At 41.9% G+C, this 70,921-nt stretch overlaps 7 protein-coding genes across 10 annotated transcripts; 2 read left to right on the top strand and 5 right to left on the bottom strand.

Moving 5' to 3' along the window:
• The first annotated feature begins 2,018 nt into the window (after positions 1–2,018).
• On the top strand, positions 2,019–5,171 carry LOC4350546 (uncharacterized). Of its 4 annotated transcripts, none has more exons than XR_010737613.1 (5): positions 2,019–2,335; positions 2,854–3,040; positions 3,416–3,790; positions 3,901–4,791; positions 4,874–5,171. XR_010737613.1 is itself a non-coding variant. In XM_066305446.1 (4 exons), exons 2-4 carry the CDS (start codon positions 2,857–2,859, stop codon positions 4,623–4,625), a joined length of 1,284 nt encoding a protein of 427 aa, XP_066161543.1. In that variant the 5' UTR covers positions 2,019–2,335; positions 2,854–2,856; the 3' UTR covers positions 4,626–5,171. The 4 variants fall into 4 exon arrangements, 2 of the variants coding, with proteins under 2 accessions (XP_066161543.1, XP_015615074.1); XR_001540873.3 differs by having other exon boundaries at positions 3,416–3,785; positions 3,896–4,791; XM_066305446.1 differs by having other exon boundaries at positions 3,901–5,171.
• A 1,000-nt stretch (positions 5,172–6,171) lies between these two features.
• Positions 6,172–6,945, top strand: LOC107276338 (early nodulin-like protein 18). Its single transcript, XM_015760224.3, has 2 exons — positions 6,172–6,418; positions 6,495–6,945. The coding sequence occupies exons 1-2, from the start codon at positions 6,172–6,174 to the stop codon at positions 6,863–6,865; spliced, it is 618 nt and encodes a 205-aa protein (XP_015615710.2). The 3' UTR covers positions 6,866–6,945.
• Positions 6,946–6,964: 19 nt separating this feature from the next.
• On the bottom strand, positions 6,965–9,608 carry LOC136353984 (uncharacterized). The gene has a single exon (XM_066305447.1). It carries the CDS (start codon positions 9,357–9,359, stop codon positions 8,277–8,279), a length of 1,083 nt encoding a protein of 360 aa, XP_066161544.1. The 5' UTR covers positions 9,360–9,608; the 3' UTR covers positions 6,965–8,276.
• A 173-nt stretch (positions 9,609–9,781) lies between these two features.
• LOC9270249 (putative disease resistance protein RGA3) lies at positions 9,782–16,048 on the bottom strand. Its single transcript, XM_015760221.3, is given in 5 exon segments — positions 9,782–10,119; positions 10,207–10,281; positions 10,573–12,790; positions 12,792–13,154; positions 15,584–16,048. Coding segments are annotated over 4 exon segments (2,985 nt in total). The 5' UTR covers positions 15,959–16,048; the 3' UTR covers positions 9,782–10,119; positions 10,207–10,252.
• A 17,878-nt stretch (positions 16,049–33,926) lies between these two features.
• Positions 33,927–40,233, bottom strand: LOC9267529 (putative disease resistance RPP13-like protein 1). The gene is made up of 3 exons (XM_015759606.3): positions 39,666–40,233; positions 34,690–37,777; positions 33,927–34,585 (listed from the first exon to the last, which is right to left on the bottom strand). Exons 1-3 carry the CDS (start codon positions 40,023–40,025, stop codon positions 34,539–34,541), a joined length of 3,495 nt encoding a protein of 1,164 aa, XP_015615092.1. The 5' UTR covers positions 40,026–40,233; the 3' UTR covers positions 33,927–34,538.
• A 7,853-nt stretch (positions 40,234–48,086) lies between these two features.
• On the bottom strand, positions 48,087–51,549 carry LOC107277722 (putative disease resistance RPP13-like protein 1). The gene is made up of 3 exons (XM_066305868.1): positions 51,178–51,549; positions 48,971–50,821; positions 48,087–48,875 (listed from the first exon to the last, which is right to left on the bottom strand). The coding sequence occupies exons 1-3, from the start codon at positions 51,547–51,549 to the stop codon at positions 48,087–48,089; spliced, it is 3,012 nt and encodes a 1,003-aa protein (XP_066161965.1).
• A 5,102-nt stretch (positions 51,550–56,651) lies between these two features.
• Positions 56,652–60,907, bottom strand: LOC107276983 (putative disease resistance RPP13-like protein 1). The gene is made up of 2 exons (XM_015760558.2): positions 60,494–60,907; positions 56,652–59,497 (listed from the first exon to the last, which is right to left on the bottom strand). Exons 1-2 carry the CDS (start codon positions 60,848–60,850, stop codon positions 56,801–56,803), a joined length of 3,054 nt encoding a protein of 1,017 aa, XP_015616044.1. The 5' UTR covers positions 60,851–60,907; the 3' UTR covers positions 56,652–56,800.
• Between the last annotated feature and the right edge of the window lie 10,014 nt (positions 60,908–70,921).

Here is a 70,921-nt window from a genome sequence, read left to right on the forward strand (position 1 = left end):
ACTTAGATGTTTTTTGGTGGCATGATTTTTGTAGGCGGACTACGTAAGGTTCCGCCAACGAAAATAAAGGTATTTTTGCAGGCGGACCTCTTACGTGGTCCACCTGGAAAAATTGATTTTCGCAAGCAGATGGCGAGCTCCACCCCGGTTTACATTTTCGTAGGCGGCCATTTGGCTCAGAGGGTCATGTCCGCTTAGGAAAAAAACCCATGTATGCGAAAATGTTTTTTTCTAGTAGTTACGTGGTAAAAAACATATGAAAGGTACAATCAACAATATAGCTAGTCAACAATATTTAATAAAATAATGGTGGTCCCGTACGTCACCCTCTTCTCTTTTCCTCACTATCCTCCCCTAACTCCGAGTCTCCATCTGGCATCCCCAATATGACCATGGAGCGAGGAGGCAATGAGTTGGTGAGCACCCTACATAGCCGGTGGCTGCGACAACAGTGGTGGCAACTAGCGTCGGAACCACTCCTACCCAGTCTCTCCACACCAATAGCAAGAAGATCGATAGAAGATGACGGAGAGGTGAGCTCATGGGATGCGTGCGGATCCCGTCTTCCCTTCTCTTCCTTGGAGGTGAGCACGAGGACTCTGACGGTGCATAGGTGGTAGCAGACGAGCAGCCATGAGCAGAGGAGGCATGGGTGCCGAGGAGCTTGAAGGGACCCAACGGCACGACTCTTGAGAAGGTGTTGTTGAGTAATACTCCCTCCATCTACTTTTGATAGTTACTCCTTCTATACTCATAAAGGAAGTCGTTTAGGATAATATTTAAGTCAAACATTAGAAATATAAATCATGAATAACTCTCAAGTTGCTGAGTTTGAAAATATAAAAATTATATGAATAGATTTGTCTTGAAAAATACTTTCATAAAAGTATACATATATCACTTTAACAAGAGATCAAAGTTGTGTTTTGGAGACCGTGTCGCTGGCCAAAACGACTTCCTTCACGAGTATGGAGAGAGTATATTTCAAATCTGGAAAATTTATTTTTGATAGGCATATTTCAATCCAACAACCTATCATCTTAATGAATTTCTTGGATTTAATGCGTGACTCTCTATTCTTCCACACAGCATCGAGAAATGTAAATATTAATGAAGCGCTTGTTTACGAGGAATGACTAGTAGCATGTTTAAATAGATGATAAGTAGAATAACTTATTCTTGTCTGTGTGCCAAGATGAAATATGACTATCAAAAGTAGATAGAGAGAGTATGAACGAATGACACTGACATAATATCATGATTATTAGATTTCATAAACTTACTTTAATACAAAACAAATAAATAGAACTTTAAAATTTTAATTGAATTTTCTCCTATATGTTCAATATTTGTGACTGAGCTAGTCATACGAAACAAATATTTGCATGGATTATTGAGGCGGATTATTTACTTGAATAACATGATAAACAAATATTTTGAGAAATAAACTTCATTAGTAGAAAAGATTGTTGAGAAATCATACATTTTTATAAGTGTGGAACAAATATCCGTGATAACAATCTGGAAGGCAAAAAAAAGGCAAAAAAGAACACTGAAATACTCCATGCTACACCCGAATTTTTATTATTTTCTGAACTTTTAAAATTTTTAATTTTAAAAACAGACCATCTCCATACTCGTTTCTGAATCCCAACATTTTTGCGACGTCAGTCTGGTGTGGTAGTATTGTTTCATGGCATGGTCAAAAGGTTATTTAGAAAAGAGTTTTGAAATAATTTATTTTTAAAATTAGAAATTTAGAAGGTAATTTCTCCGTCACATTTTAAGTATAGCCATGTTTTTCCACGTCTAACTTTTCGTTTATCTTATTTAAAATTTTTTTAAAAAAATTAAAAATATAAGTCACAAGTAAAGTACTATTCATATTTTAAAAATAATAATTATAAAAGAAATTTAAATAAAACGGCCAATTAAAGTTAAAGTTAGACACGGAATCGGATGATTGCCCTGTAATGAGACCGAGGGAGTATATATACTAGAAAAGAAGAAAAATAAATGGCACACGTCTCTTCACGCCACCACGGGGCACCTCGCCGCCGCCGCCGACGTCGCCATCGCCGAGTTCCTCCACGCAACAATCCGCTTCCCCCGCAAGGAAGCAGCGCCGCGCGGCCGTCTCCGACCTGCGAATCCGCCATTAAATCCGCGCGGCAGGGGGGGTGCTCTGCGTCGCCGGTGGGCGCGCGTAACCTTTTCTCTCCCCTCCCCCCCTCCCCGTCTCCCGATCTGCAGGGCTGCCGGCCGGCCGGCGACCTGAGTTTGGGAGGGTTTGACGCGCGGCTCGCCTCCATCTCCGTCGGAAACGAGCTCAAAGGTATTCGTGTTCCTCTTCCTCACACATCTCTAGATTATCTCAACAAATTTCTCCGTGTACAGTACAGGGGCATCAAAGAATGCTCTTTCCTTTTCCACCTTGAAAGTACTTCGTGAATCATTGATGGGATAATCCCACATTTCTCAAGTACAGTTACTTTTTGGAACAAACTGTAGGAGAGAGAAAATGATTCTTTTCTTTTTATGATTTTCTTTACATGTGGATCCTCCTCTTCATTTTTCCTTTTTATATTCTTGTAGATTTGTAGTATTAGAAAATTTGACTGCCTGTTTGTATCATTTATTTTCTAATAGTTCATCCAATTGCCATCTCATATATTCTGTACTCAAATTCAGTACCGTAGAGAAGATTTTCAGTATGGTTGCAACATTGTACCGTGCTCTGTTATTTGCTTCTTCGAATGAACTCCTTTTCAATGTTTCAATTTTTGTGCCCAAATTCAAGAATTTTTTTATGGTATGTTTAACACTTGTTGTCCATTGCCATCCGTATTACAGAAAATGGTAATCCTCTGTGCTAGCCACATTGGCATCAGTACTACCCGTTCCCGATTCTGGTCAGGATGGTTGTCGCAGAATGGCTGTCCCAGAATGTGTTATCATATCCCTGTAAATATAAGGAAACTCAGAAAGCAAAACAGACGTCAGCGGGTGATCACGTTGTCTAAAAGTTCTGCATTACAAGGTAGGCATGTGGACATTAGTAAATTTCTTTATATATTTACAAAATAAAAAATCTGAAATTGGAATTTACATTTTATTTGTTCATGCACTTATTTGACATTGTGGTCCGTCCTTCTTGTTTTACTATGCCCTCAATGAGAATTTGCAGACTCCATTAACCTCCCCAGCAAAATTTGTTCCTACTAAATTCATTAGGCCCTATTATTTAAATATGCCCCCTGTGTCCTATTGGGATGGGTTGTGCAAGCAACGTTCCCTTTTTCTCATGAGTTCACAATATGGAATCTTCAGTAGCCATTATTATGGCAGCTGTGATACAATCTGAATTTACTTTTTCAGACCATGTGACGTGACTACTATTAATTCAATTGTGCAGATCCTGTTTCCTCTGTGAAGCCTTCACGCCTTCTGCAAACAGATGAACTACGTATATTTCACAACAGTGTACCTGAAGAGATAATTTCAACAGTCAGATTGGAAGAATCTGATGCATTCTATATGCTAGAACTTAGCACGAGCAGAGAATTTAGCTCGTCTTTGCTAGATAAGAACGCTGCCATCTTAATCTGTATAATTGATGCCAATGGTGATTCCCTGTTACAAAGAGTACCAGCAGCCTATTGTAATCATTCTGCACAAGGCAGAGAGGCCGAGAAATTGCTTCCCTTCCAAAGCGGTTCAGTTGATGTTGTCACCTTTAGAGGCTCTAAGCTGCAAAGAATTAAAGAAATCTGGGTTGGTCTTGAGTCAGGTAAACTTTGCACCCAGTTCTTGTATTGATGTTTCATGTGTATAAATTAACTGAAATACGCTCACCTGACGGGAACTTTTCACCATTATTATTTTATTCTTGAAGGTCAGGCTCATGGAGAATAGATAATTTAAGCTTGAAAGTTATCCATGGACAGTTGAATACACCTCCAGATCTGGAGGAAACACCTGAACTCAAGTTCAATGGTCTGCAGTACACATTTGACAAACTCAGCATGCTGCTTGGAGAGGATGGAGCTTCAGTTGTGGAAGCAAGACCTGTGGCTGTCACTGATCTCACGGGAATAAGCCTTTCTGATCTCCAAGAGGGGCAATTATCCTCAGCAAGCACAGCTTCAAGCATCCTTGAAATGAAAGAGGATGGCTTGAAAGAGTATGCTGACCTCAAGCAGTCGCTGCTGCTCTACGATCTTGCTATTGTGATAACAGGTTTCTCTGCCTTCACCTTGGCTTCAAATGACAGTGCTGCCCTCTCGTTCCTTGTTGGAGGCATTGGAGGATTTCTCTATCTGTTGCTGCTCCAAAAATCTGTAGACGGGTTGCCGGCGCTTAATTCACCATCAGAAGCTGGCAGTGCCCAGCCCTCTGTGAAAGGTTTCAGTGGCATAAGGAGGCCATGGTTAATATTGTCACTGTTAATGGTCGCTGGAGCTGTTGCATTGAAATATGGAGCGGGTGGTGACAAACTTGAAATGACGCCAGTCGAGCTCTTTGTTGGCACTGCAGGGTTCCTGGCGAACAAGGTTGCCATTGTTCTCGCGGCATTCAAACCCTTGCAGAGTAATTTGAAGGCTGAAGACCGATCTGGAGACTGAACATAGTCAGGCTGCCTTGAATATACTAACATTTATATAGCGGCTATACAGTATCATGATCTGAATGTTAATTATCGAAGTGCCTAGTTCAAGTTTCCAGAGGGAACTTGAGCCTTATCTCTAGCTCACAAGCACAGCTGCCGATCACAAATGCTCTTCTTGAATCGTAAGCATTTCTTTAAGGGTTCAACTCGGATATGAATTTTTCATCTGAAGTATACCGAAACTTCACTGATTTCACATCACAGGCATGGAGATTGGCAGTGTGGCCTATATCAACATTCCAGACATTTGAACAGATCCAAATGATAATCTAGGTGACATAGTATAGATGTATAGTCACATGATAGTGCCATAGGCTTATAGCAGAACAATATATTCTTCAGTGTATGTAAATCTGGTATACTAATGGTTACAATTTTAATGATTATGTAGCAGTAATACTGCTGCTTCTAGCAGAATATATTATATTATTGGTGTATATAAATCCGGTACTAATGATTCAAATGTAATAATTACAATGTATGAATAGAAATCGCTTTGGTATGCTTCAGTGTCAGCAGCAGATAAGAATTTCCTCCAATTCACAATCTACTGAGACACATGTTTCTATCATTTTATCTGAATTCTGCACAAGTTAATCTGAAGGTGATCTGAATTTTCTCTGAAGTCTGCACCACAAGTTAATCTGAAAGCCTGAACATGATTATCAAAGCTTTGTACCTGCTACCTAGGCAGTTTAGTTTAGTCAAGCAATATGGTCTGTAGTTAACTATACGTCATAGATCTAGTGTGTATAGAATATATTCTTAGGTGTTTAGATCTGGTACTAATGCTTACAATATAATTGTATAACATTATGTGGACAAAATTCGCTTTGATATTGCTCCAATATAGGAAACATTTTTCCTCCATTTCACATCCCACCAGGAGATGTTTCTGTCATGTTCTCTGAAATCTGCAGTCTGCAGCAGAAATATTCAGTGTCCAAGTTTTATGAATGATCAATCTCATTACTCACGCAGGAGTTTTTTTTTTTTTTTGACACGGTAACAAGCTGATTTATTAACCAGCTTCTCCAGGCAAATCGCCGGAGACCAGAGCAGATACAAAATGTAATAAATGATTATCACCCAGATTACTCACACAGGAGTTAATCTGAAGGTGATCTGAAAAACCTGAACATGATTATCAATGATTTGTACCAGCAACCTAGGCAGTTCAGTTTAGTCAAACAGTATATGGTCTGTACTAAACTATTCTCCATAGATAGATCCGGTCACCGTCTCACCGACCATACTTGGTTACACATTCCCAGTGCTCAGGTGGCTGCATTGCATGTCTGTATCCACCCAAGAGCCAGCACCGACTCTCACCTGGATGCTGTATACACCGTTGACACTGCCAATATACAAATGCACATTACTACATGATTAATTAGCACAGAATGCTCAGTTTCTATCAACATAAGTATCATCAAATGTATCAAGATCAAGCAGCTTATCATCCAGAATGCTAGTTAACCATGACCTACATTGTGATCACAATGTCCATAGTAGTAGCAGTACAACTTGCTGCCGTTTTCAGCATGGCTTCGGCGACTCCGGCTCCGAGCAATGCGACGGCGACGACCAGCCATGGCCGGAACACGACGGCGCCGCCGCCGCCGTTCGGTGCCAACCACACCGTCGGCGAGGGCGCCGGCTGGTTCTTTGACGGCAATGCGAATGCTTCGGTCGCCAACTACTCCGCTTGGGCTGCCAACCGCACCTTCTACCTCGGCGACTACCTCAGTAAGTTCAAAAATTTTCAGAAAGTTTTGGCTGATTCGCTTGAAATTCACGCGAAATCCGTGTGTTCTCGTTGCAGGTTTCAGCACCAACACGGATAACACGGTGGTGCACACCACCAACGCCACCGTCTACAAGCTCTGCGGCGATGGCGGCGCGGCGGCGGCGGCCGGATGCAGCGGCGGCGGGTGGAAGACGGAGGAGGCGTTCTTGACGGTGATGCTGACGGCGGAGGGCGCCAACTACTTCTTCTCCGACGCCGGGGGAGGCGAGCATTGCCGGAAGGGGATGCGGTTCGAGCTCGCCGTCGCGCGCGGCCGCGGCCTCCCGCCGGTGCCGGCGTCGTACTACGAGCCGCTCTCCGCCGCGCCGCCGGCAGCCGGCTGTTCGTCGTCCATGGTGGTGGCGCTTGCTGCCGGTGTTGCCATTGCTGCAATACTTGTACTCTGAAGTCTGAATTTACAGGTACAGATTTTCGTGCATAAGTAGATTGTAGCCAAAGTTTACAAGAATAAAAAATGTGAAATGCATTCACAGAATTCGTCAAGATTGTTACCGCTAAGATAATGATAGTTCTGTAAAATTATGTTCCTTGAATCGTACAGAACAATTTCCTGACTAGTGAAGGGAAGGAGCATCAGAGGTAAACTTGGAAACGCGAGCTTAACTTCTGATGGCTTCATTTCTGAATTTGGGGAAACGTGCTAGCAGCCAAATCAACAAACAACAAGAATTTCACCACGAACAACTATCCAGTCAACAGTGCTGTTTTTGGAGGTGGAAGATGATGAAATACAGGGGTTCTAGAAGGTTCTAGAAGCTAGGGAAATGGGAGGTGGAGGAGGGAATAGATACTCGACGAGGATCTAGCCCGGATCCAAGCCGCCGCCGCCGCCGATCGCCAAGCCGCTTAGGTTGGTCGCCGTCCTGCCCCTTTCTGTGTTTTTCCTCCCCTGAAAGAACCGATGCTGTTGCTTTTGTTCTTTACCTTGGGTTTGCTTGGGCCAGCTTGAATGAATGGTTGTACAGGCCCATTGGCAGCCCACTCGATTCCTAACAATCCCCTCTTCTTAAAATTCGACTTGTCCGCAAGTCGATGGCAATTAAAATTCTGAAAATGCAAACCACCCGGATCCCATGGCACTTATAGCTCTTGGATAATCAAAATGATCAGGTCATTCCCATCACTATTGCCCTTCCTTGTAATGAGTAATGACAATATTCCACTCCAGCTTAGTATGCCTTCTTCACAGTGCTCATATTTTACCACAAGCTTAACAATTGTGCCTCTTGTTTTCAGCCTTCCAAGAATAGTTGGCATAGCAACATGACATAGCAAATAAGTGCTAATATTTGGCTTGTAAATGCAGAATTGCTTGTCACCTTCCAAGACTGATCTGATGGTTGGAATAAAAACATTCTTCCATGCTGAAATTATATTCTTGCTTGCACTTGGCTTGATCCCTTGCATTCTCCATTTGCTGGTACCATCTTCTAGTATAACTAGAATTCCCTTGCAGTCCCAAGTATCCTGAACATTGTTGCCATCCAAGTGGCTTATATCACTAATAAGCCTGCTTTCAATAACCTCAAAATATTGTGCCATCATATAGGAGGTGAATGGATTTTTGGATGCCGGTAGCAAGTCATCTCTTTTATCATCACTTGGGTCTTGAGTTAATAGCACCAACAAGGCAAGCTCATGCATTCTAGAAATTTCAACAACGGTGCAGCTCCTGTAACTAACAAAATCCCACTGTGCCTTCCAAGCAAACAGACTAATTGCCACTCCAATTTTCCAGGACCTGCATTGCTTAAGTCTAATTGGCGGTGGCCATGGTGGTATTAGACATACACTTGTCTAAACGGAATCAAATGCAGACCATGGAACATGCCACACATTCCCTCCTCTAACCACACCACCTGACCAAGGAAGTGGCCAAGGTTTTCTCTTGGGAAGCCCCGCCAGCAGCCTCTTGTCACTTTTGAGGCATTTCATCAAACACCCGTTGGGCATCACCAATTTTATGCAGAAAATGGAATCCAGCTTTTCTGCCATGACTAGCATGGGCTCCTTTGGTGCTGCAATCATGTTCAGTGTGTGAAACGGAAAGGGGAATGCAACCTCGGCCTGAATAGTACCGATGTTGTCTTTGAGGCTGATTGTCGTACACCTTGAATGCATAACCTTGGTGAGGTCAGTAGTATTGATGAAAATAGAGCAGGCCTTGTCCTCGCTAACCACTGTCTCCATGGTGGCTGCAGCAGTGGTACTAGCAAACGACTCCTCAAGAATGGCATGATTCACACCGGTGTCATTGTCGAAGCAATTTACCAAGCACTTGGTGGGCGTCACTGTTGTAGTACCAATGCCATGGTTCAAACTCACCTGCAAGCCCATGGCGACTGTCGGAGTAGGAACATCGATGTTGTGGCTTGCACTTGTTGTCGTGTACGCACTGGCACTGTTGGAACACGCCCACGAACACTTGGCGAGCACTGGAGTAGGCGAGGTCGGGGGTGTTGAAGATGATGCAGAATTGAAGATGGAGGTTGTCGCCTTGATGATGTTAGTTGTCTCCTCGAATGATTTGCGCCTATTAGCTTCTATCTCGTCAAACTTCTCCAAAATCTGATCAATCTTCTCATTGCACCTACGCTTGGTCTTCATTTGTTCAAGCTTCTCCAATATCTGATCCAGAGCTTCATCCATCATTTTCTCCTCTTTGTTCATGGGGGAATTGATGGGGACGGCCTTAGATATCTTGAGATCTTCTTGGGACACCTCTCCTTGGCTTGACATTTCACCGAACAGGTTGTGGGCGTTGGTGCCATGAGCAGTAGCCTTGCCCAAATCCAATGACCAACTGCACGGGACGCCGCAGCGGTACTTCCCCATTGCCTCCATGCTTGAAATCCCATGGATCAGCGGCTCTGATACCATATTTTTAGCAACCAAATCACCAAACAACAAGAATTTCACCACGAACAACTATCCAGTCAACAGTGCTGTTTTTGGAGGTGGAAGACGAGGAAATACAGGGGTTCTGGAAGGTTCTAGAAGCTAGGGAAATGGGAGGTGGAGGAGGGAATAGATACTCGACGAGGATCTAGCCCGGATCCAAGCCGCCGCCGATCGCCAAGCCGCTCAGGCTGGTCGCCGTCCTGCCCCTTTCTGTGTTTTTCCTCCCCTGAAAGAACCGATGCTGTTGCTTTTGTTCTTTACCTTGGGTTTGCTTGGGCCAGCTTGAATGAATGGTTGTACAGGCCCATTGGCAGCCCACTCGATTCCTAACAAAACACTTCTCCCACAATGAAAATTACATTACAATCTCGAATCTTCTGAATATTTAAGGTACGGAGTCGGTGACAACTCGCTGCTGAAAATTTTACGAAAATGCAACTCATGCTGTACGATCTGTATCAGACATACGGCTGAATACATGATAAAATGAGATCGACCCAACTACTAATGCATTGCACCATTTGGAATTAATACAAGGAAAATAAAACAACCTCAAAACATGGCGTGTTGGTCGGAAACTCTGAAACCAAGCCTGAATTGCAGTGTTAGGCTTCAAGCACACCGATCAGAGATCAGGATAGGGAAGAGCCCAAAACCCAATGCCTTCCCTGAGGTCAGAAAATGAACACCGCAAAGTTGAGGTTTCACTGAAGTCTCGTAGTGCTTCCATTCCTGTGACCTTGAGATTATGAGTAATTCAATCAGAGTGCAGAGATAATCAGGAGACAATTACATTGATATGTAACAAATCCTGTGAAATGCTCACCGTATAAGCTAGCAGTCCGATAACATATCCTGGCCATCAAATATTCTTAACAATCAAAGTGCCTGAAATTGTAAGCTGTGGAGACATGCAAATGCAGACAAACGTGAGAACAAATGTGGGGTCAGCTAGCCATTGAGGGAGAAACAGAAAGAGCATATGGCATTTGCACACATACTAGTAAAATACCCAAGCTTTGCTATGGGTAAAATTCCATACATATTTAAATATATGTCATTAACTTGATTAAAAAATATTGAACTATTACATAATATCAGAAAATATTAGGCACTTATTTGTAAAATATGCAAATGTATGCTGCCAACTCACCACCACTATTGTCTTTTGTAGTAGTACAGATATATATACCTGGTGAGCAACGAACATCCAGAGTCTGTAGCTGCAGCTGTGGGATCAAACTATGAATTGGGAGCTTTGGGCATCCCCAAGGCTTGAGCACCGAGAGGGAAGTGAGGCCTGAAAGTCCATCGCAGTACTGCAGTTTTTCGCAGCTCAAGTTGAGCTTCTTGAGTGAAGGCAGGTGCTGTGGCTGAAGAAGGATGCTTGTGGTGTCATGGCAGATGACTGTTAAACACTCCAAGGACGGGAGGCGATTCAGCCGCGGACCATCAGTTGAGCTTCTGCGCAAGTCAAAGCTCCGCCGATCAATGCGCAGCGTGCGTAGTGAAGTCGATGCAGGAATGGTTGTGATGCAGCAGCATTTGTCCAGTTCGAGAGTTATCAAGGATCTGAACGGAAATGATTCAATGTTATCAAGCCTTAGACTGTGGGCATGGCAGATCGAAAGAGTGCGCAGGCGTGGAAATCCACCGTCAACAATTCCAGACCATTCTGACCACTTATGCATCCAATTGAATCTCAACTGTGTCAATGATGGGAATCCCTTAACACCATGAAAATGGCTGCAAAACTCCCAGCCAATTCGCTCGACAATCATCATGTCATGGATATGGAGGGACACGAGGGACGGAAGATCACCGAGCGTTGGAAGGTACTGAATGTGAGAATAACCGAGTTCTATTTGAGACAAGTTGGAAAAGGAAGCATCGCCCAACCAATAGGGATACTTCAGACCCTCGTAGTTCATTATTATCAATTCTCCGAGGTTGCGATGTGGTCGCAGGCTCTCAAGTAGCTGCACTTGTTGGTTGTGATCTGGACAGCAATCTCCAAAATCCAAGCTTAGTAATTGTAGGTGCCTTTTGCTCTGTAGCCTAGCATCCTTTGCTCCATCGATAGTCAAGTGCAGTCCCAACCCACCTATTCTCAACTCCCTTAGCTTGTTCAAGCTCCTTAGCTCTATTATTCGATCATTTCTCAGATGAATTGGAGGCAAAGTAAGCATGTTATTTAGGTGCCCAATTCCACGTAGTCCATCAACGTGGTCCCAGCATGGATCAGAGTGACTAAAGAAGCTTGTGACAAGTTTCAAATGGCGTAGTAATTTCAACCTTCCCATTAAGGCAGGTAAGTTTTGATCCAGACAGCCTTCACCTAACACGAGGGCTCGTAACTTTTCACACTTAGAAAATAATGCTTCTGAATTATTAATGTTCACTTCTGCTCTAGGCAACACTATGATGGCCCTCAAAGCAAGTGGTGTGATTGAAATCTCACTGGATGCCAAATTTTGGATAGATATGTACCGAGCATTTTGTGGAATTTCAATGGATGTACTGCTATCATCAAGTCTAAAGAACTCATCTGCAGAAAGAAAGCATGCAAGATCGTGAATAAGATCATGCATTAAGTATTTCTTGTAGTAATGTCCATCAACCTTTGTTAGAAGAAATAGAAGAAATGACCGCTCAACCAATTCATCGAGATATCTATTTCCAATTTCAGTCTCATTATTATGTCTGTCACTTTGAAGGAGGTCTAGTACTTTCCACAATTGAAGCACCTGGTTTCTATCGAATATATAGTCTTTTGGATATAGAGAGATGGCAACAAAACATCGTTTTAGGTATATAGGCATGTTCTTGTAGCTCAACTCCAAGGATGGCAAAACCTCATTCCTTGGTTGCTCCAAGTCCCACAACTCGCTTTCTATGACATCTTTCCATCTCTGTTCACATGTTTCATAGCACAACATGCTGGCTAGTGTCTTAATTGCTAAAGGTAAGCCCTTACACTTTTTAACAATAGACATTCCGATCTCTTGAAGGTTTGGAGTGTTTCCATTGTCAACAGTAAAAGCAACTTGCTTAAACAATGACCAGCTCTCTTCAGAACTTAGGCAGTTTAGGCTGTAGAAATTAGGCATTGTCTGCACAAGCTTTGCCACTCTCTCACTACGGGTTGTTACTATAATCATACATAACTTTGCTGTGTTCATCGGTTCGCACAACAGATCCCAGCAATCTCTTCGTTCATTCCATACATCATCCAGCACAAGTAAAACCATCTTGTGCTTTATTCGTTTTGCCAATGTCTCATGAGGACTACAAACTTCCGATAGACCACAATTATCCTTCTCTAATGAACTTATGATGCTCTTTGTTATGTAAGTAGGATCAAATTGCTCTGACACACAAACCCATGCATGCATGTCAAAAAAACCCTTGTATCCTTGAGTCGTTATATACAAGCTGTGCCAATGTTGTCTTGCCTAATCCACCCATACCGACAATAGCCAAGATAGAAACTGGAGTAGCTACACTGTCACTCGTCATGGACAACAACTTTTCTACAATGTTGTCCTTGTCTTGCTCTCTTCCAATAATTTTCGGTGCATATATAACAGAGCTAGTCTTGGGTAGAGTACCAATATTAGGAGCAAACCGTCTCTCTCCATCATTCTCCGATAAAGTAAAATTATCAGAATAATATTGGATTTCATGGAATCTCTTAATAAGTTTCCTTGCTTTAAGAGCCAGCTCTTCTGGAACATGTACCATACCAGTATTATGGTACAAGACCTCATTTTCCTTTTTTCAAGATATAAAATGAAAAGGATTGCGTCACTATACTTGCATATAGTATATAGGAGTGTTTTTAAGGTGCACCAAATTACTATGACTTGTTTATTGTACATAGATCCAAGGGCTAATAATACTCCAACTTCATGTGTTAAGGGTAATTTATTGCCATTTAAATTCAGTTACTACCATAAATTGCAATTGTAACAAGATACAATATCCTTTGCTTCAATACTACCGAATTAAAATTAGACTGAAAAATGTTTTTTTTGACCCATAAACAAGGGACAACTCTTTTGATATTATTGTACTAGTAAAACTCAAACCATACAATTTTTAGACTGAAAATGTAGACTTTTTGGACCCACAAACTACCACTCAAAAGACTGTTAAAATGGAAAAAAAATCCATAAGGATTAGAACACACACAAATCGTAAATTTCACATTATCCATTGAAACTTCAATCTAAAAAATTCCTCTGGAGAAAAAAGAACTTTCTATATGTTCAAACCTTCTGTATTCAAGCTTTCTATATTGAATAAAATGCATGGACACTGGTCTAACTGAAACAGCTGTGTGTGTTTGTTCTCAAAACACATGCATAATGAGGAGGAAGTTTCTTTGGGCGGGGGGCGAAAACATCTCTGGCGGAAAATGCAAAGTTAATTGGAAAAGAGTCTGCAGGCCCAAAGACCTGGGTGGTCTTGGAGTCATGGATCTACAACGATTCACATCAGCACTACGACTCAGATGGCTTTGGAATGAATGGGTGGCACCAGAAAAACCCTGGGTGGGGACGGCACTACCGTGCAACAAGTTAGATAGAGATCTCTTCACGGCCGCAACACCAATAACGGTGGGCAATGGCAAAACTGCACGATTTTGGAGCTCGAAATGGCTGGATGATCAAACTCCGAAACAGATCGCCCCGGATATTTTTTGAGATAATCCATTATATGCCACTGACTTTGTCGCACGCCTACGATTTGCCACTGACTTTGTCACGTTCTACAATATGCCATCGACTTTTGCTTAACTTCTACGATTTACCATCGCCGTCCGGTTAGCCACCGTTAGTACTGTACAAATTTGTTGAAATGACCAAAATACCCCTATGACAAACTTCCAAAATTTGGATAAAATTATCAAAATATTATATTATAAACATAAGATTGTAAACATCCAAAATTTGACCAAAAACTTGAAATATGATATTTCATAATTTTTATCCAAATTTTGAAACCTTTTCTCCCAGGGGTATTTTGGTCATTTCGACAAATTTGTACAGTACTAACGGAGACTAACCGGACGGCAATGGTAAATTGTAGAAGTTAAGCAAAAGTCGATGGCATATTGTAGAACATGATAAAGTCAGTGGCAAATCGTAGACGTGTGACAAAGTCAGTGGTATATAATGGATTCTCTCATATTTTTTTGGCTTCTAGAAGAAAGAACAGAACAGTGAACGATGCCATATCAGAAAACAACTAGATCCGAGACATCGAAATATCTCGTATCACGGAGGCGAGCCACCTCCAACACTATGTCCGCCTCTGGACAATGATTAGAAACATGAGGCCGCTAAACGAAAATCAAGACAACATTCGATGGAACCTCACAGCAAACGGGCAGTACTCTACAAAATCAGCCTATAGACTCCAATTCCTCGGGGCTGCGCGATCCGTCTTCAACCAATCAATCTGGAAGGCCTAGGCGCCGCCAAAGTGCAAATTCTTCTCCTGGTTGGTCACTCAAAACAGGGTTTGGACGGCAGACAGACTGGAGAAAAGAGGATGGCAAAACCAAAAGATATGCCCACTCTGCTGCACGGTGGATGAATCGGCCCTACACCTCCTAGCCAAATGTAGGCTAACAAAGAGAATATGGACAGAAATCCAGAGATGGACAGGCACCGACCTTTAGATGGGTAGTTAGGAAACTTGTCACTCTGTTGGGCAGTGGTGGACTCTCGTAGCGGAGTCCCCAAACACCCCCCGCAAGCCTCTAAAGACTATGATTATTCAATCTCGTGGGAAATCTAGTGCGAACGCAATGCAAGAATTTTCCGAAACTCTGCGTCATCGCCGTCCTCAATCCTAGCAAAGATCAAGGAGGAAGGAAGAGCATGGGTCAAAGAATGGGCAACAACCCTATAGGAGTTCGGAATTCTGGGAGATATCACTTAGCTCTTTTCCTTTTTTGCGGGCTAGTCCTTTTCCTCGGCTAACCCTGTATATATCTTGTTTATTTTTCCCCTGCTCTATTAATATACACGAGGCAAAGCTTTTGACTTTCTTAAAAAAAAAAACGCATGCATACTAAGATTTCCAGTGTGTGTGTATATATTCATCAGTTTTCGGTTTCGCTGTTTTTTCCTCACCGAGGAAGTATAGTAAAGGCAGAAACAGATCGAAGTTGTTGGAAAAGACAGTGTTACCTCCTGTTGCCACTTACGCTTGTGGCTGGCCACGCTTGCAGATAGCTGGAGAGCCTCAGCCTTGCAACGGTTCACCTCGTACTCGTACTCGTCCACCACGTCCTCCGCGTCATACGCTAGCTCCTTGAGCTCCTTGAGCCGCAGCTTGGCGCTTTCATCACGGATGTCCCAGTGCTGCTCCGCGTCCTTCAGAGTCGCGTGAATCCTGTGCATCGTCCGCTCCAGCATCCGGAGGTCCTCCAGATCTTGCTCCTGCCCTTGCCTCACCATAGCAGCTGCCGACGAGGAGGATGCCAATAGGCTTCTTGCTGGCAGGATGGAGGAGAGCTTGTCCAGTGCCTTCCTGATGGCAAGAGTGGCAAACAGTCCGGCCATTGATCGTGATCTCTAGTGAATAGTCGATAGTAGAGAGGAGGGGAAAGGTGAAGAAAGATGGAAGGAACTGAGGCACTGAAAAAGATAAGGCTGAATAAAAGGTGTGGGTATGTATCTAGCTAGCTCGTCAACTCTCTCTCTCTCTCGTGATGTGGATCTGAAATTGTTAATGCGTGCCGTGCACATGTGTCATCAAGATCGGACTATCGGTGCACCAACTAAACCATTGAGTGACTGTTTAGTTCGCGAAAAGAAAATTGTTAGTTGTCACATCGAATGTTTGACCGGATGTTAGAAGGGGTTTCGTATGCGAATGAAAAAACTAATTTCATAACTCGCCTGAAAACCACGAGACGAATCTTCTAAGCCTAATTAATCTGTCATTAGTACATGTGGGTTACTGTAGCACTATGACTAATCATGGACTAATTAGGCTCAAAATATTCATCTCGTGATTTCCTCCTGACTGTGCAATTAGTTTTTTAATTTATATTTAATGCTTCAAGTATGTATTCAAAGTTTCGATGCAATGTTTTTGGAAAAAAATTTTGGGCGACTAAACCAGGCCTGAATATACGTCCAGACCTGGAGCTGAAGGCAACAACTCAACTAAAGTTTAATGGTTTGTACTTTGCAGTACACATTTGTCAAAATCACATGTTGCTTGGAGTTTTTTTTTTTAAAAAAAAGTTGTGTCAACACATACTAATTACATATGTTTAGGAACTTACAATATAAATACACGCCGACTATTTTTTGCTGAAAAATATGGCACCATAAATATAGCTACTCCCCTCCTTTTTATTCTCTTTTAATAATATATAACATACTAGCTATTCTACACAATGCGCAGAATTAGCAAAATAAATATTTTAAAGTATTTGCTTTAGGAAAAAGTACACCGAAGATCCCTCAACTTGTCATCGAGTTACAAAATCGTCCCCAACCACAAAACCAGATACCGGGCATCCCTCGACTAACAAAACCGTCCACTTTTGGTTCTTCGGTGGTTTTGATCCCGATTTTGTTCGATGTGGTGGCCGAATTAGCGTGGGATCCACATATCAGCGTGGCCACGTCAGCCTCCTCTCTCTCCCCCCCTCTTCTCTCCCTTCCTCATCTCTATCACTCTTCTTCTCCTCTCTGCGACTTGGGCAGGCCGGCCGATGGGTCACGCCACGCACAACGGCGATGCTGGCGTCGCGCGAGACGGACGGGTGCGCTACGAGGAGGGAGGGGACGAGGCCCACGAGGCGCCGAGGGGGAGAGGAGCTGCGGGCGGCAGGGGAGGCGAAGCGCGTGGGCGGCGGAGGAGCGACTACCAACGGCGAAGGAGCAGCGTGCGGGCGGCTGCGGACGATGCCGAGTCAGGGTTCGTCGACCCCGCCGCCGCCACCGTGGCCGCGGACTACGTTGACGTCGACCTCGGCATTCTCGGCGGCGGGATGAACTACATTAGCTAGCTCACCGACTAGCGTCCGGAGTCCACGGCCGCGACGGCACCGCCGCCCACGCGTGCTGAGGGCGACGTCGTCCGTGGTCACGGCGACGGCAGCGCGGGTCGATGAACCTCGACACGGCGTCGTCTGCATTGTTATACCAACGCTGGACTACGAGTGGAGAGCCGCGCTGCGTTGGTGGAGCAGCCTGTATCGGCGCATCGCGGTGGGGCACGGTGGCCGGCCGGTGAGGCACACACTGATGACCTGGGATGAGGGTGAGCGTTGCCTCGGCAAGTAGGAGCTCGCTCGCCGCCGCTCAATCTGGCAATGGATAATGAGAGAAGAGAGTTGCTCCCATCCAGCAACTTGTACCGGCAGGTACTAGTACCGAAAGGTACAGAAATAAATCCATCCGCCCATCTTAGAAGGGTACGATTAGGAAACAGAAAAAGAGAGTTGGGCCGCCGCTTTCTCATCTAATCTCCTTTTTTTTCCTCCCTCTGAGTGCAGCCCCGCCGTGCGCCGGGAGTTAATCTCCCGAGCGCAGTCAAGAATTTATTTCTTCTATCCTCTTACCATTTTGCAGTCACTCAATGTAACTATCCATGATTTATTTTGAAGTCACTCGAATTGCTGTAATCAGTAAATGATAGGAGAGGGTTTTGAACATTTGAACATTCTTAGAGAACAAGCAATGATTGAGCTCATCAAAACACCAAATAAATCGTACAATACAAATCCAGGAAGCAATGAAGAAGAAGAGCATATGCAACCCAAAAAATGAAATTATCTGCTGCTGCAACCAACAAACCCGCTGGCACCACAACGCCGGCTCCACCACCTCGTCATCGCGGTGGCACCAGCCACCGCCACCACCTCGTGACCACAACCGCCACCAGGCCACCACCGCGCCCGCCACCAACCACCCACTGCCGCCGCGACCTCCACCTCAAACGGATCCGTCGTCGCCGCCACCGCCTCGACTCCTATGGACCAGTTCGCCGCCGCCTACTACAGATCAACTGCCGCCGCCGCCGCCGACTCGCCTCCCCCGGAAGCACCTCGCCGCCGCTGCCCACGGATCGGATCATAGGGGAATCGGTGGTAGAAAACCCTATTTTCTTCCCCTATACACTCCCTACGCGAAAAGACTAAAATACCCTTTCACCACTCTAAATACTCCGGTACCACCTCATGGGCAAATTTGTACCTGGAGGTACCGCAAAATTTCCACCGGCCGATTGAGCTGATTGAATGGCCGAGATTTGGTACCGGCCAGGTACCGAGGTGCCTGCTGGATGGGAGCAACTCTCATTAGAGAAACAATCAACAATTAGGACTGATATGTAGACGAGAATTGAAATTGCCAACTTTGATTCCTGGTACGTCACAAGCAAACCATGTGCAGGATGGCCGGAGTGGCAGGAGACGCTGCAGCTGGCGCCGGGGATGCTGTCGCTGGACACGTCGCTTTTGTCGTGGAACAACTCTGGCGTGGCAGAACGGTAGCACATCATCTTTGATCTCGCGCTGGTTCGAGTCAATTCGACACTAGAGAGAGGAGCACGAGCCTCTAGCCCCGCCGCCGATGGTGCTCGCGGAGGCGGCGCTGTAGCCGTGGCTGGCGGTGTAACCACGGGAGCTGAGGGTGGAGCTGGGCCGGCAATGCTCCCGCGTCGTCACGCGCAGAGTGGAGCTCGACGCCGCGTCGCGGGTGATGCCGGGGTCCTTCCTGGCCAGGGTCGACCGCGTGGCCGTTGCTGAGGTCGAGCTTGTCGCCTCACCATGGTCTGCCCCTGGGCTCGACGCCGTTGTGCGTGGCGTGACCCGTTGGCTGGCCTGCCCAAGTCGCAGAGAGGAGAAGAAGAGTGATAGAGATGAGGAAGGGAGAGAAGAGGGGGAGAGAGAGAGGAGGTGTGGCCATGCTGACATGTGGGGCCCACGTGGGTCCCACGCTGACTCAGCCGCCACGTCGGACAAAAGCAGGATCAAAACCACCGAAGTACCTAAAGCGAACGGTTTTGTTAGTTGAGGGACGCTTGGTATCTGGTTTTGCGGTTGGGGTATGATTTTGTAACTCGATGACAAGTTGAGAGACCTTTGGTGTACTTTTTTCCGTTGCTTTATGTGACACTCTAGTCAAAACCAAGGCCGGTTTGGTTAATGGGCTGGTGGTGATTTGGCCCACTTGGTGCTGTGGCTAGAATCATCCTGCAGTGCTAGATTTAGGAGAGGGTTAATTGGATCCATATCACTCTAATTTTGTCAAATTAAAAAAATATCACTACAATTCGTTATATCAATTACATTACATGTCACTAAAAAATTTTAAAATTGGAACCATACCACTCCCGTCACTTTTTCCATCCTCCTCTCACGCCGTTCTCATCCACTCATCCCCCTCCCAGTGAAGCAAGCGAGGGCGGCGGCGTCAGCACCGACAGTGCGGTAGTGTGCAGGGGTCGCGTTGGGGCTCGTCGGCAACAACCAGATGAGGAGTGATTGCCGCCACCGAGGCTGCTGCCTCCTACTGCTCCTCGGCTCCTCGCTGCCCCGATTTCGCCGCCACTCCATAGGGAAGCTGCGGCGACAGTATTGCGCGAGGAACACCACCCGATTCCCTCGAGCTCCGCGACAATGAGGTGGTGAAGGGATCGACGCTGAGGCTCGACGCCGCTGCCGAAACGAGCGACCACGCCAGGGGTCGACGACGACGCAGCTGCTCGCCGCCCCGATCTGGTTGATGCTGCTCATCCAATCTGGATGCTGCTGCTTGCCGTTGGGGTTGTTGGAGTGTATAAATTGAACTGGCTGGGTGGCCCGCGCAATTGCACGACTAGCACCCAAACCAAATCATATTTTTTTTTATGATTTTACTTAAAATTTATTAAATAGCTATCTAGTTATATTACTGTCTTAGGACTTTGAAAGACCATACTTTATCATCCTCGTGTTTCTAATTATATAGTTTTTAAAAGTCACACCAGTTGCTACCCCTTATGTCATCTCATTCTTTATTTGCTTGCTCGATCTATCAATATTTCCATCATTCTTCTTAGAACCTTTAAAAATTGGATTTTATAGTTTTTAGAGTTTATTGTCACGTTGGGTTTCATTTTTATAATTTCTAGATGTCCTGTCAAACGTTGCTATTATACTCCTCTACAGCCCGTCCACTGTCTCTTCTCTTTGTTGTCATTGAGATTTCAAAAATCAAACATAATTATCATTTGGGTTCATTTTTTGCTTTCTAGAAGTCCCGCCAAACCGTCAGCGGCTTTGCCATTGTACTCCTCTACGGCTCGCCCGCTGCCTCTCTTCTTTATTAGCATTGAGATTTTAAAATCGAACATGATTATCATTGTTTTTTTTACTTTCTAGAAGTTCCAAACCTTTAAAAATTGGAATTGTAGTTTCATTTTTTATAATTTTTAGAAGTCCCATCAAACGATGCCACTGTGCCCCTCTGCAGCCCGTTCGCCGCCAACTCTTTATTGTCATTGTGATTCTAAAAATCGAACATAACTATCGTTGGAATTCATTTTTTATTTTCTAGAAGTCCCGTCAACCGTCGGCGGCTCTGCAAGTATACTCTTATACACCCTCTCTGCCCGCTGCTTCTCTTTTTTATTGTCATTGAGAATTTAAAAATTGAATATGATTACAATGGATTTTATTTTTTTACTTTCTAGAAGTCCTGGCAAGCGCCTTACTCGTTTGCTTCACGGCCTGCCTGATGTCCCTCCTTTTAATCGTCATTAGGATTGTATTTGGTGTTTTATTAATAATTTTTATATCCCGTATCAACCGCCACCACTCTACTTCTCTTTATAGGCATGTTACTTAAATTTATCTCGTCATGTGTTTTAGATGGTCTTTTCTTTTAATAATATTTATTTTTATCACAAATTTTGTTATTTATAAATTGTATTCCTAATTGAAATCTTATTTTTCTTTTTCTAATTTCAGAATTTTTTAAAAAATATTAGTTGATATCGTATTTTGTTATTTTAATGTTTTTATTTTTTTATTTTCAATTTCAGTTATTTCAAAATTGTATTCCTACTTGAACTCTCTTTTAATTTTTCTAATTTTAGATATTATTTTATTTTTATTCTAAATTTTAATTAATCTCGTATTGGTTTCTTATATGGATTCTTCTTTCAATATTGCTTATTTGTAATTCCGATTTTCAGCTAATTTTAAATTGTATTCTTACTTGAACTCTTCTTTTATTTTCTTTTGCTAATTTCAGATTTATTTATTTTTATTCCGAATTTTAATTAATCTCGTATTGGGTTCTTATATGGACTCTTCTTTTAATATTCCTTATTTTTAATTCCGAATTTCAGCTATTTTTAAATTGTATTTCTACTTGGACTCTCGTTTCCTTTTCTAATTTTGGATTTTATTTTATTTTTGTGAAATCATTGTCATGATTAATATTTGTGATAAACAATTGGCTATGCAAATGATTTAATCAAACAATTGGTTTGAGAGTTTGTGTGAATGTTGGTGTGAGTGCATATGACTAATGTGGGTCAGGTTGTGATACCTGTGCCCAGAAACGGTTGTTTTGTCTGATTGTGTGCAGGTGACTTGAGGTCAGCCTTGGTCAATGGTGAGGACCGGGACTATGCTCAAGGAGGAGCAGAGATCTAGTGCGGTCAGGATACCATGTGAGAAGGTGACTATAGAGTCAGGATTCTTGGAGGTCAACTTCGATCAACGGTGGGGATCGGGACTAGACTCAGGGAGGAGTTGAGGTCCAGACGGCCGTGGATACCGGGTGACGAAGTTAGATACGAGATGGCATACGGTGGATGGACACCGTGTGGGAGAGATCTTCGCAACGGGCTTCACGAGGTGTGCGTGCAAGTGCTGGTGTTCGCGAAGGAGATTGAAAGAAATTAGAGAGAAGTATATGGTGATACAGTGCTTCGAGTTACTGTAGCAGGTCGTGTATGCATAAATGTGTGTATGCTGGTCGTAGCATATGCATGTATGTATGGTGATTGATGCATGCATGTTGTGCCATGCATGTGTGATGGCTCGGTGGGCTTCGGTGGCAGCTGGCTGGAGGCCGAGCCGGTCCAGGAGCAGCAGCACGTCGGCCCACGTGCGATAGGCCCAAGCAGGAGCAAGCGCAGGAGATCGAGTCCGATGCGTTCGGCTGCGGCTGTGGGAGTTTCGGAAATTGTACAGGTATAGAATTTGTGGATTAAGTCCTATTGTAAATAGGAGTTCTACACCTACTTTGAGTAGGTGGTTTTTTATGTATAAATAAAGAGGGAGCATGAGGCTTCCGGTATCGCTTGGAGAGCAATTGAGTTGATAGTTTAGTTAGGGTTTCGAGTTTAGTCGAGATTTTTGTAAGGAGTGCTGTTGTTGCACTTTGTAAACACAGAGAGAAGTAATAAAGTTGTCATCTACTTTGAGAGTTCTTCGATTTGTGTTTCTTCGGGTTCAGGCGGCAGGGAGGCGATCTAACTGGCAGCGTGCGAGCAGTTCGACCGGCGGCGTACGAGCAATCCGACTGGCGGCGACAGGACTACGTCGAGATTCCCATCGATTTGAGGGTAACTTTTATTTCCGCTAAAAGTTTTTGGGTTTTTGGTTTTCCCTACCATTCACCCCCCCTCTGGTAGGCTTGGTTACTTGTGTTCGATCCTACAATTTTTATTTCGACTTTTTTTATTAATCTCGTATTTGGTTTTTATATGGAAACTTATTTCAATATTCCTTATTTTTAATTCCGAATTTCAACTATTTTTAAATTGTATTTCTACTTGGACTCTCCTTTCCTTTTCTAATTTTAGATTTTATTTTATTTTTATTTTGAATTTTGATTAATCTCGTATTGGGTTCTTATACGGAAACTTCTTTTAGTATTGCTTATTTTAAACTCCGAATTTAAGCTATTTTTAAATTGTACTTATACTTGGACTCTCCTTTTTTATTTTTTCTTTTTCTCCAATTTATGTGAGAATTATTTTTATTCCGAATTTTAATTAATCTCGTATTGGGTTCTTCTATGAACTCTTATTTTAATATTCCTTATTTTTAATTCCGAATTTCAGCTATTTTTAAATTGTATTCCTACTTGGACTCTCATTTCCTTTTTCTAATTTTGGATTTTATTTTATTTTTATTTCGATTTTTGATTAATCTCGTATTGGGTTCTTATATGGAAACTTATTTCAATATTCCTTATTTTTAATTCCGAATTTCAGCTATTTTTAAATTGTATCTCTACTTGGACTCTCCTTTCCTTTTCTAATTTTGGATTTTATTTTATTTTTATTTTTAATTTTGATTAATCTCGTATTGGATTCTTATATGGAAACTTCTTTCAATATTGCTTATTTTAAATTCCGAATTTTAGCTATTTTTAAATTGTACTTCTACTTGGACTCTCATTTTTCTTTTTTTCTTTTTCTCTGATTAATGTGAGAATTTCTAGCCCCCACAGTGAACGTGGTGCCTCCTTTCAAAGCTGTTTTAATAATATAATAATAGATAGATAGATTGCCCGCCTTTCCCTATCAGCTTAGGCTTTTATGTGTAACTGGCTGGTGCATGCAACTTAATATGGTATCAGAGCTAGAGGTCTCGAGTTCGAATCCTGGCTGGCGCGCAATTAAATAAAATAATTGCAGCCCACTCCAATAGCCAACCTGCTCCAATCTCGCCGCTACGCCGTTGGGAAGCCAACCACGCTTGCGGACGTCGTCGCCGACGAGCCCCAATGCAACCATCCACCAATGTTTCCGCTAGAGGAAGAGTTTCTGTGTAGAGGAGGTACTGACGGGGAGCCAAGCGGCCGCCGGCGGTGGAGGAGAGCTCGAACGCGGCCCCTCCGAGAGCGACGCTGCCCGGCAGGTGCGTGCAACAAGGGTGGGAGTCGAGGTCGCGGGAACCGGCGCACGTCGTCGCGGCATGTGTCGCAGACCTTGAGGTCGCCGTCGTCAGGTGTCGTTGGCGGGAGCTCGTGGAGGAGCACGAACCTCCCCGCGTTGTCGGCAGCGTTGAGGTTCAGCCGGGTGGAATGGGTGGCTGCGGATCATAGATGGATGGATGACGGAACGAGGGAGGAAGAAGGATGAGGACGGGATAAGGACGGCGTGAGAAAGGAGGACGGAAAAAAGTGACGGGAGTGGCATGGTTCCAATTTTAGAAATTTTCAGTGGCATGTAGCTGATATGACGAATAATAGTGGCATTTTTTTAATTTGACAAACTTATAAAGTTATAGTAGCATGGATCTAATTAACCCTTTAGGAGAGGTAGACAAGTTTATAGGCTAGTTGTTCAAGCACTTGCAACATTGGCTTTCTCAGATTATTGTGGTGATTCCTATTCCTTCAGCACAAGCATGGTGACATTTTTTTTAGGGCCAATTGCACAAATGCCACTAGGGTTTATCGTATTTGTCATTCTGCCACTGGTTTTTGGTCAATTGGTAGAATGCCACTGGTTTCACAGTTGGGCACGCCAAAATGGCACTCTGTCGTTAGGATCAAATAATTCTGTTAGTCAACACGTTTGACGGGGGTAATTACCATTCTGCCCTTGTTCTCTAGGACGTAGCTGCAACTCCCTACTCATCAGAAACCGCCGTCGACGCCCATGAATGGATCGATCTAGGGTTCATATTACTCTGTCTCAAAATATAGCTATTTCTAGCACAATACCTTGTCCCAAAATGAAACTATTTATCCACCTACCTCCTCATCTCGACCAATCACAACCATTCTCCTCCACCTACTTTTTCTTTTCAACCAATCACACATTTCCTCCAATCATTCTCACCTAATTTCTTACATTTTGGGACGAAGGAAACTTCCTCCAATCAGTCTCACCTACTTTCTTACATTTTAGGACATATGAAGTAGAAATAAGAGGAAATTTAACTACTCCATCCGTCCCATTTTAAGTGCAGCAATGGTTTTCTGCGCCTAACTTTGACCAACATCTTATTTGAAAAAAAATTAAAAACATAAGTCACGAGTAAAGCACTATTCATGTTTTATCATCACGTAACAACAAAAATACTAATTATAAAAAATTTTCAAATAAGACGGACGATCAAAATTGGGCGCGAAAACTTATGGTTGCACTTAAAATGGGACGGATGAAGTAATTTGAATGGTCAATAGAACTTTTAACCCCATATAGTAAATGCTTAATATTTTTTTTGAAACAGTTGGCCCTATTTTTTTACCAAGCAGTTAACGGCCATCGACAGAACAAAACGGCAGTGGCATCTCAAATGATTTTTTTCTCGTTCTAGTGGCATTGGAGCAATTAGCTCTTTTTCAGTGGCATATTGCCAAATAGGACGCCCAGCAGTGGCAAAAGAGCAATTATTCCTTTTTTTTATGGCCTTGTTTTAGTAATGTAATATATATTTACCAACAAGACAACTGCAACAAGATAGATGAAAAAACAAATATTGTATGTGTGTGTATGTGGTTAATTGGTTATATGTGATAATATGGTATTCTAATGCTAAATATCACTTGCCAGGTGGAGCGGTGCCATGAAAAGATCGCTAGATGGTGGAAGAACCTGGTCAGAGAGAAAACTGCTACCATCTGGTATCTTTGGTCCTATTAAGAATAAGGCATGTCCTGATTTCATTACCCCTTGCTCGTGTAGTATAGCAATTCTTAAAAAAAAAAAAAAACAGCAAGCACAAATGCTGGGACTAGGCAGAAGAATAAATACGAGTAAGTGCTTCATTTCTCTAGCTAAGCTGTTGAGCTGATAAAGGCTAAAAGTTCCACCGATATTTAGCAGTCACAAATAGTTTGAAAGTGCTTATATAGTTAAGATTCTACGTTTGTACGGAGTATAGTAAGAAAAATGTCCTAATGTCAATGGATGCAGCCATTTTTGCTTGGAAATGGGCGCTTGCTATGTGGATCATCTGTTGAAAGCTGGAAATCATGGGGCGCATGGCTTGAGGTAGTCATGCCGCATATTTTCTAGCTCCTCCGTCCCAAAATATAACTACTTCTATCTATGTATTTGGACTATGGTGTGCCTAGATACACAGATAAAAGTTTGTATATTTTGGGACGGATGTAGTAGTTTATTTGAGGCCATAAAAAGGATGACACCAATCATTTCTGTTCTAACACTTCCTCCGAGAAATAGGTCACAGAAGATGCTGGTCGGACATGGAAGAAGTACGGTCCTATACTCGTCAAAAATGAAACACTTGGAGTGATTCAGCCGGTCCCCTACCAGAGCACTCGTGGCACTATACGAGTATTACTGAGGTCTTCCCAAACAATTGGATGGGTATGCGTTGCTGATTCCACCGATGGAGGAGTGACATGGAGTTATGCTCACAATAATCCAGACCATGGATGGGCTTGTACATGTCTCATACACATACAATCGAACACAGATTAAGGTACGTAGTGTTGCTTTTTTCCCAGATCATCCTGTTAAGCAAATATTTTCTGTTCACCTGTTACACACTTTTCATGAGTATATTCCTGAATACTTTGTAGCATGTGGTTCTTCGTCCTGGCTAAAGCAGTCAAACCTTTGATCCTGAAACAGTTGCACGAAGAAGCTTTCCAAATCCAAGTTGAAATTGAAGCTAAAAAAAAAAATCCAAGTTGAAATCTAGTTTGATTTTATTGTTTCCGAATCATCCAAATCAACCAACTGCCAAACAAGCCAGGCAGCCAGCCCACCTGGAATCTGCAGATTACAATTCCAGATTTTCAGCCCTAATGCCTAGGAGTTAAACAAGCCAGATTTTCTCCCTTTTTTTTTTTTCAAAATTTGGGCCTGCTTGGAAAACCAATTTTTGGCCCAAAACCAGTATAAATAATGGGCATGTAAGATTTTTCCGACCTTTGGCTCAAAAGTCTGCTTGAATGGACTGTAACCTTAAATTTAGTGGCGTTGGTGACTGCTGCCATATATATATATGTAGCGGGCATTAACGAGCTAGCCTGAGTACAGGATAGTATGATTTTGTGGATTTGGGATTGGAGTTCATTTCCCCAAATAAATTGATTTCTTCAGGTGATCGCTTCTTTTCTGTATTGGGATTGAGCATCTGAAAATTAACAGGTTTGATATTTGATCTCAATTTTTTTAATCGACACTGGCACACAGCATTTCTAGTGATCTGAGAAGAGATGTGCTGATCACTTCATTCTCGTTTTGGCATTGTGCATCTGAAAATTTTCAGTTTTGATATCTGAATCTGAAAATTTCTATGGAGACAATGACTACTGATATGAGAAGAAATGTTTGCCATCGTGTTTATTTGCCTTGAGAGGACGCAAGTTCAGTATCTCCTCCCAAAGTGACTAGCATACGGTGGATTTGATTTCACTGGGAAATTGTGGCAACAGAAAAATACAGGTGTTTTTATCATTGCATGTGAAAAATATATCCTATCTCCGAAGCAGGCCCAAACATACAAATATATTTTTTATTGGTGTAATCATTATTGTTTAATTTGGGGAATTTTTCTAGGGTTAGCCTACTCAGCTCACCCCTTCCTCATCTATTCTATTAGCATAACACTTTACAGATAGGTCCTTGGTACAATACATATTTACACCAACACTCCCCCTCAAGATGGGCAAAAAATATCAATCATACCCATCTTGTTACATATTGATTGAATCTCACTAGGACCTAACCCCTTTGTTAGACAATCAGCTAGTTGTTCACATGACTTAATATACTCCAACCTAAGCACCCCGCTATCAATCTTCTCCTTAATGAAGAACCTATCAATCTCCACATGTTTAGTGCGATCATGCTGAACAGGGTTGTTTGCAATGCTGATGGCTGATTTATTGTCACAATGAAGCATCACAGTGTCACTTCTTAGCACTCGCAATTCCGTCAACAAGCTCCTCATCCACAACATCTCACTCAAGCTCAAAGCCATAGCTCTGTATTCTGCTTCTGCGGTAGACCGAGCCACCACTGCCTGCTTTTTGCTTCGCCAAGAAACAAGATTACCACCAACAAACACACAATAACCTGATGTAGATCTTCTATCATCCATACTACTCGCCCAATCAGCATCACAATATCCTTCCACATTTAGATGCCCATTCTTCCTAAACCACAATCCCTTTCCAGGAGTCCCTTTCAGATATCTGAGAATCTTATGAACAACATCCAAGTGACCAGTTCGAGGATCATGCATATACCTACTCACAACACTAACCACATAGGAAATATCAGGTCTTGTATGGCAAAGATAGATCAAGCGTCCCACCAGTCTTTGGTATGCTTCCTTATTAACGGGATCACCTGATTGAGCACACAATTGGTGATTCCTATCAATAGGCGTAGTACTTGCACGACACCCAAGCATTCCTGTATCTGTCAACAGATCCAAAACATACTTCCTCTGAGATAGAACAATCCCCTTTGATGAACGAGCAATTTCAATTCCAAGGAAGTAGCGAAGAGGACCAAGATCCTTCACCTCAAATGCCTTTCCCAGCCTTTCCTTTAGACACCTGATTTCTTCTACATCATCACCAGTGATCACTATATCATCAACATACACAGCCAAGATGGTGATGTTTGTCCCCCTATGTTTGTAAAAGACAGTGTGATCTCCATTACACTGAGAATACCCCATATCACACACTGCATGCCTGAACCTATCAAACCATGCACGTGGAGACTGCTTCAACCCATACAAGGATTTCTTGAGTTTACATACTTTTCCAACTGTCTGGCTATTCCCAAATCCTGGAGGGATCTCCATGTAGACCTCCTCATGTAAATCACCATGGAGAAATGCATTTTTCACATCAAGCTGATGAAGGGGCCACCCAAAGTTCACCGCACAAGATACCAAAGCTCTCACTATACCCATTTTTGCCACCGGTGCAAATGTCTCATCATAGTCAATTCCATATGTTTGACTATAGCCTTTTGCGACTAACCTTGCTTTATACCTATCCACCTTCCCTTCAGGGGTTTGCTTCACTGTAAAGACCCACTTACATCCCACTGCCCTTTTTTCTGGTGGAAGTTTTACAAGCTCCCAAGTCTTATTCTTCACAAGGGCATTCAACTCTTCTTTCATTGCATCTTTCCACTTTGGATCCTGCTTTGCACACTTCCAATCCTTTGGTATAGGCATTGTCTGTAATGATGCAATAAATGTTTTGTATGCTGGTGAAACATGAGAATATGTGATATAGTTTGCAATGTCATGCATAGAACTAAGATGCTCAAAACCAAGACGTATAGGAGGTCTACCAGCATTGGATCTAGTCTCTCTACGTTGTGCAAGAGGTAATTCTACATGTTCAAGAGTTGGAGAAGTATTACCAATTGTCTCAAGAGAAGCCAAGGAGGCTGGAGGAGAGAGACTCTGGGAGGATTCAGGGACTGGACATTTTGGGTGTGGTAACTCTTCAATTTGACTTTGCACTAACCCTTTTCTTTTCTCCCCCTGACTATCAAACCGCCTCCTTTGGTAAACCAGCACATCCTTTTGTTTCACCCTTTCGGCTCCCTCCATAGGACATGGAATTGTCCCAACAACTACTTCTCCTTCTTCTCCATCCTCTTCATGAGGGACCATCTCTATCCTCATCTTGTGTATCTTCAATGACTTCCACTACTTTACTCGCATCATCAATAGAGCATGGTATTGATCCAATCACTACTGCCTCTCCATTCTTGTCACCAACATTTTTTTCATGTATGTCACCTCTCTCTCTCTCCCCCTCTCGACTATCAACCTCCATGACAGTCGAGAATTCCTCAAGAAATTGATCAAGATCTCCTTTACTTTTATAATAGGGCTCAAACTCACGAAATGTCACATCCATACTCACAAACAGTCTTCTCCCAATGGGATCCCAACATTTATACCCCTTCTGACTCGAAGCATAGCCAACAAACACACACTTTACTGCATGAGGATCTAACTTGCCAACAGAAGGTCGGTGATCTCGCACAAAACAAACACAGCCAAATACCTTTGGAGGAACCTTGAACTCTCGCTTACCCAATAACAGTTCGGCAGGAGACTTCATACCAAGTATTCTGGAAGGCATGCGATTGATAAGATATGCTGCTGTCATCACAGCCTCACTCCATAGATACTTTGGTACATTCATCTGGAACATCAGAGATCTTGCCACTTCTAGCAAATGCCGATTCTTTCTCTCAGCTACACCATTTTGAGGAGGGGTGCCAGGACAAGTAGTCTGGTGAATAATCCCCTCATCTGAGACATATGACACAAATTCATTATTGATATATTCTGTTCCATTATCAGTCCGAATAATCTTAACTTTTGCATCAAATTGAGTTGTCACTAATTTATGAAAGTCTTGGAAGCAACGAAGGACCTCACTTTTGTGTTTAAGCATATAAATCCAAGTCATACGAGTGTGACAATCAATAAAGGTGACAAACCACTTGAAACCACTCACAGAAGTAACTGGGCATGGTCCCCAAACATCAGAATGTATTAATATGAAGGGCTCACAGTTACGAAGACCAATTCCAACATATGTAGAGCGAGTATGTTTGCCTAGCTCACAAGCATCACACACCAATCTATGCTTATCCACTCTACTAAAGAGGTCTGGATACAACTTACTCAAAATCTCAAAAGATGGATGTCCTAACTGACAGTGAAGCAAACTGATCTCCTTCTCAACATCTCCAACCACCGCAGCTAATCCCAGTTCCTCATGATTGATGTACCACAACCCATCACGCCTGACTCCAGTCCCAATCCTCCTCCCAGTCCCCTTCTCCTGGAACAGACAAGAATTCTCATCAAATACAACAATGCACTTGAGTTGATCAATAGCCGAGCTAATTGAGAGAAGGTTAACTGGAAAGGAAGGAACATGCAGAACAGAAGACAAGTTCATTAATGATGTGCACTCTACTGACCCTATACCATGAATAGGCTTGGATGTACCATCAGCGATTTGGATAGTTTCAGAGTGGATATAAGGGGTGTATGATGTGAAAGTATTATGCAATCCTGTGACATGCTTTGATGCTCCTAAGTCTATGATCCAATCTATAGGATGTCTATATGTAGATGCAAGTGCCTGTGCCTGAGTACCTTCGCCCACTTGGGCGTAGTTCGCGAAGTTACCAAAGTGAGTGGTGGTGTTAGAGCTCTCATTGGTCTTGTTCTTCTGCCATTCCTCCCATTGTGTCACTTGTTCACCTATTAGGGTAACAGCTTTCCCATCCTCCTTAACTGCATTGGCCTGAGGAACACCTCTGCCCCTACCACGACCTCCAACACGACCTCCACGATCACCTCCTCTACCACCACGATTTCCCCCAAAAACACCACGGTCTCCTCTAAATCCACCACGAGTTCCACCATGCCCTCCTCGAATCGATCCCCTACCACCAATGTTCCGGGAAGTGGGACAATTGTAGCTCACATGACCCACTTGCCCACAATTGTAGCATTCCCTATTATCAGCTGCAATGTATGCTGATCTTATAGGATTTGTACCTCTCATCAACCTCAATCTCATCTCTTCTTGCATCATTGCTGAAATGGCCTCTTCCATAGTGGGCAATGTAGCTTGGTGGAACATAGCTGCTCTCCTATCCTCAAACTCCTTGTTCAACCCCTTCAAGAAATGAATGACTCTTCGCCTCTGCAGCCATTTATTTCCAATCACAATGTCATCCTCATGTTTCAATTGTAGGGGATCATAGTGATCAAGATCTGCCCATAACTGTTGCAGCTCGCTAGCGTACTCTTGGACTGTTCTCCCCTCTTGCTTCAAATTCTCCACTTTGTTCTGAGCCTCAACCATCATCATTACATTTCCCTCTCCTGAATACATGTTGCTCAGCGTCTTCCATACAACTGCAGCATTCTGGATAGCTTCTATCATCCTGCCAATAGAAGGAGCCACCGAGGTCATCAACCAAGATACCACAGTGGAATTTGTAGTATTCCACGTCCTCCATGCTTGGCTCTCCTTATCAGAAGGTTCTTCACAACTCTCTAGTAAAAAATGATCCACCCCTTTTGCTCTCAACATCAGTTGGGCTCTCCTACACCAACTCAAATAATTTTTGCTCCCCTTCAACCTCAACTCATTTGGCATCAATTCTAGTTTCACTTCGAATCCCCCTGCTACACTCTTCGGACCTATCATGCCCATCTTCAACAAATTCTCTAGCAAATCTTTCATATCACCCTTAGTAACCACCGAGGAGGCATCTACAACCTCCTTTCCAACCCCTGAAGACATTTCCCCTCCCCCTTTCTAAGCTTCCTTAGTCCTCACCTGCTACTGCTCTCTGCTCCTGTAATTTTTCAGCACACAAGACACTACCAACAACAAGCAACAGCAACCTTCTCCTCTCTTTTCCCTTCTCTCCACAGCAGCAGTCCACCAAACAAGCAATAGCAGCAGCAAACAGCAGTCCCTTCTCTCCACAGCAGCAGCAAACAGCAAGCAGTAGCAGCCGCAAATAGCAAACAACAAGCAACAGCAGCAGCAAACAGCAGCCGGTGCCCTTCTTGTCGTCCTCCGTGCCGGCGCAGCAACCAGCCGCGGCGGGGTAGCAACAGCAAGCAACAGCGGCCAGCCGGCTCACCTGGTCGCAGCTCCGCCACCACTCCTGCGCCGTCGCCCCCACGCCACGGCCGCGCGACCGGCCGACCACCCCGGCACGCCGCTCAGCAGCTGTCGTCGTAGGTCGCGCCGCCACCTCACGAGTCCCAGCGGTCGCCTCCACACCGTCTTCCACTTCGTCCTGCTCCGGCACGAGCGCCGCCGCCGGCTAGGGTTTTGCCGCCGCTGGTCGCCAGGAGCTCGGCTCTGATACCATATTGTTCAATTTGGGGAATTTTTCTAGGGTTAGCCTACTCAGCTCACCCCTTCCTCATCTATTCTATTAGCATAACACTTTACAGATAGGTCCTTGGTACAATACATATTTACACCAACAATCATTCATTAGCTTGGTCCCTGATTTCCATCAGTTCCTAAACTAGGATGGAATAAGCTGAAACAGCCGAAACTCTTTCCCTAATAATACAAGCATTCACCTGCTATCTCTGAATCCGCTGCTCCTGGTGAACTCAATAGCCGTCATTGGAACTCTGTCATTAGGGATACAGTATACAATGTTGTCCATACATTAGCAACTATTACAACCACAAGAAAAACAAATTGATATGTCAGATATATTGACAAATTTCTCACAGGATGTTCATTTGCGTAAGGCTATCAGACCAACCCAAAAAATAAAATACAGACAAATTGAAGTAGCTGTCTGGCTTATTTTTTTTGCAACCAATTACATAGAAGAAGAATATATTCCTTGGTTTTGTCTAGATCTGGTACTAATGATTCCAATGTAATTACTTAGCACTATGTGGACAAAAAATCACTTTGATATCGATCTAATATCTGAAGCAGATATGATTTTCCTCATTCCACAATCCACTGGGAGTATTGAGATTGCAACAACAAAAAAGCAGATGTACAAAAGCACATGTTATGAACAAACTAATCAAACTGCATACATATTCAGAATACGATTACTGTAAAATCATGGTAATGGAATCCCACCGTGGAAATGAAATCCACACAACAGAGGAGATTTGTTTAAATAGCCTGGAACAAATGAATGACATTGAATCGCTGACCGAAAACTGCAGAATAGAAATGCAGTACAACTTAACATCTGCCAAGTGGCATGCATATTGCTTGCAACAATGCAATGGTTTTTCCTGGATTGGAAAAAGTTTGTTCTGACAAACCTACATTATGACTGATAAAGTCGATAGAATACATATAAATACTGGAACGATGCTGGGTCACTGCCGAAGTGTTGAAATTGCAATATTGGGGCGAGATTTATTCATTGTTGTATCTCTCAGATAATGACATTATAGTTTCCATGTTTGCCTTGCAAAGGCCAGCACCAACTGCAATGACAAGGATTTGATGATGGGGAGTAGCCCGCCTTTTGTGCCACTCCACCTTCTGCTTGCCAGCAGACCGACAGGGACAGAGTTGGTGTGCCTCGAAGGACAGACCATTGATGTTTCTAGTCTCAGCAATGAAATTTAAGGCAGGCATTACCAAGCTGTGGAACCAACGCATACTGCTACTCAAAGTCCCACATATCTCCATCAAAATCATCGATAAACGAAGCTGCATAGAAAAAAGAAACAGATGACATGAGAAAGAATACATGATGATCTAGTCTTTGTGCTTCGTATGATGTCCTAGGAAAGATACATGGTAATCACACATACCTGGAGCGTCACGAAGATCCAGAGCAGACTGCAGCTGCCGTGGGAGCAAACTATGTATAGGGAGCTTTGGGCATCTCCAGATCTTTATCTCTTCAAGGAAAGTGAGGCCAGAAAGGCCATCACAGTATTGGAGATTAGCACAACTTAATAGGATCTTCCTCAGGGAAGACAGTCTTTTTGGCTCAAGAGATAAGTTCGTCATTGTTTCACAGAGAATTGATATGCAGTTGAGCCAGGGGTGGTCAATGCCATTCAACAGCCTGCACAATACCTTATCTTTAAGAAGTGGATCCCAGAGATGGAAGGTGTTAAGTGAGGGGAGTGAGCCAATTACATCTAAGTCTGGACATCTGCATATCCGTAATTTCAAAAGTGATGGGAGGAACGGAAGTTTTGTTATGCCAGGGCAGCTATGAATGTCTAACTCCTTTAGGTTATGTAAAACAGGAATGGTAGGGTTGTCCATCAGTGTATTATACCAAATAGACAGGTAATGCAGAAGTGGGAGGTGATCGAGCTGACCGAACAGCATCACATCTGCCAGGTTACCTTCTGCATTCAAGGTGGTTAGTTCGGGCAGGGAACCTACAGATGTGAGGTTTGGACATTTTTGTATATCCAATTTATTGAGTTTGGGCATAGTACCGACTGCTCCTAGTTTTGGGCAATCATATAGCCACATTATCAAGAGGGCGGGTTGAGTACGGATCGTATGTAAACCATTGCATACCCGAATTTCTAGATCCCTTAAAGTCCCCCCTGCAGGAATGACACCAATAACATTACAGTTACTCAATTTCAGGTAGTGCAAAGAAGAAAATCGATCCGATGGAAGAGAACTTAGCCGATTGCAATCACTGATTATCAGACTAGACAAGCATGGGAAATCTCCATCATCCACCCCAGACCACTTGGACCAGTGCAACATATTGCTAAATTCCAATGTTTTCAATGATGGGAAGCCTTTATTGCCAGGAATACGGGTGCAAAACTCCCTTCCAATGTGTTCCATGTAATACATCCTCCCAATGCTGACATACTTGAGGAAAGGTAGCTCACCAAGTGTTGGAACACATTGTTGGGTTACCTTATCTGTACCGTAAAGTACTATGTTAGTCAGCTTTGAAAATGAAGCATCACCCAGCCAGCTGGGATAGCTCTGACATTTGTAACCATATATTGCTAGTCTTCTTAGTCCTTCATGTGGTCTCAAGCTCTCCAGTATTTGATTGTGTGGTACTATAGGATATTTAGGTTGCTGCATGTATTGGTACTGCAAATTTTCATACCGCACCTCTTTAGGAGTGAAGTTCAGGCCCAATTGCAGCGGCATGTGTAGGCACTCCACTTCACTAAAGTCTAATTGTAGAAACTGGAGGTGCTTTTTATTCATTAATTGAGCTTCGATTGCATCTTGGACATGAGATAAATTACCCAATCCGCTTATACGCAGTTTACCCTTTTTTTTGTTCAGGTTCTTCAGCTCTCGTAAGTTAAAACTGCCACCACATCTACAGATATATACGTGAGGAAAGGTGTGTAGGTTGATTAGGGGATAAATTCCGCTGGGTGCATTCCATGGCCCTTCAAGATGGCGTAGTAGTTTCATGCTACTGATGTACCTTGGTAATGCCTCATGAAGGTTTCTATCAGATAATGCAAGGACCCGCAGATTTTTGCATATCGAAAAAAGTAGCTCTAGGTTAGTAACTTCATCCCTCTCCAACCCAATGATGGCCCACAAAGGGTGTGAGGAAGCTGAGAACTGAACAGATGTATGATAATCAATTATGGACATAAACCGAGCGTTTTGTGGAATTTCAACTGGTTTGTCACCTTCAAGCCTAAAGAACTCATTCCCGGAAAGATGGCATGCGAGATCATGAATTAGATCATGCATGATGCCAGAATTGAAAGATATTTGGAGAAATGACCTCTGTACTAGTTCATCATAATATCGACTCCCAGTTCTACCAAAGAGAAAATATTGACTCCCAGATTCGTCCTCATTGTTCCACTCATCACATTGTAGAATATCAAGTAATCCCCACAGGCTAATAACCTCAGATTTCTTGAGTGAATAATCTTTTGGGAATAGACAAAGGGAAACAAAACATAGTTTTAAGTGCATGGGCATATTCTTGTAGCTCAACTCCAAGGCCGGTAAAATCTCGTTATGTGCTTTATCCAAATCCCATAATTCACTTTCAAGGACATCTATCCATCTGCTTTCATCAGATTCATATCTCAACATGCTCCCAAGAGTCTTGATTGCTAGTGGTAGCCTGTCACACTTTTGAACAATCTTCTTGGCAATGTCTACAAGATTTCCTTGAATGATATTGTCGTGCACTGCAACTGTTCTTTCAAACAATGTCCAGCTCTCGTGGGGGCTTAAGTGGTCAATGGTGAAGTGTGGCATTGTCTGCACCAATCTTGCTACTGCTACATTGCGAGTGGTTACTAAAATATTACATTGTCGGGCAGCTGACAAAGGCTTGCAAAATGTTTCCCAGCAATCCTTTCTTTCGTTCCAGACATCATCTAATACAAGTAAAAATCTCTTCCCTCGTATCTCTTGGCCTAACTTGTCCTGAAGATCAACCAGTTCTGACAAGTTATTGCTCTCCTTGGTAATAGAAACTATTATTTTTTTTGTCAAGTTCGTTGAGTCAAAATGATCAGACACGTAAACCCATACACAAACATCATATGATCTGTGCACTGTTTGGTCATTGTATACAAGCTGTGCTAGAGTTGTTTTGCCCAAACCCCCCATACCCACAATGGCCAAGACAGACAAGTAATCACTCACAGCATTATTACCATGTCCAGACATTAGCTTTTCTATAATTGTTTTCTTATCCAGTTCCCTTCCTATGATGCTCTCTTTATCTACCAAATAGCTAGTGGGACGCACGCTATGGATATCAGGGACAATCCGCCGTTCCCCATCATTATCAGACATGCTAAAATGTTTATAGTATACTTTCATCTCATCAAATCTCTGTATAAGTTCCCTTGCTCGAACAACCAGCTCATGTGGAACCGGGACCAATCCAAATTGAGCAAACTGCTCGTCGTTGACCTATATATCAGGAGAAAAAAAATGAGGCTTTTTTTTTCTCTGAACCTAGTACTCCCTTTGTTTCAGGTTATAAGACGTTTTGACTTTGGTCAAAGTTAAACTGCTTTAAGTTTGATCAAGTTTGTAGAAAAAAGTAGTAATATTTTCAACCCAAGACAAATTTATTATAAAAATATATTCAATTATTGATTTGAAGAAATTAATTTAGTATTGTAAATATTACTATATTTGTCTATAAACTTAGTCAAACTTGAAATAGTTTTATTTTGACCAAAGTCAAAACGTCTTATAACCTGAAATAGAATGAGTATTATTTAGTTTTTGTGTTTCCCTGCGATTAATATAATTATTAAACACCGAATCTTAACTCAAAACTATTGATTATTTAATATTTTATTTTCCCAAGTAAAAAAAAACTATTGCCAACTTTCATGAAAACATTAACCAAAGAGAAAAACTAATGGAAACAAAGACAATTATATATAACTAGATGATTTCCTGCACGCTGCTGCAAGAATTGGTATATAACTTATGTTTGCAAATTTGATGATAAGAAATTTCGAAGGCATTGGGTATATATAAAAATTCTTGCTATACTTAAGTCAAAATAGAAATACAAACCATTATAATTTATAAAAAACTTAACATATAGAAAAAAAATGATATTATGATAGTAGGTTGATACCGTGAATGATCGATTATTGAACTGCCTTGTGATCAAAACAGAACATGTCATATTCTTAAATATAATTTAGAGACAACCATGCATAAATGTATAGGCTATCCAATATATGTGATATTTTCATTATGTTACACACAAAATTAAAAAGAAGATACATGATTTGGTAATGGACCGTTTAGATTCATGCATAGCATTGGTAGCCCATTGTTTGCTTCGTTAATTGAGGGTTGCATGGTTGTGCATGATGGGGAGAAGTAAATGCATGGGATAAAACATGTATCGCTGAGAGAAATCTGAGCCAACCAAAATAAATCCAATGGTCAATAGTAAAGAGAGACATTGAGGTGATCTCAGATGTTAAGTGTGAATCTAATGGACATAAATAATTAAGGTGATGTGAAAGCACCACATGAGAGTAAAATACTAGAAACTACACTAAGTGGGAATCGATTGTATAGATTATATAGATACCGTCTTGTTCTGATAACCAAACGCAGGCGCCATAGTAGGGCCCCTGTTTGGTTGCAACACCTGCACACATATGCCTGACCTGGTAGCAAACCCTGACAGTTGCCTGAGTAGTGTTTGGTGGCAACGCTAGTTAGAGCTCTTTTGGAACGAATAAAAACTAGAGAAAAATCGGAGAACTGGATTCCTATGAAAAAAAGAAGTTGTATATGGTCCTTTGGAATAAATAAATGAATGGCTCTACCAAATTCAATTGAAATTCTTATGAAATAGGCCATTACATATATAGGAATTTTATATGAAAACTAGCATGGGATTCTATATCATGTTTTTTATTATATGGCATAAAGTTCACGCATGTGCTTTTCCTGTGTGTCATCCAAACAACAGTAGTTTCTGAACTTTTCCGTGTTTTTTCTATTTTCTGTATTTTCATTATCGTGCCTCGAAAGGAACCTTGACAATTCGAATGCGTGCCTATCCCATCCAATTCTGGTACCGTTAGGTCGTTAAATTATCAAATCTCTCGGTCTAAGACATAGCAGGTCAACCTAATTAAGTTGCTAACATATCAAAGACCCGTCCTGCGTTGTATGGGCATGCGTGGATCTAGTTGTTCTTGATTTCCCTTTTTTGTCTCTTTGTATCTGGTAACTAATGGATTTTTTTGCAGTCCCTCGAGTCATAATATAATATGACAAAAGTCAGGCATAGTAAATAGATAGAATTAAACTCTACCTCATGGCGCTTGCGCTTAGAACAGTTGCTTGCACATCTGTCGGCAGCCTCCAATCTGCAGCGGTTCACCTCGTACTCGTACTCCTCCACCACATCCTCTGCGCCGTATGCCAGCTCCTTGAGCTCCCTAAGCCGCAGCTTAGCAGATTCCTCCCTGATATTCCAGTGCTCCTCGGCATCCATAAGCGTGGCGTGGATCCTGCGCATAGTCCTCTCCAGCATCCTCAAGTCGTCCAGTCCCTGGCTGGAACTGGAAGAGGATGACGACGAAGCCACCGGTGTTTGCCTCACCGGTGTCAGCAAGGACGAGAGCTTGTCAATTGCCCATTTCACAGCCATGGACGCAAACAACCCGGCCATTTCGGTAGAATCTGGATAGGTTTTACTGCTCTGCAACACACACACACACTCTCTCTCTCAACTCAGTCTCTCTCTCTCCTCTTAACGCTGCAGTAACTCAAAGCGATTATTGCAGTGTAGTATATGGGAATAGAAAGGAAGCATGTCAAATCAAAGAAGGCAGATTTTTCGGGGCAATAACCTCTGCCGTGATCACTCGATCTGCTGGATAAGCTCCTGTCTTTATTCCTGTGTCTATCGTGTGCGCCAAAAATGTGATTGCTCGTTCTCCGTCCTAAAATACAGACTCTGACATAGTCTCTAAAATGCTGCTTTGGCCAACAATTTCTATAAAAGTAAGATGTTTTAAATAAAAAGAGTAGTATATTATGATAGTTTGTTTAACGATAAATCTAATAACATCAAATTTACATGATTGATCTTTTGTTTTCTATTTATAATGTTTGATTTGTTATTATTATAAAAAAGATTATATGTTGGGACGGAAGAAGTATAAGTTGTCTGTCTGTGTGGACTGACCAAGTCAAAATTAAGTGACAAGGAATCCTCGTAGGCAAGTTCAGACTGGAAGCAGCAGGAGTCAAAGACTCAACATCATAGTCCCCATCCAGAGTGTTCTTCGGAGAAATTTCTCGGGAAAACATCAAAATGTGTTTCCAGGTGGAATTCCACTAGTTCTGTAAGTGGAACCGTATGAAAAAATAGGGGGACCGCACGAAAAAATAGGGGACCAGCGTCGGGCTGTCATCCGCACGGGAAAATATATTTTCCTGTGCGGGCGTCTTAAGAGGACCGTATGGGAAAATCCTCATTATCCCGTGCGGTCGACTTAAGTGGACCGCACGGAAAAATTTATTTTCACGTGCGGTCTTTTTAAGTGGATCACACAGGAAAATACCACCCTCCTTTCCCTCCTACCCACTTTAAATTTTTCACATCCTCTCTCTTTCTTTTTCCCTTTTTCACATCCTTTTTCCCTCAACCACTCCCCTCCCTCTCTACCTTATCTCTATTCTCAGCCACTCCTCCCCACCTTCCCCTCCTCCTTCCCCTCCCCTCGTCCGTCAACGGTGGCAGCGGTCCCTCCCCCTCCCCTCCTCCCCGTGAGGGAGTAGCGGCGGGAGGGAGCAGCGGCTCGGCGGGAGCGACCAAGAGGAGGAGAAGGCGGCGGCAGGGGAGGGAGCGGGGGCAGAGGCGGTGGCTCCGTCGACGGGGCGCGACGGCTGCTGGTGGAGGCGACACAGCGGCTCGGCGAGCGGAGGAGCGGCGGCCGCGGCGCGGGACGGGCGGCGGACGGCGCCGTGGCCGCGGCACCACGCGGCTCGGCGAAGGAGTGGCGAGCGGCGCGTGAGGTGATGGCCGTGCGAGGTGGCAGACGGCGTGACTGGTGGTGGCGGGCGGGCTCGACAGTAACTTTCGATTTTTGTGTTTTTTTTTGGTTTTTTTGTTCCGTGCGGGGGGTATAATTTGACCGCACGGGATAATCAATTATCCCATGCGGTGCACTTAACCCGACCGCACGGGAAAATGATTATCCTGTGCGGTTGGGCCGCCCGCACGTGAAAATATTCATTTTTCCAGACGCATGGGTCCAGACGGGGAAAATCTCTGCACGGAAAAATCAATTTGACCGCACGGAAAAATAGTTTATGTAGTAGTGAAAGATGCTGAAATCGACATGCGGTAGACCAATCAATGTTACAAAGACATTTACAAAGAAGTGACCAGAAATCCAGAACGAGATAATCACAAGAACTAAGCAGACACGAAGAAGTTGATTTGTCGAAATTATATGTTAATGGGATGAATTTTCCATTCTGATTTTTCAGTTATTGACGTTCTTGAAATAAATCAACCCTATTTCATTTTACTTCTCATCATACTAGCATGCTCTTGAGTTCCTAGCTAGAGCATGTATATCCTTCCAAACCTTCTCAAGGGCAGTTTTTTTTAAAATAAAAATAATGAAAGCTTTATTGAATTTCAAAGGCAGCTAAGCTACGGAGATCTCGTACTTAATAAGAAACATGATCCATCCCCTCACATTCTTTGGCATCTTGTGTATATATATTAACTAGACGATACCCCGCACGTTGCGGCGAACTATTCATGTGTGCAATGTAGTTATAAAATTTTACTGTATATGTATGAGAAATATTATGGACTTGTAAAAGTACCTCACATATGAAAAATGAAATACTTCTTGTAGTGTTTTTTATAGCATACTACAATATAAGTGGTCGATGAATATTTACTCATAAGCAATAAAAATAATGATAACCGTTAATATTTAATGTCTATTGGATTTTTTGATGAAGCATGGAAATGATCCAATAGTTCTTGTTTTATGGGTAATGTGACTCAATACATGTTTAGTTTTTATTATTACATCAGTCTGTCACTCTAGCGGGGTGACTTGGGAGGAATTTAATTTACTCATTGCCCCAGTCATGCTCGCCATCACTGTTAATCCTTTACACTTATACACGTGCCTATAGCTACATCGTTCGGTTGTCAAACAGTTATCAAAAGAACTAGCTAATCTTCCCTTTTCCATAAAAGAAAAAATATCAAACGGCTTTCATCTTAACTGATCCTTTTCTGATGGTTCTAACATTGATCATAGGTACGTTAATTTTGGATTGCTTAATTTCCATGAACGGTGAAAGCAATTGCATCAGCAATATCATGCATGCATGATAGAACTCACAAGCAGAGCATTCAGATTGTCTTGGCCAGATAACTGAATAATCATACTGCAATTTTAATTTGTTTAATTTGTAAAATCAAAGTGTGTTTAATTATTATTTTGTGACGAATAATTGGCATATGAGATTATTGGTTTTGATATGTGGAGGTTATTGGCAAGTGGTTTTGGAGATGTGTGATTTTTAGATGGTAAACAGGGGATTGCTGATAGTGTGGTCCGGTCAGACAGTGCAGGTGTTGCCGGTTGGACCGGCGTGTGTTGCGCAGTCAGACCGCCGAGCCCGACGGTCTAACTGGTCGACTCTGTGTCAGTTTCGGTTTTGGGTTGTTTCTTTAGTTATCTGTGCTTAAATCATGTTTGTGGCTTTTAGAAGTATACTGTTCGTATGTAATATTGTTGTATGCTAATGTTGAGTCAAGTTGAAGAGAACTTCTGCTCAGATATGGTTTCTTTATTTATTCATGTGAGGTGAATCTTGATGTCTCGGGAGAGCATTGCCAGTGATGGATCAGGAGTCAACTTGAGAGAAGATGATGTCCGAACGATCACTATATCATGCGGAATGCTTAGGCTAAATATCAATGCACGTGGTTAGTGAAGATCCCATATGGCATACGAAGGAGTCCAAATTTGGTATGATTGGAGTTTGTTCAAGTTTGTTTCTTGTACGGGAAGATTTCCTAGGGGATTAGGACTTATTGTAAAAATTTGGTTGATTGCTTTAGGCTGCCTACCTCAGGTATAAATTGAAGGAGGGTGAGACCTCCCCATGTCGATTTGAGAGAGAGTTGAGTTTAGAGTAAAGTTGAACTCAATTATTGTGCAGTTGCCACCATAGGGCCCCTGCCGCCCTGCGTGCCATTTTTGCCAGGGAGGCAATAAAATTTATGGGCTATATACTAATTTGGAAATATTTGACCGTCATTTTTTAATGGTCTTGCATGTGAACTCTCAAATCTGTAAGGTGTGAGATCACTCTTAAATTTAACTCAAATAATAAATCAAATTTCATACTTTCTTTTTATATGTTGCAAATTACACATGCATGCTTCCATCTGGTAGTTGAAATATGATTCAAACAAATACGTGGTAAATTTTGAACATACATGACTAAAAAAACCAAACATATGAAATTGGAACTGATAATGATCAATTTACTAATAGTGTTGCTCTAGACCTCTAGTGATACATGCATAAAAATATAGTTTCCATATTATAAGGTTTACCTCTAATCGAGTAATGTATATTCCTCGCAAAAAATAAAGAAGAACCATTGCGTCAAATACCAATGGATGGTTCAAGTATGGCCGAGTTTAGTTCTAAACTTTTTCTTCAAACTTTTAACTTTTTTATCACATTAAAACTTTTCTACACACATAAACTTTCAACTTTTTCATCACATCGTTCCAATTTCAACCAAACTTCTAATTTTGGCGTGACACCCTATATATAATTGGAGCACCACAAAAAGTCCTTCGCCGGAGCTGCAATCTTGTGTACAAGGCGGTGCCCACAGCACCTTATGGCCATTTTCAGTCTGCCACATTTCCTCTAGCAGAAAACATGCCCAGAAGGCCAGAACAATTCTATCACGTCGACAAAAAAAATTACAGTGTTCAACAGAACTTCCATCTATCTATCTATCTTCTATCTATCTATCTATCTATCTATCTATTATCTATCTATCTATTATCTACTAAAAGTCCATTAAACTTCCTAAAAACGCTCCTAAGCCGCCACGTGGCACACCTACAAACGCTCCTAGGTTGCCACATGATACTATATGATCTTACCGTCGATTTTCACTTAAATTGGTGGCCCCAATATTTTAGACCGTTAGATTAGATTTGTTATTAAAAGAACTCATGTATACGTACACATCATGATATATATCCGCACGTCCGTACGTTAAACACAAACAAAGTTTACCTATACTGTTCCCAAGAAGAAGAAAAAAAAGTACACACGTACTTACGGAAAAAAAATAAAAGCAGGAAATACATATGTGATATGTACCTCTAACACCAATGAAAAAAAAATCAACGACAAAATAAGATTTTCTACAATTATTAAGTCCATTAAACTACCTACAAACGCTCCTAAGCCGTCACATGTCATCTCTACAAATGCTCTTAGGCCGTCAAGTGGCACTCTAATAAATTAGAAAAATTCTAAAAAAAAATATAATATCTAACCATTGATTTTTATTTAATCTGGTGGAACCATTTTTTTTAACCGTTAGATTAAAAAAAATACCAAATAAATTTATATTTAGAAAGCGCCACGTTATATGTCGATCCATCCCGTACGTGTACGTGCATGTACATACATACTTCGTACGTACGTGTCCCCCCTTCCCTTCTTTTCTTTTTTCTTTTTTTTTCACTCTCATGAGATAAAAACTAAATTAATAATTTCAGCCATTAGTTGTAAAAAATATATGCTATTTCGAGTTGTATTCTACGCACAAGTCCATAAACTTCATACGAACTACTCAAGTCGTCATGTTACATCCTACATACTCTCCTAAGCCATCATGTGGCACTCTAATAAATTACAAAAAATCTTAAAAATTATGAGAAAAAAATTAAAAAAAATCTGACCATCCGTTATAACTTATAAGCAGGTGAATCTATTATTTCTAACCATTAGATATATCTTAAGGATCTATTTCCAATAAAAGAAATCTCCTCTCTCTACATATATGTACTCCTCCCTCTATGGTACGTACGTGAATTTCCTATTTTATAGCTAGCAACCCCATATAAAAACTTAAGTTACTAAGTTATATAATAAACCACAACGATTCAGAGAAATCAAAACATTGAATAGGTTTTCAACGTGTGTGCTTCTTGCTTTAATTTGGTTATCCAAATAGGCTAACCTATTCTTGCTAGGGATTATCAATGCAATTAGCATTAGGTCTGCTACAAATGAGGGTGTGCACGTGTTTTCATCCTGCAAAGCTCTACGAGATTTATCTTTTACTGGCTAAACAACAAGCACCCTAAATAATCATCAAATTTGCGAACACATCCAAATTTAGATCCATAGTGTCTTTAAAAAACTTAATGATTCAACCGTGATAAACTTCTACGGAAAAGAATAATTTCTAGGACGTGCCATGTCATCCTAATTACCATTTAAAAATAAAAAAATTATATGCTAAAAGTATACAAACACTCCTATACTGCCACGTGGTACGCCTATAAACACTACTAAACCACCACGTGGAATTATAATAAATCGGTAAACCATCTATTTTCAACTATTAGATTTATCTTTTTTTTTCTTAAAAGAAACCACAATCCACATCCATCGCTTGTCTCCCACCGGCACAACTCTTCTCTCCCCACTAGCCCACCCTTCCCACCACCCCACGCACGTAAGTATCCATACATACACTTTCTCCATCTTCAATAATTCTTTCTCATACCTTCCTATTTTATAAATAAAAATTCTAATTATAAAAAATATTATGAAGAAAACAAATCTAACCATCAGTTTTTAATTAAATTGGTGGACTTATAATTTCATCAATTTTCATTTAAATCAGTGGAGCTATAATTTTAACAATTGGATTTAAAGAGATAAATAATTCAAACAGATGAACGCATTAAATCTACCTCAATAAAAACAACATCTCCTTACCAAATAACAACGAAATATTGAAAAACATGACAACGCATATTATATATTCTTGAATCGTTTTACATAGTAAAGATCGATTAAATGTGCTCTATAGCACTCTTAAGCCACCACGTATGATATTTTAAAACTTTGAAAAAACTGAAATTCAAAGAAAAAATAAAGTATATATCTATCCATCGGTTTCCACTTAATTTGATGCCCTATTATTTTTAACTATTAACTATTAGATCACCTTTCTCTTTATAAAAAAACTTAAGCTACCACATGTCATGTCTTAAAGATTCTTAGAATGGGAAAACAACAAATCATAGGTTCTCACTTAGATTGTTTACATAGATTGAAAAAAAATAATGTACCCTCCACCTCCCTCTCCAATCACATGCACATAACACTATTGCACTGTGAACCCTTTCTCATATCTTATTTGAGTTCTATGCTATTCGTTTCTCTCCAGTCTCCTCCCTATTTTCAGCTACTAAACTAAAGAGAGAAACAAATATTAAAAAGACCATAATTTTAAGCTACACTTATAATTTTATTTTATATTTCATCTAATCAATTTTAGATAATGGTTTCTTTTTGATATAAAGTCTCCACATGTTACCCCATAAATCCTCCTAGGCCTTTTTAAACCGATGAACCCATTATTTCCAGCCACTATATCTATATCATATTAAAAGACAAGCGTGTATTCATAATACATCATCTTCCAAAATAATATATTGCACAACTATATTTCTTCATCCAATATTATTCACTCTAGGTTGCATGGAGTCTCACGCACACTCTACATGGAACGTTCACATATGGATTCTCTGTCAAACTAAATGATAATATTAGGCTATATAAACCCATACATTTAGTGGAGCCTCATATCCCACCCAATTTATCCGTCAATAAACAATGACAACCTACATCCAATTAAAAAAACATCTTACTTTTGAATTTACACTTAATTTGCTATACATGTTTTCTAACACAAAATATGTCTACCTACTTTTTAGATGATGAAGAATATTATAAATAATTGCTTGTAGGGATTAATTAAATATGATATGTTATAAAGACAACTAATAGCTAGGTTAGAAAATTATAAAACCATTGCTAATGAAAACAATTTATGGAGAAATCATATATTGTAGATGTTAAAACATAGTCTACGACACATGCCCGCGCGAATATGTGGGCTATCTTCCTAGTTATTTTAAAAAAGGTAGCAATCCCAGAGCGGCCGCATTTTTGTCCGCTGTCTGAAGATCCTCCAGCTCCTCTCGCTGTCTCACACCATGCATATATCTCCCATGTCACAAAAATGAACATCTATTGACATGTTGCCTTGCAGTTAATTTCGTTGCTTTTGCACCTTGAAGACAGGCAAAAGCAAATCTCATAACATGTACTTGATCCCCCCAGCATCCGGGTGTCGTCGTGGAACAGCACACCTGAAGCGTTTTGCAATCTCCAAAATCTCTTCTGACAAAAATTGCAGTCTTCGAACAGATCCTGGAGTCTTAAGAATGCGTAAGTAAGACACTGAGGGTTGGTTTCATTCATAGATCTGGTAGTGTTACAAGAAACTAGATACGTTGCCCTGTAAATGCCGAACGTTATGCACAAACTGAAACTGTACATAAAAATGAAAATGTACATAAAAAATGAGAATGGTACATAACAATGATATATACCTTGATTCTACGGTATCAGAAATCCAGAATACGCAATTCCTCCGGCTGGCTTCGGAGTGAATCAGGTATGTGAAGTCGTGGAGAACAGCGTATCCATAGTATCTTCAGGGAAGTGAGGCCGGCAAAAGCATTGCAACTCTTCAAACTAGGGCATCTTACATCGAGATTTTTGAGTGAAGGTAGTTTGAGAGGGTCAAGACAGATGGAATTTATTGTATCAGACTCAATATGTAATTCTTCCAGCATCATGTGTGAATTCACCAACCTCTGGAGTATCTCTTCTTTGAATGGATCACAGACATGCAAGACAGTGAGTGAGGGGAACTGACTAACTGTAGCCAGACTTGGACAATTCAGAAGCTTCAGTGACTGGAGTGATGGCAAAGCAGGCAACTCACTAAGATTCGCACATTTCGAAATCAATAGTTCTTGCAGAGTAGTTGAGGCAGGAAGTGTAACAACATTTCTACAATTATATAAGGTAAAGTTGCGTAAAGAGACGAAGGGCACTGGTGGAAGAGACATCAATTCAAAGGCACTCCCAATAAACATGGTTTCCAAGCAAGAAAAGTCACCCTCCTGCACTCCAGACCACTCTGAGAATCGGTACATGTCTTCGAAAAACAAACTTGACAATGAGTGAAATGCTTTCACTCTTGGATCAAGGGTGTAAAACTCCCGGCCGATGCGTTCGACACTCTCCATTTGGCGGATATCAAGGTATTTGAGGGAAGGTAGCTCACCGAGCGACATAGGCGTAGCACTAATCGTATTAGCTTGGAAAATGATGTACTGCCCAACCAACTGGGATATATCTTGCAGTTAAAGTTTTGTAGTGTCAATTCTCTAAGGCTTCGATGATGAGGCCGTAGACTCTCAAGTAGCAAGTCAACAGATACTGCAATAATAGCTTGATTAGAACCAGCATTCTGTGTGTGTGCATCATTTATGCTCGCCGTAAAGTTCAATTCTAGTTCCTGGAGATCCTTTTTGCAATGTAACAGGGCTTCGTTTGCATCTATGATACTAGATACATTACAAAGTCCATCTATGCGCAACTTTCTTATCTTGTGCATATTCCTTAGCTCCCTTATGTTAAAGAAGCAACCACAATTGCAAAGATGTATTACAGGCAAAGCCTGCAAGTTAACTAGGCGCCCAATTCCATGTAGACTACAAGCTATAAAATTCAGCGTTTGCAAATTGAATAGCTTGGACACAGAGTTGGAAATTACTAATTCTACAGCATTGCTATGTCCTAGAAATTCCAAGTGGCGTAGCAGTTTCATTTCACCTATGCAGTCAAGCAACACCTTTGCAAAACCGTCCTCGGTGACTTGAATGACCCGAAACTTCTTACAGTTCAAAAACAATGCTTCTGGATTTTCAATGTCAATATTCCCTAGTGTCACAACGGCTCTGAGAGACTCTGAGGAATTTGATATTTTGATACTCTTGGTATGAGGCACTATGGACATATACCGAGTACCCAATGGAATTTCAGTTGATTTATCTCCCTCGGGCCTAAAAAACTCATCCCCAGCAAGAAAACATGCAAGATCATGGACAAGATCATGCATGACAAATGTGTGTCCATGCATATAGTTTTGAAGCAATGATCGCTGAACTAATTCAGTGAAATATAAACTTCCAATTTCTTCCCAGTTGCCAATTCCATCACAGTGAAGTAAATCAAGTGATTTCCACAACCGAGATACCATAAATACATTAAAGGGAGAGTCTTTTGGATATAGAGAAAGGGAAACAAAGCAATGTTTCAAGTATATTGGCATGTGCTTGTAGCTCAACTCTAGAGCTGGCAAAACCTCCTTATGTGACTGCTCCAAGTTCCATAGCTCACTGTCTAAGACATCTCTCCATTTCTTTTCATTGGTTTCGAAGCGCAATATGCTCCCTAGAGTCTTGATTGCCAATGGTAACCCTTTGCACTTCTCGGCAATCCTCCTGCCGATCTCTACCAGGTTAGAAGGGATGCCACTCCCTTGGTTAGCATAAGCTTCTTGCTTGAACAATGTCCAGCTGTCATCAGGACTCAGGCAATTTAGGTTGTAGAAATCAGGCATAGTCTGCACTAACCTTGCAACTCTCTCACTGCGGGTGGTTACTACAATGTTGCAAATTTCTGTGGTGTTCATCGGCAAGCACAACAGTTCCCAACAATCCCTTCGCTCACTCCATACATCATCCAACACAAGTAAAACCTTCTTACCCTTAATTTCAGCTACCAGAATCTGTTGAAGAATATCAAGACTATGTTCAGGTAAACCACACTCCTCCTTCTTTAGTGACTGAATGATGCCCTTTGTTATGTTAATAACATCAAATTGTTCTGAGACACAAACCCATGCATGCTTATCAAAAGATCCGCGCATCCTTGAGTCATTATATACAAGTTGTGCTAGAGCTGTCTTTCCTACACCACCCATGCCGACAATAGCTAGAACAGAAATTGGATTAGCTACACTGTCACCATCTCTGGGAAGCAGTTTTTCCATTATGGTGTTCTTATCTCCCTCTCTTCCTAGAATACTCTTCGCAAATACAAGAGAGCTAGTCTTCCGTAACATACTAATATGAGGAATAATCCTTCTCTCTCCATCATTATCCGACAAAGTAAAGTTGTCAGAATAATATTTGATCTCATGAAATCTCTCAATAAGCTTTCTTGTTTTGACAGCCAATTCATCTGGAACTGCTACCATACCAGAGTTGAACAAGTCCTCGTTTTCCTTTTTGAAGAAAACAAAAAAGAATATGTCACTACACAAATATCCATTAAATTTCCAACCTCCTATGTTTTATATTATAAGTTGTTTGGCTTTTTTTCTAGTCAAACATAATTAAGTTTAGCCTAATTTATAGTAAAATTTGACAATATCTAAAATGTCAAGTTAGTTTCATTAAATCTAACATTGAATAAGTTTTTATAATATATATATATATGTTTATTTTGTGTAAAGGATGCTACTATATTTTTCTATAAACTTAAAAATCAAACGATTTATAAAATATGAAACGGAGGGAGTAGTTTTTTTTCCACCAAGGAAGTATAAACAAAAATCGTTAGAAAATTAGGGGTGCCAACCAGATTTTGTTGTCGCTTGCGCTTGTGATCTGCTGTACTTGCAGACAGCTCGAGAGCCTCCACCTTGCAGCGGTTCACCTCGTACTCATACTCCTCCACAACGTCTTCTGCATCGTACGCTAATTCCTTGAGCTCCTTGAGCCGCAGCTTGGTGGACTCCTCGTGGATGTCCCAGTGCTGCTCCACGTCATGCAGCGTCGCGTGGATCCTGCGCATTGTCCGCTCAAGCATCCTCATATCCTCAAGATCCTGCTCCTGTCTTGCCCTATTAGCAGCCGACGATGAGGAGGACGCTGCCAAGCTCGCTGGCAGCAAGGAGGACAGTGTGTCTAGTGCTTTCCTGACAGCCAGAGATGCAAACAGTGCAGCCATGGTGATCTAGTCAAGCACAGGATATGTCGATGCTCGACAGCGATGGATGGGTAGGAGAGAAACCAAGCAAGGAAGGAACTGAGGCTATATGAGAAGGAGAGAGGGGCAATGGAGAGATATATTGCTGCCCTAATTCAATCTATCAGGTCATCTCTCTCAAGAAGTGGGGACCTGATATTGTTGATGGCGTGCAGTACACACAATGTGTCATCAAGATCTGTGCACTGCAACTATAGTTAAGTATTCCCTCTGTCCCGTAATATAATGGATTTTGACTTTTTGCTTGTACTGTTTGACCACTCGTCTTATTCAAAAAAGTTTAAAATTATTATTTATTTTATTTATGACTTACTTTATTATCCAAAGTACTTTAAGCACAATTTTTCGTTTTTTATATTTGCACAATTCTTTTGAATAAGACGAGTAGTTAAATATTGCAATTAAAAAATTAAAATCTCTTATATTATGGGACGGAGGGAGTAGAATACAAAATGTATAAGGTATTGGAATACATTGCCATGCGCATGCTGGGATCCACTAAGAACAGCAATCCCAAAAGAAAGATACATCACCCCTCACTAGATCCTCATTTTTCAACATTTTCTGTGTGTGTGAGAGAGAGAGACAGAGAGAGATTACGAGTGTTGAACCATTGCTTGGATGGACGATCAGGGACCACGGATAAGAGTAGATCTCATCGATTGAGCAAGATAGACTATATATTTGTTGTAATAGGAGCTCGGACGAAGATACCGCGCGGATGGTTTCATTTGGGTCATTGGATGTTAATTATTAACGTCTTGGGAATGAGATCCTCCGACCTAGATGATTCTACGTCAGAGGGATATCCTGATTCAGATCGTCGTCCCTTCCACATCGAACGATTGCATTTGATTCACTCCGTCAGATGTCTTCGGCCCATTCGCAGACTTCTTGGTTTTGTTGAATTTATAAGCACATAATGATTTAATTTATTCCATAAATAAAACATGACATTGCAGATGTAAACTAGCACGAACGCATCACTAGATCTACACATGTAAACTAAGCAGTAAAAAAATAAACAAATCAAATATACGCAATATGTTGAACACGTACCGAGGGTTCCGGAAGACCGATTATTCAGCAGGAATTACACGTGGTTGCAGGCGTTGACGAAGGCGCGCAGCACGCGAGTGAACAGGAAGATGAGCCGTCGTGGACGAACGGGGAGCAGTCGCACGAAACGCTTCCCAAAAACTTTATTGCCACCTTCTCCTGGTGCAGGACATCGAAGGCAGAGGTTCCGGAGACCTGCTCTCTCGATCGCCGGTGCACGCCGATGAGCGGGATGGAGTAGACTATGAGCGACGGCATAGTACATAGGAGGAGGCAAACCCTAGATTGATTTCGTGTGTGTTGCGTAGAGGCGGTGGCTCGATTTATATAGAGAAAGGTCGCTTGATCAGGGCGCCCGCACGATCTCCACTCCTCGTAACCGAACCGGATAAGTCGCGCGTAACCTATCCGAACTCCACGCTATTTTCACGCACTGTATTTTTCTGTATTTTTCGGAATGTTTCCAAAACAAACAAATCCGAATTTCCCGCAGCAAAACAAAACTACAAAAGGAGGCTGAGGAACCAATTTTGGCAGACAATTTGGACACGTACGTCATGCACGCGCCCCAATTTGAATTTCCCGCAGTAAAACAAAACTGCAAAAGGAGGCTGCATGCACCCCAATTTTGGCGGACATTTCGACGCGTACGTCATCCATGCGCACCGCTAGGTGAGGCGAGCGAGCACGCGTGTTCCCCCTCTTCTCTCCACCTCACATGCTTCAAGTGGCTAGGATGGCATCCTCCCTTTTAAGGAGGTCCCCCTCTCCTAGAATAAGTAAGGTGGTACTAAACTCTCCATGCATGCTATCCCATGCGGTGGGCTTTTATGATTTTCCAAAGAATTAATCTTCGAGTGGGCTAAGACCCATCAATTAATTCCAACAGGTTTGGCCCGTTCGCAGCCATCCACGGCATCGAGGAGCTCTGGCCAATGGAGGCACCGCTGGATCTTCTCGCGCTTCTCCCTCGCTTGTGAAGCGCGTGTGCCATCGATGTTACCTGCGTGTTGGGGTACGTGGTGCTGCCGCCAGCGAGGGCAACTCCGGCTAGACAGCCAGCCACCACCAGGGTCCAAATTTTGGCTCTATTGTACAATCCCCCTCCTTGATATGATATTATTTCAGCCGTGATTTTTGAAATCTTTTTAATAATTTTAGACCAAAATTTCAAAAATTTCAGTATATCGGCACCCTGATACAAAAGCCGAAAATGGAAGAATGAACCTGGCCACCACGCCTCTTCTCTTTCCCAGAGCTCCAACCCCCTGCAACGTTATTGTTCCGCCCCGCCGGCCTCAAATTCAACAGCGACGGAGACGGCTCAGATCGATGCGCGGGGATGCGCTGGCGACTCGAAGCCAACTGAGCGAGCTCGGAGGCGGTTGAGGTCATCTTGGTCTGGGTCGTCTTCGTTGGGACCCAGCTTCGGGGCGTCATCGCGACATCCCCCATGTTGTCTCACTCATCTCCTTCCCTGTCCAGGCAAATAGCTTCCGTCAGCACCCAGCTTCTCCTCTTGCTGGGAGCAAGAGAGACGGTATGCTACATGGCAAGAGACACCTTACGTTTCACTAATGAGAGATCCAGAGAGGAGCTCAATCAGGTCAAGCGACGGCTCTGGTGGTCAGGGCTCCTTGATGTCGTGGATGGCTGCAAATGGGCTGAACCGAGCAGGCTGCGAATGGGCTGAAGACATCTGTCGAAGTGAAAGAACAGCAATCGTTCGATGCAACAGGGACGTCCCTCTGAGGATCTGCATCATGTTGGAGCAGGCCGGGTCAAAGCGAGCCGCAAGCGCATCAAGTGGAGTCATGCGCCATGATTGGGTAGTTTGGGCTGGCACACCCCACTAAAATGTCATGATTGGGTAGTTGTAATTCTGTTTAAGTTTCAGCAACATATAGATGAGAAAATGCTGTGGCAGCACCAAAACTTTTCGTCCGGTGTCCAATTCATGTTCTTTGTTGATCGGAGTTGATCGTGTAGGATTACACAGTAAGAACTAAGCCAACCAGAGAGGATGAATGGTTGGAGTACCCAAAAACCAAAAACCAAAACTTTTAGCGGACCAATAGAGATTTGTTTGACTATAGGTTCTGAGCCGGTTTGACCGCGCCTGTGCGGTCAGTCTGACCAGTGTAGATCGGTTGGTCCAACCAAATCATGTCGTCTCCTCCTATTGCCGGTCCAACCAAGGTAGTGCCACCAGTCTGACCGCCGTGCACTCACCGGTGTAACCGTTGAAACCAGAGCAAACACAAACCGAAGATCTCCCAAAATAGATTGAAACTTTATTCACTTCTATTTGTGTTTACAAAGTACAACAACAACACTTCTTATAAAATCTCGACTAAACTCGAAACTCTAACTTTTCTCTAAACTCAACTCTCTCGAAGAAACAAACTTTACAAACTTCAATCATATCAAATTTGGACTCCTTCCAGAATCAGCTCCACATCCCATACGCACATAATATCTCTATAATATGCCATATGGAATCTTCGCCAACCACGTGCATTAATCTTTGTCTAAACATCCTGCATGATATCCTGATCATCTAGACGTCATCTTCTCCCAAGTTTACTCCCGATCGATCACCGTCAACACTCTCCCAAGGCATCAAAGACTCACCTACACATGAACCAACAAATAAACCATATCCGAGTACAAGTTCTCTCCAACTTAACTCAACATTAGCACGCAACAATATTACATACGTATAGTATCTATCTGGAAGCCTTAAACATGAATTAATCACAGATATCTAAAGAAACAACCCGACACCGATACAAAGTCGGTCAGTCAGACCGTCGGGCTGACCGGTCTGACCGCGCAACACACACTGGTCTGACTAGCAGCACCTTCCTGTTCTGACTGGTTCAAAACTAACAGCATCCTCTGGTTCATCATCTGAAAATCACAAACCTCCAAAACCACTGCGCTGATAATCTCTAAATATCAAAACCAATAATCTTATACGCCAATTGTTCATCATAGAATAATAATCAAACACACTTTGATTTTACATAAACAGCCAGAGTCCCTTCCCTAATAATACAAGCTTTCACCTGCGAACTCTAAATCTGCTGCTCCTGGTGAACTCAACGGCAACGGCCATAATTGGAATTCTGCCCGTCTGTCGTTTGGGATTCTGGATGCAATCCATGTTGCTAAAAATTAGTAGCACTATGAATTTTAAAACTTACTACATTTATTATTTGTATTGTAAGTTTCCTAATACAGTGTATGAGAGAATTAGGACTAATAGTAATTTATTTCCTACTTGGAAGAGTAGTTAGGAGAGATTGAAGCATACTTACACATAGGAGAGAAAGCAATCACATAGGAGAAAATGAATGAAATTAAGCGAAAAAAGAGAAGCCATATTTTTAGCAAACGTGCGAAAGAAATTGAATTTTTTCCTGCTTAGTCAGAGAAACCGTATCTAGTTTCACTATTGTAAAAGAAAATGGCACACATATTCAGAGCTTGGTTACAATGATATGTAAAGTGCAAACACAGTCCATTGCTATAGATAGTAGAGAATTGTTTAATGACCTAAAAGAAATGCTCGATGGAATAGCTGAATGAAAACGCAGAACAAAAGAGTCTAAACTTAGAATTTGAGTACAAATACTGTCCAAAAAAACAAAACTCAGCTTTAAACACTCTAGAAAAGGATTGCTGTTCTAGTGAGTGCTTTACGATCTGGTTATCAGTACCACCGATGTTCCTTATTTAGCGGTGCATTGCAACCTGCCGGATTTTGTTGAATAAAGTGGTTATAAGCTCCCCCTAAAAAAAGGCTTTAAACACTTCCTTGTACGTGTTCTTTCCAAATCCTTGAATAAAATTATCAAATTTGAACACAAAAATAAAACTCAAAATGCATTTGGTTAATCATCATTTTGCACAGACTGTATACAGGCCTGGTTAGAAAAGGGTGCATCCCCAAATATAAAGACTCCTGATTTTTCACAGTGCCATAACAAAATCCTAGCTAGAGAGCGATGACAGGCGTTGCTGATGAATAGGAATGTACACTACAGTCAGGTTTAGACAACTCTGTATTTCAAAGGTGTCGAGTTTAGGCAACGAATCCCGCTGCAGCTGCAGGTTTGGACATTCTTCTACATTCAATCTGAAGAGTTCAGTCATGCATGGAATCTATTGTAATCAGGTTTCGACAATGTTGTATATTAGAAGTTTGAAGTTTAGGCATGAAACCCACTGCAGTCAGCTTTGGACATTTAAATATCTCTAATGTGTCCAGTTCAGGCATGGAACTGACTACACTCAGTCTCGGGCAATCCTTTAGCTGCAGCTTTAGGAGTGAGGATTGGGTAGGGAGAGTATATAGGCCATAGCACCCTCCAATGCATAGCTTCTTAATGGTTCCACCTGCAGGAATGGTATCGATACCATCACATTCATCCAATGTCAGTGTGCCCAAAGAAGGAAATCGATCCAATGGAAGAGCTCGCAGTTTATAGACCGTTCTGAGTGACAGTGTTTCCATCAAGGGGAAATCTCCATAATCTACACCGGTCCACTCATTCCACCATGGTATATATGAAAATTCCAAGCTTGTTAATGATGGGAAGCCTTTGATTCCAGGAGCATGGCTGCAAAACTCCCGGCCAATGTGTTCCAGATAATACATGCTACTAATCTTGAGAGACTTGAGGGCAGGTAGCTCGCCAAGTGTTGGAACACGTTGTTGCCTTACCCACTTTCTACGCGCCGATATTACTAATACGGTTAACCTTGAAAATGAAGCATTACCGAGCCAATTAGGGTAGCTCTGACAATCGTAATCTTCTATTATCAGATTTATTAAGCCTTCATGTGGTCTCAGGCTCTCAAGTATTTCATTATGAGATACTGTAACATATTCAAGTTGCTGCACGCTCTGGTACCGAAATTTTTTGAACCCTTCTTCAAATGTAAAATCCAATTCCAATTGCTCGTGGGATACTTTTTCATATTGTTGCAGCAATTGTTGACATTGCTCCTTTTGGCACTCCTTCTCATCAGAAAAGTTCAATTCTAGTAAATGGAGGTGCTTCTTACTCACAAGTTGAACTTCATTTGCATCTTCTGTATGAGATAAATTACCTAGTCCTCTTATACGCAGCTCCCTTAATTTGTTCAGGTTCTTCAGCTCACTCAAATTAAAACTGCAACCACATCTCCTGATACGTATGTCACGCAAAGTGTGTAGGTTAATTAGGTTACCAATCCCATTTGGTGCACACTCTAGCTCTTTAAGATAGTCAACCCTGTCTGTAGGCCCCAAGTTGCAAATTAATTTAAGATAGTCTCCATCAAGTGGAAGTTCCAAACGGCGAAGTAATTTCAGGCCACTGATGTATCTTGGTAATGCCTTACCAATGTTGCTATAAGATAAGCTAAGGACCCGCAAATTTTTGCAGTACAAAAAGAAATGTTCTGGATTATTAACTCTGGAATAGTTTTTCACCCCAAACACAATGATGGCCCACAGAGGGTGCGATGTAACTGAAAATTGCACAGACGTATCACAATTGTGTATGGACATAAATCGAGTATTTTCTGGAATTTGAACCGGTTTGTCACCTTCAAGTCTAAAGAACTCATTACCAGAAAGATGGCATGCGAGATCATGGATTAGATCATGCATGATGCAAGAACCCGAAAATAATTGAAGAAATGACCTTTGTACTAGTTCATCAAAATATCGGTTTCCATTTTTGTCCCCATCGTTCCTTTCATCATCCTTAAGCATATCAAGCAATTTCCATAGCCAAATAACCTCAGATTTGCCACGTAAACGACCTTTTGGGAACAGACAAAGGGCAAGGAAACATTGTTTTAAGTGCACGGGCATGTTCTTGTAGCTCAGCTTCAAGGCTGGTAAAACCTCGCTCTGTGCTTTATCTAAATCCCATAGATCACTTTCAAGGATATCTATCCATCTACTTTCATGAGTTTCATATCTTAACATGCTCCCTAGAGTTTTGATTGCGAGTGGTAACCTGTCACACTTTTCAACAATCTTCTTGGCAATGTCTACAAGATTTCCTTGAATGGCATTCTCAGGTGTTGTAACCGTTCTTTTAAACAACGTCCAGCTCTCCTGGGGGCTTAAGTGGTTCATGGAATAGTGTGGCATTGTCTGCACCAATCTTGCTACTGGCAAATTACGAGTGGTTACTAAAATCTTACACTGTTGGGCAGCCAACATTGGGTCTTGGAATGCTTCCCAACAATCCATTCTTTCATTCCATACATCATCCAACACAAGAAAAATTCTCTTCCCTTTTATCTTCTTGACCAACTTATTCCGAGGGTCGACCAATTCTGATAATTCCTTGCTATTTTCTTTTGGAGAGGATAATTCATTGCTCAGCTCTTCTATAGAAACAGCAATTTTTTCCATTAAGCTTTTTGGCTCAAAATGGTCGGACACATAAACCCATGCACGGACATCAAATGATTGGCACATAGTTTGGTCATTGTATACAAGCTGTGCTAGAGTTGTTTTACCCAAACCCCCCGTACCAACAATGGCCAAGACAGACAAGTGACTCGCAACATTGCTACCTTCTCCAAACATCAACTTTTCTATAACTTTCTCCCTGTCTGACTCCCTTCCAACAATGCTCTCTTTAACTACAAAATAGCTGGTGGGACGTACGCATTCGATACCAGGGGCAGTCCGGCGCACCCCATCATTATCAGATATGCTAAAGTATTTATAGTAGACTTTCATCTCATCAAATCTCTGAATAAGTTCCCTTGCTTTGGTAGCCAGCTCATTTGAAACTGGGACCAATCCAACTTCAGAGAGGTGCTCACCATTGACCTTGCAGGGAAGAAAAAGGAATTACAGCTTAATTTTTCAATCTACATCAGATATTTCATTTCTAGAAATATGCTTCAACGTCTTCACCAAAAATAGAAAACAAAAATTTCTGGTCATATAACAGATAATATTAATCAATTTTTACTATTCAAATGTGCATCACTAATCTGATAAAAAAATATGTCAATTACCACACTTTCCAATCTAGGTAATGGAATTAATGATTGTATTCGTAACTTTCGCAGATAAGGCAATAGAAGTGAAAATAGAGTGGACTCAGAGGTCATATCAAATCCTACCACATATTCTCTAACCGTTGAATTCATATGTTATGTGTATATGTTGTAATGTGGGGCCTCGTCGGTCATCGTATATATGTGTGGGTGTGCACGTTGGGGGGAGGGGGGCTGAGTCATTCGTGTGGGGCTGGTGGTCAAGTTGTAGGTGTTAGGCAGCCGGCGTGTTGGTTGTTGCTTGGCACAAAGGGATACAGCAGTAGCACATAATCTTCTCTGCCATCCGGTGTTGGTGACGGTGGCTGGCACAAGATCGAGGCGCATATATAAGAGACCGATAATTAAGTTGGTATGGTGAGGTGATTTCAAATAACTTCAGGCAAAATAAAGTTCGTAAATCATAAATTTTTGGAAAATTTCGAACCAAAATTTCAATCCTTAGAGGTCAGAGCTAGATTAATAGATGGATTAGACCGTTCAGCTGGGCTAATGACAAGGTGCATTGAAGATGTTGGATTATTAGCTGGAATTTTGCAATACCAAATCCAAATCCACACCGTACCATTTGTATCAGCCGGATTTCAAAATTGACACATACCATATCCATACTCCAACAGGATTTTAGATCAGAACGTATATATACTATCCTATCAATTTTCACCACCCCAATCGGATACCAAAAGTACTGCATGAGTGGGATTATGTTCTTTGAAAACTGGGGATAACATGCAGTTTGTTGTGACTTTAATTAATTAATTACCTGATGGCGCTTGCGCTTACTACCGTTGCAGGCGTATCTATCAGGGTCCTCCGGTCTGCAGCGGTTCACTTCGTACTCATACTCCTCTACCACATCCTGTGCACCGTAGGCCAGCTCCTTTAGCTCCTTGAGCCGCAGTTTGGCGGTTTCCTCGTGGATGTTCCAGTGCTCCTCAGCATCCACAAGCGTGGCGTGGATTCTTTGCATGGTCCTCTCCAGAACCCGTAGGTCCATCATGCCCTGGCTGATAGAGGAGGAAGAGGAGAAAGCCACCGGTATTATCCTCTCCGGCACCATCAAGGACGAGAGTTTGTCTAGCGCCCATTTCACAGCCATGGACGCAAATGGCGTGGCCATTTGATCAAATTTGCTGGATGGCCTCTACAACGATCTTGTCAAAAATCACAAGTGGCCAGGAGGCATGCTATCTTTCTTGAGAGATGCTTTTTCGTGGAGTACACTAGAGACAAAGAAAACAAGTGGTATGGCTACACAGTGCACCCTGTCAAGATCAAGGGCACTTTGGTACTTATCACTATTTCCAACCTAAGGGCACAAGGAAGCCCCACAGCCACCGATATGCAATTTTAGATATAGGTATCAAAGAATCATGACATACCCCACCTCCTAGTCCTATTTGGAGTGTTTTCCAGGAAATTGCTGCCAAACCATATATAAGAAATATTGAATTATGTGTTCCCAAATAGTCATAGTTGGCAGTTTTAGATCATTCCCTGCTGCTACTCATTGTCTTCTTGCTATTAAGGGATGTGTTTCACATTCTCATCTTATCACTGTAAATAAGAATATTTCCTGCTAGTTAGGCCGATGAGAGATTATCGTCACTTCATCAGCAACAGGAGACATAAGTGAAAAGTAGTGTCCAATCTTCACACAATTAGATGGATAATTGATCGTATAACACCTACCAAAAATAATATATGTAGGGTTGACATTTTTTAAGACGGTTAGAGTGACCAACCATATCGACATTTAATCCGTCGAATACATATAACAAATAACAACAACTCCGTTCTAAACAAATCAATAAAAGCTAACTCTTAAAATATGAAAAATTTGGGCTCCCTCAAGGGACCCTATTCGGTCACCTACTTCGGACACCTTATCGATGGACTTAATTTACACGAGTCTATCTGTTTATAAGGACTTTGGCCAATTTAATTGAAACAACCAAAATCATTGAACCAAGAATCGTTTTACTTCTATCTTTTGTTTTATTCTTTTCCCCATTTACTCTTGTATTTCTATGTTCTTGGTCGTCTCTCGTCTCTACGATACCAGACAACGTCATACCTCTGCTGTGCCTAGTCTAGGAAAAATCAGCGTGTACGTGCCACAACGTGATCTCTCCCGAGAATGTGCTACACGATTTACTGAGCACTAAAACTTACATCGCTGGACTTAATCCTTTCCAATAAAGTAAAATTTCAAGGTCATCGAAATAATTTCACTTGGCCTTAAACTTTGATAAGTAGCCTTGACATGGACTGCAGATAATTAAAAACTCAAAATATTGCAGACGATGAAAAATAATTTCAGTATTCTTGTCGTGAACCCAGCAACAACGACCACCTGACAGATTAAGGTAGTGCCAAATAACAAGACATAAATAAATCGGTTTTTTAAGGACCAGAATGTCATCTATCAGAGGGGTTGAATGATCGTCGGTTAATTCTTTAAAATAACGGAAGAAAACACGCAGCGAAATAATAATATCAAGTGGTATATATAAAAGTAAGAAGCCCTTAAAAATGGAGTTCAACATACATCTAAAACTTCAACGGTACCTCTAGCGAATGGATATTATTTGCAGCAAAGGCAAAATCTAGATCGATCGGTCAAGCTTCGTTACCGTAAAGTAGGCGCTGGGTGGAATTATATATGGTCGAGACTGCTGACATGTTTTCAAAGTACAAACGTCAGTTGACATATGAACCTAAGAAACTGCCAATACAACTGGTCGTTTTTGACGGCGAAAGCAGTGGCGGACCTGTAGTGTGTCACGGCCAGCGAGAGGTGATTTTACTTGGCGCTTAGCCTGTGTGTCACGGCAGGCCGGCAAGAGATTTTACCTGGCGTTCGGCGACGTGGGGTACACGGAGGTGGCGCCGTGCGCAAAGGGATGTGCACGTTGATGTGGCTTAGGTATAGTTCGAGATCAGTAGGTGCGTTGAACAGCATGCCTCCTGCGTGATAAACAAGCCCCTATATCGTTCAGCCATGGTTACTCACGTCCAAAAGATGATTAAGGACCACGCAAAATCGAGCATCAAGCCGGGTAAAGACCAGCTCGAGGGATTAATCTGTTAGAGTTTGTGTCAAATATGCGTAAAAGGTAATCGGTTACAGTTTAGGATTTGGGGTTATAATAGGTATTAGGACTAGAGTATGAGTCGGACTCTATCCTAGGATGTCTCATAAATAGAGGGGCGTGCCTGTTGTAATCGTATAGCGACTTACCATAGCGACAGGGAGCGGCCGCCGGTGGCGTCCAGCCGTGAGTCGTTGTAACTCTGATACGCTGTATATGCTGGATCGGGGAAGAGCACCCGTAATCAATGCCCCGGAGATGTAGGCCTCAACTGAACTCCGTTACCAAATATCGTGTCTCGGTGTCGTCATCATGTTAGAATCTCCTATAGCGTTTTCTTCCGCGCTTAGCTACCGATGTCGATTTCGGGGCTGATTTTATAACAAGATTGTTGGGTTTAGTCCCACATCCGTAATTGATTATGGGGGAGCACGACTTAAAAGGTGGGGGCAGTCCTCACACATTAGACTAGTCATTTGGGTTGTGTAGGCCCAGGACCTAAAGTTGTGGCTCCGGTTGTGCCTGTGGTGGAGCAGGCCCAATGTGACCGGGGTGGCCCACGGTTGGTGGGCCGGGCTACACACTCTAACAAGTGGTATCATAGCCTAGGTTTGGAACCCGAAATAATTTCCATGGGAAGGCCAGGTAACAAGTCTTCGGGGTCACATGGGTTGATAGGGTTTATGTGATGGGGAGATTGTTGGGCCCGATGTGTGACGGGGGAGATTGTTGGGTTTAGTCCCACATTGATAATTGATGATGGGGGGGCACGACTTAAAAGGTGGAGGTGGTCCTCACTCATTAGACTAGTCTTTTGGGTTGTGTAGGCCCGGGACCTAAAGTTGTAGCTCCGATTAGGCCTGTCGTGGAGCAGGCCCAATGTGATTTGGGTGGCCCATGATTGGTTGGCTGGGCTGCACACTCTAACAAGTGGTATTAAGCTAGTCTTTTGGGTTGTGTAGGCCCAGGACCTAAAGTTGTGGCTCCAGTTGGGCTTGTGGTAGAGCAGGCCCAATGTGACCTGCGTGGCCTACGGTTGGTGGGCTGGGCTGCACACTCTAACAAGTGGTATCAGAGCCTAGGTTTGAACCCGGAACAATTTCCATGGGTCACATGGTGGGGAGGCCAGGTAACAAGTCTTCGGGGTCACATGGGTTGATGTGATGGGGAGATTGTTGGGTCCGATGTGTGACGGAGGAGATTATTGGGTTTAGTCCCACATCGGTAATTAATGATGGGAGAGCACGACTTAAAAGGTTGGGGTGGTCCTCACCGATGACCTCACATATGTGATGGATCCTCTTCAGTATCCCAACAAAGATACATTCACAATCACATGCCTACCTCACATTTTTATTGAGCGTGTGAAGCTACAAACTTACCCAAGATACTTTATGCATATGCCTTTTGAAGAAGAAGTATGACCTGTCATTTAAAAAAGGGAGAACAATTGAATGATACATCGTAGAAAGTAATGATTAGATGTTAGGCATAATTATGAATTTTGACGATCCATTTTTCAAATTTTTAATGACAATTTAGAAACTACCTCAAATTATAAAGATAAATGACAGAATACGAGATCCTAAGATCTCAAGTTGTCTTAGTCGATTAGTGTATACACTAATATGATCGAACCAACTTGGGACTCGGAGCACCTTCCATTATGATGATTTGATTGCCAGGAAACTAACTACAAATAACACGCTAAATTGACAATTGCATACATAAATTTTGATGATAAATTGTTAAAACTTTGATGATAACTTTGGAAACTACCTCAAAATTTTAAAAAATGATAGAATACTTACTTGGGACCAAACCTAATCCTACCAAACTTACTTGGGAGCCATAGGATCTCACTAGGGTGGCAACGGAGAGGCAAAATAGGCTGGGTGGAGAAAGGGGGCGACAACGCTCATCACCAGAGAGTCACTCCTGACTGGAGCTCTCCGTCCATCGCATGGCAAGCGATGAAGTGATAAAGATATGGACTCAGAGTTTAGTAAGAACAAAACTACCCATTTCTAATTGGATTACTCTTTTAATCTGCTTTTAATCCCCACCATCGATGCGCTTTAGTTTTTGTTCATTTTTTTTATTTGAGAAGCGTAGAAGCCATTCCCTTCTTCCTTTCCTTCAATTGTCTTTGTCCTCTCTTCTCTCGCGCGTGCTCGTGGCCCCCGACGGCCCATCTCAATCACTCCAGCTAGCCCAGCGCAGCCAATGTGCGAGCCCACATGTCTGGCTTAGCTTCAACCGTCATCCAGAATACACCCAACAACTGAAACCCGAGTTTGCCACCTCTTTCGATTCAATAACCTCCACGTCAAAGCAATCCCCAAATTGAAGGCAACCTCGAGATCCTCTTGTACTGTTGTTGGATTCCCCTCGGGATTCCTGAGTCAGGAATCGCATGGAAATTCCAAAGGATTGGGCTCCACAATGACCCCCAAAAGCTTGGATGAACTCCGCTATCACTAATGTGTCTCTGACTCAATCCTGTACAGAACTGAAGATTCAGAAAAGAAGTTCAGAGATCAGAAGAGAACTGAATAAAAGAAGAAGCATATAAGAAAGACAACCGACACTATTACAGAACACCATATAGGGACTAGCTCATAGGTTCCGGTTGATTTAAAAAACACGACACCTTTGAGAAAGTATACATATAGTATTAATATAGTATTAGTACCGGTTTTCCTAAAAGAACTGACACCTATACCGGTCCACATCTGGGTTTATCCACTCCCACCAGCGCCTCCTCTCCGCCTCACCCCTCCTTTCTGCCCCTCCCTACCAGCAACTCGAGGGTGGTCGGATCCGGCGCCGCCACTCTAGCCTTCACTTCTCTCCAGTGCCCCTCCCTCTCCGGTTCCGGCCCCACCCACCTCCTCTACCTCACTGGAGATGAGAGGTACGGGGAGCAGGAGGAGGCGTGCTGTGCGGTGGCAATGGCTGCCTCATCCTCTCCCTGGCACGGTGCGCCAGATGTGCAATTTGTGATTCAATTTCTTTGATTCAATTTCTGTGATTCAATTTGTGGATTTGTGGTGCTGTGTGATTTTTGCGGTGGATGGATGTGCGATTTATGATTCTTTTTTATTCTATTTCTTTTATTTGCGGTGCTGTTTTATTTATGCAGTGGATGGATGTGGATGGATGGATGGTGATATGTGGATGTGGGATGGGAAGCTTCTCAACTGATGCATAAGCCACTTTTTTTTCATTCCTGCCACCTCGAAGGTGCTGCTTGTTGGATGCTGGTTGTGAAATCCAACACCTAAGAGGGTTTCCTAACCGACACCAATTGCATTTTCTGTAGTATTGTGAGATCATGATTATTTCATCGGAGGGAGTAATACACAATATTTATAGATATAACAGCAAACAGTGTAGTAATTGTAAAACCAAAGGTGTTTTTGATTATTATTCTGTGATGAACAATTGGCATCGAAGATTATTGGTTTTGATATTTAGAATTTATTTGCGTAGTGGTTTTGGAAATGATTGGATTTTAACAGGTGATCTACAGTACTGCTGATTTGGATCCGGTCAGACCGGGCAGTGGTTGCCGGTCAGACCGGCGTGTATCGCGCGGTCAGACCGGCCAGCCCACGGTCTGACCGGCCGACACTGTGTCGGTTTTGGTTTCGGGTTGTTTATTTGGATATTCGTGATTGTTTCATATTTATGGCTTCTAGATGGATACCATGCGTAGGTAATATTGTTGTTTGCTACTAATGAGTCAAATTGGAGATAGCTTGGTCTCGGAATATGGTTTCTTTGTTTGATTCATGTGTAGGTGACTTGATGCCTCGGGAGAGTATTTACAGTGATGGATCGGGAGTCGGCCTGGGGATAAGACGATGTCCGTGATGGTCAGATATCATGCGGGATACATAGGCTAGAGTTCAATGCACGTTGTTGGTAAAGATTCCATATGGCATACGATGGAGGTATTGTCTGCGTATGGGATGCGGAGTCGAATTTGGAAAGAGTCCAAATTTGGTATGATTGCTTATGTAAAGTTTGTTTCTTGTATGTGAAGGTTTCCTAGGGGGATTAGGACTTCTAGTATGTGTTTGGTTCGTGGCTTTAGGCTGCCTACCCCATGTATAAATAGAGAGGGAGCGTGAGGCTTCCCGGTATTGCTTTTGAGAGCAATAGAGTTGATAGTTTAGTTAGGGTTTTGAGTTTAGTCGATATTTTTGTAAAGAGTGCTGTTGGTGCACTTTGTAAACACAGAGAGAAGCAATAAAGTTGTCATCTACTTTGAGAGTTCTTCGATTTGTGTTTCATTGGGTTCGGCGGTCTAAACGGCAACTCACCGGCAGTCAGACCGACTGCAAGGCGACGGTCAGACCGATGAGGTAGCAGCGGTCAGACCGGCGGTGACAACAGGCGACGGCGACAAATTTCGGCGGTTAGACCAGAAGATCAACACTGGTCAGACCGGCGGCTACGCTTCGGTCAGACCGGTTAATCTATTCCGGTCAGATCGCAGATCATCGATTTTGAGGTTAACTTTTAATTCTGCAATAAGTTTGGGTTTTTGGGTATACCAACCATTCACCCCCCTCTGGTTGGCTTAGTTCTTGTGTTTCGATCCTACAAGTGGTATCAGAGCCTTGTTTTCTTCTTTGGATTTGAACCGATTTAAATTTTTTGCCATGGCTAATAAGTTTACAACTAAGCCTCATGTTTTCGATGGTTCTGATTTTGCTTATTGGTGTGATAAGATGCAATCTCATATTATGGCTGAAAATTATGATGTTTGGCAAAAAGTTGCATAGCCATATGTGAGTCCTGAACAGCTGAGTTTAATAACAATTGCAAAGCTCGTAATATTATTTTGAGTGGAATGTCTCGTTCGGATTTTGATCGTGTTTCACATCTTAAAACTGCCAATGAGATTTGGAATGCTTTGAAAAACTTTCATCAAGGAACTACTAATATAAAAGAACTTCGTCGAGATCTTTTCAAAAAGGAGTACATAAAATTTTGAGATGAAACCTCGAGAAGCTTTGGATGATTATCTTGGTAGATTTAATAAAATTTTGAGTGATCTTAGATCTGTTGATTCTTCTTATGATGTTAATTACACACAATCTAAGGTTTCTCGCCACTTTTTGATTGGTCTTGACATGTCTATTTGGGAGATGAAAATTACATCTATTCAGGTGTCTGTTGATATGACTACTTTGACTTTGGATTCGCTTTACACAAAACTTAAAACACATGAGATGAATATTCTTGCTCGTAAAGTTGATTCTAAGTCTAGTGCTTTTGTTTCTTCTTCGACCTCTTTGGATGTTGGTGCTTCTACATCAAAGTCTTCAATTCTTGCTTTAATTAATGCCACGTCCGAAGATCAACTCGAACAGTTCGAGGAGGAGGATTTGGCTTTGGTATCTAACATAATTGCTCGAGCTATGAACAATGTCAGGTTCAGGAAAAGAGGTGGTCCAAACCGTTGCTTTGAATGTGGTGCTATTGATCACCTTCGATTGCATTGTGCTAAGCTTGGGAGAGGCAAAAAGGAAGACAATGGTGGAGAGAAGACTAAGGAGAACAAGCCGAAGAGCACATTCAATGGAAAGAAGACCAAGGAGACTCTCAAGAAGGCCTTTGATCAAGTCTATGCCACTTTTGAGCCACTAAGTGATGTAGATGGAGAAAGTGAAGATGAAGATAAGGGAAAGAACATATCCGGTGTTTGCTTCATGGCACATGATGAATCGGATTTAGAGTATGAAGACAATGGGGTGAGTTCTTTTGAGGAAGCTATTCTTATTTTAAGTGCAAAAAATAAGAAGTATGAGAAGATGTATAGAAAACAGGAGTTTATTATTGAATCTCTTAATTCTGAAATTGCTAGATTAAAATCTCTTATTCCCAATGATGATGATTGCAAAAGTTGTGAGGTTTTAATGAATGAAATTTCTAAAATTAGAGATGTCAATGTTGCACATGATTTGAAAAATAGATCTTCTCTAGCTCTTGGATTTGCTTTGCACACTCACACTTTGGATTAGTTGTTTTTGACTAAAAGTTGTTACAAAAATGTCAAATTGCTTTTCATACTAGTTTGATGTTTAACATGATTTGTGCTAAAAAGTTAAAATAACCACATGATGTTTTGGATTGCTCAACATGTACATTAAACAAGATGAAATTAAAAGATGCTTTAGGTCGTATTGAGTACATGGAAGATATTGTGAAAACAAATGAAGTGCTTTCTTGCCCCAAATGTCATAAAAGCAAAGGTGCCATGATAGATTGTGACAATTGTGCAAATTTGGAAAAAGAGGTTTCTTATTTGAAAAGTTCCTTGCAAAGATTTTTTGAAGGTAAGAAACAACTTAACATGATTTTTGATCAATCTAAAGTGACTAGCTACAATAGGGGAGTTGGTTTTGAAGTTCATGATTATTTCACCAAAAATCAACCTAATGTTTTGAGTATGTGGTGAAATTTTGACAAAACCAAGTGCTAAGAAAACAGTTTTTAAGTCTGCTGGAAAATTGCCTTCTCTTTCTGCAACACTAAAAGAAAAAAAAAACAAATATTTCAAAACCATCTTCTTTGAAGAAAAGTATACTTGTTCTTTTTTGGCAAAGATGGACATCTTGTTGGTTTTGTTTCTGGTTAGCTCGTAAACAGAAAAATGAGAGAGAAATTGCTTTTGCAAAATCAAAGTGGCAAAAATTTGGTTTTCCCTCGAGGAAACCGGTCAGACCGTGGTGGGTACCACGGTCAGACTGGCTACTGAGCGGCGGTCAGACCAGCGGTACAGAAGCGGTCAGACCGGTCCCCAGTCAGACCGGCAGTACCCCTTCGGTCAGACCGGCCTCGGAGAAATTTTTCTGAAAATTCTCAAACTGTTTTTGCATGTGGATATATGCCTATTGGATCTACTGGTCGTGTGTGTCAGTACTGGATTCCTAAATTTTTATTATCTAACCCCAGTACTGAGGCTTCGACTTCTGCTTGTGTGTAGCCTTTGGTGGCGAGGAAGGAGAACATGTGGATCGTGGATTCCGGTTGTTCGTGGCACATGACCGGTGATAAAAATTGGTTCTCCTCCCTCAAACAGGCACCCAAGACTGAATCGATTATCTTTGGTGATGCTTCTACTAGTGCCGTTCTCGCTACAAGTTTGGTCAAGATAAATGACAAGTTTGAATTGAAAAACGTAGCTTTGGTTGAGGACTTAAAATATAATTTGCTTTCAGTTTCACAAATTGTTGATAAAAATTATATTTGAGGTTCACAAATATAATTTATCTTTTGAGGTTCACAAATATAAAATATTTGATTCTTGTGGTGATTCTGTGCTGAATATTTCTCGCTATGGAAGAGTGTTTAAAACTGATTTTGAAAATTCTATTTCACCTATGATAACATGTCTGGTTGGCTTAGTTCTTGTGTTTCGATCTTTCAAGTGGTGGTCGGCTCGGCCGGTCAGACCGCCTCAGGATGAGTGGTCAGACCGGCCAGGGTCGTCGGATTCCGGTTCTGTTGACGCTGATCGGGATGGTCCTCAAGAGGCTACAACTTCGACCAGTGAGGGTACAGAACATGAAACAACTTCAGAAGTCGTTGCTCCTTTGCATATTCAACGACATCCGCCGAAACAAATCATTGGTAATATAGGTGAGCGAACTACAAGGTCTAAGGTAACGACTCATGATGTTTGTGCAAATTCTGCATTGTTCAAGGTTTTACCTAGGTGGAGGGTTTGGATTTTGATGAAACTTTTGCTCCTGTTGCTGGAATTGAGGCAATTAGACTTTTGTTGGCTTTTACTGCTTCAAAAGGTTTTAAATTGTATCAAATGGATGTGAAAAGTGCTTTTCTAAATGGTTTTATACTGGAGGAAGTTTATGTCAAACAACCACCAGGTTTTAAAAATCCTGATTTTTCCCAACCATGTTTTTAAATTGTCTAAAGCTTTGTATAGCTTGAAACAAGCACCTATAGAATGGTATTATAGGCTTAAAAACTTTTTGCTTGTGAAAGATTTTTCAATGTGAAAGGTTGACAAAATGCTTTTTGTCCTTAAGCATGGTGATAATCAACTTTTCGTTCAG

The sequence above is a fragment of the Oryza sativa genome, chromosome 11 (assembly GCF_034140825.1).
Source record: "Oryza sativa Japonica Group chromosome 11, ASM3414082v1".
Classification (NCBI taxonomy): Eukaryota; Viridiplantae; Streptophyta; class Magnoliopsida; order Poales; family Poaceae; genus Oryza; species Oryza sativa.

Excerpts from the sequence above, each read along its gene's own strand:
- LOC4350546 (XM_066305446.1), top strand. The coding sequence starts at position 2,857 with ATGGTAATCCTCTGTGCTAGCCACATTGGCATCAGTACTACCCGTTCC. Across the intron at positions 3,041-3,415 it reads TAAAAGTTCTGCATTACAAG|ATCCTGTTTCCTCTGTGAAG; the intron begins GTAGGCATGTGG and ends TCAATTGTGCAG. Across the intron at positions 3,791-3,900 it reads CTGGGTTGGTCTTGAGTCAG|GCTCATGGAGAATAGATAAT; the intron begins GTAAACTTTGCA and ends CTTGAAGGTCAG.
- LOC136353984 (XM_066305447.1), bottom strand. The coding sequence starts at position 9,359 with ATGGTATCAGAGCCGCTGATCCATGGGATTTCAAGCATGGAGGCAATG.
- LOC107277722 (XM_066305868.1), bottom strand. The coding sequence starts at position 51,549 with ATGGCTGCACTGTTTGCATCTCTGGCTGTCAGGAAAGCACTAGACACA. Across the intron at positions 50,822-51,177 it reads GCAAGCGACAACAAAATCTG|GAAAACGAGGACTTGTTCAA; the intron begins GTTGGCACCCCT and ends TTCTTCAAAAAG. Across the intron at positions 48,876-48,970 it reads CTAATCAAGCTATTATTGCA|TTGGTTGGGCAGTACATCAT; the intron begins GTATCTGTTGAC and ends GATATATCCCAG.
- LOC107276983 (XM_015760558.2), bottom strand. The coding sequence starts at position 60,850 with ATGGCCACGCCATTTGCGTCCATGGCTGTGAAATGGGCGCTAGACAAA. Across the intron at positions 59,498-60,493 it reads GTAAGCGCAAGCGCCATCAG|GTCAATGGTGAGCACCTCTC; the intron begins GTAATTAATTAA and ends CTTCCCTGCAAG.
- LOC9267529 (XM_015759606.3), bottom strand. The coding sequence starts at position 40,025 with ATGGCCGGGTTGTTTGCGTCCATGGCTGTGAAATGGGCAATTGACAAG. Across the intron at positions 37,778-39,665 it reads CTAAGCGCAAGCGCCATGAG|GTCAACGACGAGCAGTTTGC; the intron begins GTAGAGTTTAAT and ends CCTGATATATAG. Across the intron at positions 34,586-34,689 it reads GGATCTTCGTGACGCTCCAG|CTTCGTTTATCGATGATTTT; the intron begins GTATGTGTGATT and ends TTTTCTATGCAG.
- LOC107276338 (XM_015760224.3), top strand. The coding sequence starts at position 6,172 with ATGTCCATAGTAGTAGCAGTACAACTTGCTGCCGTTTTCAGCATGGCT. Across the intron at positions 6,419-6,494 it reads CTACCTCGGCGACTACCTCA|GTTTCAGCACCAACACGGAT; the intron begins GTAAGTTCAAAA and ends TTCTCGTTGCAG.